The sequence below is a fragment of the Thermobia domestica genome, chromosome 9, assembly GCF_964235325.1.
Source record: "Thermobia domestica chromosome 9, izTheDome1.hap1.1, whole genome shotgun sequence".
Taxonomy (NCBI): Eukaryota; Metazoa; Arthropoda; class Insecta; order Zygentoma; family Lepismatidae; genus Thermobia; species Thermobia domestica.
Window position 1 is genome coordinate 129,096,530 of NC_137462.1, and position 72,089 is coordinate 129,168,618.

The 72,089-nt window shown below is 35.9% G+C and overlaps 1 protein-coding gene across 1 annotated transcript; it reads left to right on the forward strand.

Moving 5' to 3' along the window:
* The first annotated feature begins 12,107 nt into the window (after positions 1-12,107).
* Positions 12,108-46,828, forward strand: LOC145694117 (uncharacterized). Its single transcript, XM_081770237.1, has 3 exons — positions 12,108-12,292; positions 21,612-21,786; positions 45,897-46,828. Exons 1-3 carry the CDS (start codon positions 12,131-12,133, stop codon positions 46,112-46,114), a joined length of 555 nt encoding a protein of 184 aa, XP_081626363.1. The 5' UTR covers positions 12,108-12,130; the 3' UTR covers positions 46,115-46,828.
* The last annotated feature ends 25,261 nt before the right edge of the window (positions 46,829-72,089 follow it).

A 72,089-nucleotide genomic window follows, 5' to 3' on the forward strand; every position in this document is an offset into this window, starting at 1 on the left:
CTTTCGTTTATTTGAGTAGTACAAAATGGTATAAAATACTCAGCAACTTAAAATGGTTCTTCCTTGTTTGGTATAAAAAAGTAGAACACCCAAATTTGTTCTTTCGTTCATTGAGCTAGTATAAAGGTATATAAATTCTGAGTTAGCTAAATTGGACCTTCTTCGGTTTTTCTGGTTAGTGCAAAAAACAGGTCACTCAAATTTATCCCATCGTTTGTTTAAATAGTACAAAAAGGTACAGAAATTCTCAGTTAGTTAAAATGGGTCTTCTTCGCTTTTTCTGATTAGTACAATTTTGTTCTTTCGTGAAAATCCTTTGGTTGCTACAAAATTAAATAGCTCACTCATATTTATGCCTTCGTTTATTAGACTAGTTTAAAATGATATAAAATGATCCTTTTTTTGCTTATTCCTTTGTTTGTTGAAATAATACAAAATGGTATAAAATACTCAACTTCGGTTTTTCAAATTAAATAGCTCACTCTAATGCATTACTTCGTTTAATTGATTTTAGAGTTGACACAAATTATAAGTCCTTTGTTTATTTGAATACTCCAAAATGGTGCAAAACTAAATACTTCATTGTTTATTTGAGTAGTAAAATTATATAAAATAGTCCTTCTTCGCCTTTTGCTGAGCCATTTCTCATTGGTACAAAATTGAATAGGTCACTTAAATTTATTCTTTCGTATATTTAAATATTCAGCTAGTTCATTTTTTCTCGTTGGTATAAAAAGTAGAACATCGAAATTATTCTTTCGTTACAGAAATTATGAACTTGTTAAAATGGCTCTTCTTCGTTTTTTTCTGATTGATACAAAAATAGAACATTCCAGTTGATACAAAAGAAAATAGTCCACCTAAATTTTATTCATACTTCACTTCTTTTTTTGTAGTTGGTACAAAAACTAAATACTCTATTCCTTCGTTTATTTGAATAATGGCCCTTCACTTTTTCCAGTTGGTACCTAAGGAAATAATCCAATCAAATTTTTCTGGTTCGTACAAAACTAAACACTCCATCCAAATTTGAGTATTACAAAAATGAAATGAAATTCTGAGTTAGTTTTAAAAAAATGGTCCTTCTTGCTACAAAATTGGAAAGCTCACTCAAGAGTACAAAATAGTATTGAACTTCTGAGCCGGTTAAATTTATTCGATTGTTTGTTTCTTTAAATAGTACAAAATGATTTAAAATACACAATTATTTCTCGTTGGTGCAAAATTGAATAAGTCACTCAAATTCACCCCTTCGTTTGTTTAAATATTAGAACATGGTCTAGAAAAAATGACATTTCTGATTGGTACAATATTCCTTCGTTTATTTAATTAGTACAAGAAGACATATAATTCTCAGCTAGTTAAAATGGCATTTCTCGTTGGTACAAAATTCAATAGGCCACTCAAATTTATTCCTCCTTCTCTTTTTCTGCTTTGTACAAAATTTATGCGTGGGTGTCCGATTGTAATCTTTGCTCGTTATGTTAAAATAAGGGTTGGAATGAGTTATGTATTCTTATGTCATTTCTGTTATGTTAAAATAGGGGTTGAAAAATATGCTCATAAAAGAGAACGAGTTCACCCCTGCTATGTTATGTGTTTGTAATCTTATGTGTTATCTGCTATGTTAAAATAGGGGTTGAAAAATATGCTCATAAAAGGGAACGAGTTCACCCCTAAAATAAAGGTCGTAAAAGAGAACTAGTACACCCTTTAAAAAGTGCTCATAAAAGAGAACGAGTTCACCCTGCTATGTTATGTAGTCTTATGCTCTTATATGTGTTCGTAGGGGAATGAATATTATGTATTCTCTGCTATGTTAAAATAGGGGTTGGAAAATAAGCCATACTCTTGTATTAGCTCTGCTATGTTTAAATAGGGGTTGAACCCTTGTTATGTTACGTACTCTTATGTGTTATCTGCTCTGCTGTGTGTTACGTACTCTTATGTGTTATCTGCTCTTCTATGTGTTCGTAATTAAAATAGGGGTTGAAAAAGTGCTCATAAAAGGAAACGAGTTCACCCTTAAAATGTGCTCATAAAAGAGAACGAGTTCACCCTTGAAAAAGTGTTCATAAAAGGGAACGAGTCTTATGTATTATCTGTTCTGTTGTGTGTTCGTAATTTCTACTATGTTCGAATAGGGGTTGGAAAATATGCTCATAAAAGGGAACGAGTTCACCCCCTAAAATGTGCTCGTAAAAGAGAACGAATACACCCCCTAAAAAGTGCTCATAAAAGGGAATAAATTCACCCCTAAAATGGAGGTCGTAAAAGACCGTGGGCTCACGGTGTACCTCTACGGTGCTCAATTTTGTCAGGGGCTTGTGAGTTGTCTGATGCTGTTCTATGTTGTTCCAGGTTGGCCCAGATCGATCCATTTTCTACTACTTTGGTGTTATTCATACTGCTTCTTACCTCACCAACAGGGTAGTACCGTCAGATTCATTGGTTTACATCTTCTTGCCCAATAGAAGAAGCTGAGTGAAGCTTCTATGAAAACAAACATTAGCCTTGCCTTCTTAAAGGACAGTTTTACTTACCACACATGATGAACAGGAAAGAGTTACTACCCCTTTTTGGTGGGTAGAATACTTTATTTCTACCGTCGTAGCACAAAACACACATGAAACAACACACTAGAACTTGCTCTTATTTATGTGGTGCACCACCAAAGATTTTGTAACTATTTAAATAATTATTTTCAATTCTTTCCCCCACACACTACACTTTGATCTTTCAAATCAAAAATATATATTTACCCACTTCAACCCCCATATAATCAGTATACCTTTACTTGATTTACTTAAAACATGATTACACGATTGTTGCCTGAGTTATTTAGACTATTCCGAGAAAAAAGTATGGGCATTTCCTACTGACGATAATTGTATTCAATTTCTTTCCTCTGTTCACAATGCTGGCCTGCACCAAAGAGGTTCAGTAGAGAGGAGTAGTTAGTCTACCACTAAAATCTCCAACACAAAGATCTATCCTCTATGACGAAACCTGGCTGTCTTGATTTTCTGGGTGTATACTAACAACCCAGTTCTGGTAGACTTATCACGCAGTCTCATATTAACAACACGAGACGGATATAGCCGTGAACCTTCACTGCCCTTTTTGATATGCACTTAATATTTTTTTACTGTGATAGCATGTACACCTCAGCCACTCTATAGCCTAAATATGCTACCACTATTGCTGTACTAGTAAACAGTTAAAATGTGAAGTACGTAGTGCACAATACCTGGATTCTTACATGTTCAAGTTCATGAATTAATTCCCGCTTATTATTGTAATTTGTACTAGGTAGCACACCTTCATTAATTTAACCTGAGAGTACACTTGAATATAGTGTAGTCTTTTGTGACAATTGAAAACTATCCACACACAAATATATAAACGCGAGTATGTGGTGTTTACTTGCACTTGAACAGAGCACTCCGCCAATTCCCTTGTCTTGTTTCCGGCCACTAAACAGAACTCACTATAACATTATTATATTTTTGGGCACCAACTCAAACTCACTCACAACTCCTTTGTGTTAACTATCCTTTCATTACACCAACCATTGACTAATGCCGCTGTAGCTAGCTTACCCGAAAAGTCCACTAGCCTCTGCCCTTTCTTCTGGTGTAACCTATGCTATACTCTCACAATAGAGAATAGTGGTGGTGTTCTTTTCACCACCCTGTAATTTTTCTATTATTGCACTTAAAGTTGCATTGTGTATATTCTTTTATTCGGCATTTCTTCAAGAGTCTAAAACTATATACTCTTCACAGAAAATTATGTTCAAAAGAAAATAAAACAAACGTAATAACACACTCTCGAGTCTCCTGCATCCACCTGCTCAAAAACTAAAAATAAAAAGCTGCCCTGTGTCGCCACCTACCCTCGTACGAAGAAAAAAGTACGCCCTGGAAATGTTTATATATATATATATATATATATATATATATATATATATATAACAGACCTTTGCAGCTTCTTACGTGTGATATCACTCTCAAGCAATAGTACAAATATATTATAGCGAACATATATACATTAAACATACACTGACAATACACTATTTACAAAAATGAAGTGTTTTCCATCATGTTGTAACAATTTAAGCCGTCTGCAAGTGGGCATGCTTCTCTCACGGTAGAAGACACAAGGGTTGCTCATGTTGGCATTGGCATTTTAATTTTTCCAAAATGAGAGTATAAAACACTCTCACGTATTGAGACGCGATGATAAATTTACTATTGAATTATCAGTCTGATTCCAAGAATAGTAAGATACATAAGACAGCATCTACTGATATTATTACAAAAATGAATCAAATTAAAACCACAAACTTTTGAAACAGTGCATTCTGGGAAAAGTAGGAAAACCTCTCTGGCCACTCTAGAATTCGTTACCCAAAGGAAGCCCCGTTCACCTCCGAAATAGCTTTGAGACAATAGCAGGGAAGAGAGTGAGCGGCAGTGGTGCTATCCTCATACCATTCTAATCTGGATGGCAGGTTGTTATAGATAATGATGCGTATAAAGAAGCTAAACTAGCTTTCTCCGCCATCTTGGGGTGGCAACTGTTAATACTGGATGTTGGAGGTAGACGGATGGTACCAGAGAGAGAAAGAAAAAAATGTTTACTCACTCTAGCTTCCTAGCTTTCATACTTAATAAAATAATGTGAACTATTTCTACCCTGGATTATGCAATATATAACGAGCACTATTGTAACTACGTCTATGCAAATGTATTTAGTTGCTGTCATATGTAACTAATATTTACTAAAGGAGAATATTCAAATATATTATTTAAAATATTAATTATTATACTTGATATCAAATAGTTTATATATACATAAAAATCAAGCGAATCTGTATTTTGATATGCAGATGAAGTACAGAGACTAACTCTGCACTTCATAACAGATTCTTTACCAACAGTCACTATATGAGTTTACTATACAGCAGTGGTATACAGAAGATATACAGAAGAACAACTAAAACCATTTATCTATAACGTGATGTTTTGCAGAGCTCACTGTACTCTGCACGGGTTCTTTATCAATAGCAACGGTATGTATTTATTGTACAGAACTGTGCTATACAGAAGAAGAAATAAAACTGTTCATCTTTGATGTGGTTTCGCAAGGGCGTCTTACGTAAAGAGCGCACTGTACTTATTACGGGTTCTTTACCAATAACAACTGTAAGAATTTATTATTTTTTAAAAGAATTGTACCTTTATTTATAATATGATGTTTCGGAGGGAGCACCGGGACATGTCCCGGTGGACCAGCATGGGCCTGGTTCATAGTATGTGTGTTCTGTTTTTGCCTCCTACTCACATTCGTTAATATTAACAAATGTGTTTTGATTCTACACATATTCGTTAATATTTACTGTTTCCAACATGTCGGAGAACAAGAAGTCTTCTGGAAAAGTACAAAGAAAAAGAAGAGCACAATTTGCGGTACAAAATGAACAGGTAGCAGCATTAAAGAAATTCTTTTGTACTCCTGAAACAGACAATAATGAAAATGAAAATGAAGAACAAGAGAATGAAGAAAATTTAAATACGAACAAGACATCAACAGATATTTCAGAAGACCATAACACAGTACAGGTAAATATATTACGTTACTATTTTTTTCTTATTACATTAAATAGACTTGGAGTAGGGAAGAGTTGTTTTCACAAGCGAAGTCTTCGTGGAGCAGAGTAGAGCCTTGGCTTGACATATATGGAGTCTACCCTCGAATTTCAGGCTGAAAAAGCCATTTCCTTATTTATGTAAGCTGCAATAATTATATTTTGTAAGCAGAATTGGTGCATGATACGTGTACTCCCATGTTCAATAAATATGTCGCATGTATCTATATAAACATATGTATATATGCGACAAATTTATTGAACACGGGTACGTACGCAAGGGGTAAGACTATATAGGTTTACTATATTCCTCAGCTACATTTCAAGCATTCATATACTGACTACAGTTCTGAAGAAGTTGAAATATATGAAAGTTACCGCTTAAGAGAATTTTCCCCAGGAAAGATTCACTATAACTAATTTTGTAATAGGCTTTTTTATATGAGTATCTCGTGAAGAAGTAACATTTACCATCGTTTGGCAGCTAATTATGAACTCATCCGCATCTATTTTTGCGAATCAGCAATTTCGTGACAATTTTCAAACCATCTCAAAAAGTTGAATTTATATTTTATCAGTACGGAGAGGAATATATTTCTCAAAATCAATTTGGACAACACCGAACAAGAAACAAGAAGACTAAATGTTTATAGGGTGTTTATTTTATATATATTTTTACCTTTAGAATCTAATATTCTATAAATTAAAAAAAAAAACAATTAGCAACTTTATTTGTAACCAGTCGTTCTTTCAGAAAAAAAAATCTGGGAGGGGCACACTTAGTATTCCGTGGGGCATTACCGGTACTATTCTATTTATTATTATATTATAGAAGTATTATTTTGGCTTCCTCCCCTTCAAATCATGTCTGGAAGAAACACTGTTTGTAAATCTTTAATTTTCTTCTTTTCCACAGGTGGATCCAACTATTACAAGCATTTCGCAGGAGGGACAAGAGCAACTGAAATCTACCTAGATCAATTGATGATCGAAACAAAGACACATCAACATTTCCACAGGAAAATGTATTTGAAGTAAGTTGAACATTTTGTTTACTGGCAATTGGGTACAAATATCCTATATCAACATTTTAATGGTAGATGCATTGAGAAAAATGGTTCTCAACTTAATTTCTACCACGACCCCTATTGTATCACATTCTCTTGTCAACGACTCCTTATAGTTTCTGGTTTGTAACAAGCTTGTGTGGGATTTTTTAATATACCTATTGCGGAGACATCACGATATCCATCTATTTCTATAATAGTAGAACCAATTTCTTGTATATAGTGGATACAATAACTTATCTAAAAGCGAATAGATTAAAACCAAATTTGATTCATTCATTCATATTACAAATATCGAATCCGATCCGTCATACTGTTTCAAAATTGAGGTCATTTAAAAAAATTTTAAAGCTTCAAATCTCCCTTAATTTTGGGTCGTGTGATAAAAAAAATAAAGTGGTTTCTAATTTTGGTTAAAAAGCTTGGACAGTTGTTAAAAAAAAGTTATTGAGTATTTTAAATGACTTGATAATGTGCGTCAGGAAGATTGAACCGGACATTGCCGTACTAGTGAAATCATACCATGCTTCGGTATATCATTAGCTTTCAATTTTAATTGTATTTTAATATGCAACTTTTCTTGCATTTCTATTTTTCTAGTATTTCAATACGCAGTTCTCATTAGTTTCATATAATGCCTCTTTCATTTAAATTGATTTTTAAACAACTCTGCATCTGCTGAAAATGTTTAGTAGACCTTTTTCTCCGTAGTTCTTGTCATTATGTATAAAAGTCAAAATATGCCTACCAAAACAAAATTCAAAATAATAATTATTTTTTTCAGTATTAGATTCTAATTATATTTTTCTCTTCCGATTATTATCTTCGCGACCCTCTATGGGTTGCAACTCCAGGTTGAGAAACCCTATTTTAGGACAGCTTCTATTATTTATTTATTTATTTATTTAATGCTGATAGCATTAAACTTCCTATGTTTCACTGATTTTTGATGAAGCATATACAGAATTTCTTACTTTTCTTTAAGTTTAATTTAACGGAGAGCTACTTCGTGGCTAAGCGGTTACAGTACACGCCTTTGGCGTGGGAGACCCGGGTTCGATTCCCGGCGGGAGCTCATGTCGTTTGGATTCCACGTTAATCAGTACGTCCACGTCTCATATAGCCTCGCTGCTGAAAGGGGCGCTAAACTAAAATCAACTCAACTCAATTAATTTAACGGATATTGTAGATGGAACTGGTAATTTCGACCGATTTCCAAATATAACTTAAGTAGCTTTTATTGTTGCAAATAAGTAAGCAGTAGATCGGATTAGAGACTTTTCATCCTGGGCAGAGTTTCCTATGTATACGAAAGATCAGAAAGTCATATACATACGAAACCTGCATTCAGTTATTTGTTTATTTTCTCTCTTTATTAAAGTTATCTCTCTCTCTCTCTATTTATTTCTATTTATTTATTTATTTATTTATTTATTTTTCACCGTCATCGCGAGCTAGCTGTTTGCCGGCTATTCTAGCCAACAGCCACCTTAGATCCCCCTACCTTCTCTTCGGTACAAGCCTATTATTTCTGTGTGTAGAGCTACATGAGTGTTATTATCCTTTAGATATTGGATGATTAAACGACACTATGTACTCAAGAAACAATGGAAATTTCCTTAAACTCGTTGAGTGTATTCCTATGGCTGAACATTTGCGACGAATAACATGTAAAGAAACACACGTACATTATTTAAGCAAGTGCATTCTCAACAAATTAATTTAACTCATTGGGTCAAAAATAAAGGAAAAAATTCTGAATGAACTAATGAAGGCAACATATTATTTCGTAATCTTAGATTGTACACCAGACGTAAGTCATACAGAACAAGTGACCCTAATTCTTCGTTTCGTAAAGATAGAAGAACCAAGCAAGAAACCATTCACTGAGGAACAATTTTTGGGGGGATTTTTGTGCATAAATGATTCTTCGGGAGAATGACTAACTAACACTGTTGTGGAAGAATTAGAAAAATTGAAAAATTCCTCTCTTAAATACGCGTGGCCAAGGGTATGATAACGGTGCAAATATGAATGGAATGAACTCAGGCGTTCAAGATAAAGAATACTAGACATAAATAGTCGAGCATTCTTCATCCCTTGTAGAACCCATTCATTAAATTTGGTTGTGAATGATTCTGCAATGTGTTGTAGTGAACCTGTGAAATTCTTTGCCATATTGCAAGAAGTGTACAATTATTTTTGTAGCTCCACATATTGTTGATCCCTTCTGCAGAAACACATATCAAATTTTACGGTAAAACTCCTTAGTGATAACAGGTGAGAGAGTTCTATTGACGGCGTTAAACCATTTCGCTACCAGTTATGGGAAATCTACGGCGCTATTTTAGAAGCATCAATCGACTCAAAGATAGACGTTGTGAATAGAACAAGGTTTGTTCGTTGGGAAGTAAGCTCTTGAATTTTGAGTTCGTCTGTGCTATGGTGTTTTGGTATGAAGTTCTCTCTTGTATTAATGTTTTTAGTCATGTTTTCCAACAAGAATCAGTGAACATCCAGCAGGCAGTTGATCAACTTAAGAAGGCCAATGTCATCTAGAGAAAATGCGAAGTGATGAAGGTTTTCAGAATATTTTAGTTGATGTCAGATTAGTTGCGGATGATTTGGACATTCAACTGCAATTAGAGAATGAATCAAATTTTCGATCCAGAAAAGTCAAACGATAATTTCTGTATGAATCTGAAGACAAGTCAATTACTGATCCATATTTTGTGTTTAAATGTAACTTCCTTTCCTGTACATTAGACACGATTGTTTGTTCTCTGGATGAAAGATTCCAACAACTGAAACAGAACAGCGAAATATTCGGGTATTTGTACATAACAGACAAAGAGTATTTACTGAAGTGTTATAAGGATTCACAATTACCCTTAACGGGCAAAGATCAAGGACGATATTGACGGTCTTCAGCTATATCATGAACTTTTACTTTTACCTTCATTGCTCGGTTCTGATAGGGGGGCAAAGTTAATTTCACTTAACACTATAAATAAACAGGACAATTTGTTTCAAAGCAATATAAAGATATAAAATTATGTTACTGGTTCCATTATTTGTATGCATTTTTGTTAGGTAATTGTTTTTTTTTTTTTTTTTTTTTTTTTTGAGTTAGCAAGGTTGTTTTGCTATATAGATATTTGTGAACAAATGTGTACAATAATCCATCTTGTAAGTGTATCAAACAAAGTATAATTTGTTGTTTGTTAAACCGTTCTGTTCTGTAAGTTTGTAACAAATAATGTAGAATATTCAGCGTGTTCATGTGCATACATTGTTAACCAGAAATTTCTCTAAATATTAACTGCAAAAGTCAAGTTCTTATTCATTTTCGTAAGTGATTATCTGGCTAGAATTTATGGAGTTCAAGAAGTTACCTTTTAAAAACAGATTTCTGTGAGGCAGCAAAGCAAATGGGAACTCAGTAATACTAACGGGGATATGAGGGCGCCATGTGGATTCCTTGCCCAGGTGATATTTTCCCCTTGCTCCGGCCCTGGCTGTATATTATTTCTTGCGTCTTATACCAGGTAGCTACAGATACTATGTTTATGTTAAAGACGATTATGGTCTGTGGATTATACACTAATCCAATTCAGCCCAAAGAATTGCCTTTGAACTTCCCGTAAGATAACAATATGTTATGGTCTGTTGTCAAGAAAGGACATGATAATCCAATCTTAGGTTCCAAGCTGACTATCAATGCTAGAATATTCGCCTTGCCGTCACAGAGTTTGGTATCTGCCAGTAGAAGAAGGAGCATATACCGACGAAGATTGTATGATTGGGTTATGGTCGTCCAGCTGTAATATCTTAAGTTGGAGACCCGATGCAGCAGGGTGAACTGAAAATCTATACGAAAATTTCAAACGTTTCTTCGACTAAGAAAATCATAATTCTTAATGAAACTTAAATGGATTGTCTATTGTAGCGTTTACCAACCGGTGTGCCGCGGCACACTGGTGTGCCGTGAATGGACCGCTGGTGTGCCGCGAGTAAATCGAAACAAAATTACTAATTCTATAGCAATCAAATTGCAAGGCATACGGAAAAATGTATATTTGTACTTCCCATTACTAGGAACATCCACTATGAATCTACAATTTTAAGTTTCATACCGTGTTACTTTTCTGTACATTTTTTAATGTCGAAAAAGGTATTGTTATACATTGTTATGACCATTATTGCTTCTTCATTGTTGCAGACTATTTCGTAACTTGAAAGGTTAAAATATCATTCAATCCTTTCGACAAAGCAAACATGCATACAAATTACTTACATTTGTGTTTTAAAAGTAAAAGATTTGTTTGTTCATTTGTTATTTAGTGATATTCCTTCTTAGTGAAAGGTTGGATACAGTTTGCGAAAAAGAAAGCGTAGTAAAAACCTGAATCCAACATTTCATTGCAATTGTTTTCTATTTTTAAATTAGAATGAAAAATAAGCATAATGATTAACCACGAGCGAAAACCAGTGATCGAGCTTTTTTTTCTCTATGAGAAGATCAGTAATCACAGAAAAAAATACCACGCTATTTTATATTTACAAATATTAATTTCTGAGTGTGCCGAGAGAATTCAAGTTACACCTGTAGTGTGCCGCAAGTTGAAAATGGTTGGGAAGCGCTGGTCTATTTGGTTAATGGTGCAGACGTCTTTTTTCATCAAATACTCTTGAATGGTCTTGAGCAAAAGTCTTGTTGAAGCTTTCTTTGACTGTGCAGAAAAGCATAAGTAATCTAATAAAGTGGATACCAATTTCTTGAGCCGTTTAGATCGAAAATTGCTTAGAAAATTATTTATTTAAACGATTGTGTCGTCCTAAAGAATACCTACACCAAAGAATGAAACGTATTTTATAAAATGTCATATTTCAAGGTACTAGCAATCAGTTTCATTCAAAATGCAGGATATGTGTAATGACTTTCTATTAGTTATTCTATTCTAAGTCTACATCTTTACCTTGTTACTAAGGTTTCAATTTTAATATTTGCAAACTGTGAATTCAGCTTAGTAGACTAAGTCACATTATTATTACTGTTATCATTAACAATATGAGTATGCATGATCAAAAGGGGAATATTAATTAAAAATTGAAGCAAGTACGAATTGCTATCAAAACTACTTCCTACCGTTGCAAAATCATACCAGTTATTTATTCATCCAGAGCGTATGTATTACTGCGATATGAAGATATCACTATATATTTTCCTGTTTGGCCTAATTTGTACATTATAAAACTGATATAATACGCGGAAATAATTATACATATCAATAGAGAAATTTATAATTAATTAGAAAAAATACATAGAGCACATATAAATTTGCAAGCCCATTATAGGTTAGTAACGTTTTGAGTTACAAGAGCTTGAAATCGTGAAACACCACAGAGAATGCAGACCCACATTTTTCTTACTTTCCTAGTAGTTACTTGTGAATTTTGTAGTGGACATACAAATGCTTTCCGATTGAGAGAGCGCTCTGTATCTACGGAATCGCCTGGTTCAAACAATTGTTTCTCATCCTCAGTAGCAGAGGACATTGATTTACCTGGAGTAAGTACCGTTTTTCATGATAATATTAGTTGTAAATTGTTTGAGATATTGTAACACTTTCTTCTCGTTGTTTAAGTAGATTAAATTTAAAAAAGTAAATGAGTGTAATAAGTTTGGCTAGATAGTTTCTTTGATTTTTCTACTTATTATCAGATATTGGAATCAGGTCCGTTGATCGGCCGAAAATTTGGGAGGTCCTGGTAGAAGTTAGGGGGCTCGATACAACCATATTTATAGTTCATTTGGAAGCCTATTGTGAAAATTTAGGGAACAATAAAAATTAAGAGGACCCGCCCTCCCTGCTCCGTGTGGACACGGACCTGGTTGGAATGTACACGTTCTATATGAGATATGGAGAAAAGTATGTACAGATTAAGAACACGGTATCAGATTTATACAACAATTAAATTCAATTTTCTAGGCGGAAATACAATCCTTGTGCCTTGTAAATTCAGTTGTTAATGTTGCGGTTGACATCAGAAATTATATTTTCCAAAAATCAAAATTCACTCACTAGTTATTTCTTAATTTCTCTAGGCTTTTGTTTTCTCGTGCTTGCCCACCAACTGTTTACAAATTTATAATATGCTTGCAAACTTACATGCTATTAGAAATAGTGATGAGCGCAAGAGTCTTGGTCTTGCAGTTTTTGCAAGAGTCTTGCATGCAAGACCAAGACCAAGACCAAGACCAGGAATCCCGATGCAAGACCAAGACCAACACCAAGGGGTGCAAGATCAAGACCAAGACCAAGACTCTTGCGCAAGAGTCTTGCACAAGTATAGATACTACTTGATCTTTTATAGAATGTAAAAAGGAAGGGGAAAAATCATTACATCTTTCACGTGAACTTCTTGGCTCCAGTAAAAATGCCGCCGGAGTGAATGTGTTTCCAGTAGTTTATGCAATCCATGTGAGTCGATCTGCTCCTGTAACATATAGCTACAGTATGTCGTTTTTTGAATCGGTTATTCACGAGACGACCGACAGCATAATTCTATGCATTGTTACAAGCTATAATAACTTCAGTGTCTGATTTACTTTGGTCATCATTTGATCATTCACGACGGCCCATGATTGGATTTTGGGAAATCATACGAAGAATAGTTGTGTCCATAAGAAGTGGATAAGCAAAAATAAACTAGAGCATGTTATGGACACGGTAGCTCAGTGGCAGAGCGTTCACCTCTGGTACATGGGGCCCTGGTTCGATCGCAGCTTGCGTTATGTGAGCTTCTTTGGTGAACAAACACCCTGTGCGTGGGTTTTCCCGTTTCCTCGTACTTTCTTCATTCCACCATTTCTCATCATTACTGTTTCCCTTAGCCTCAGTGTAATAATCGTGGGACGTTAAAGTATATATTTCATTTCATTTCAAAACATATTAGTGGTGTTCTTCTTCCAAAACTAAAGAAATGTAGTATTGAACATCGGAAATTCCGTAACCATAGGTGTCGACTACAGGGTTATGACCTTGGCTCTGAGACTCAAGCATCCGTTGGAAATTTTTAATGTGTACTTATAAAATTAATATTGAAATAACATTTTCATGACATTGAAAAAAATTTAGCGCATGTGACCGCAAGTTTGATTTCATAGGTGGATGCTTATACGTTGAATAATTGTTTATTAATATAACTTATAGCCCCCTTAGGTATACGGCATATCTAGGATTCAACGATATAACATTATACAACAATAAATAATCTATATTCACAACTGAGAGTGATTTCGTACTTATTTCAAATAACTTGAAGTTTGATGCCGTCAAATAACTTGAAGTTTGATGCCGTTATTATGTATTTCTAATGTAGGTAAAAAGTATTTATATACATTGAGTTTACACAAAAGACATAGACAGTTGAGTCGTTTTCAGTTTTCACTCAAATTATTCTAAAATATTGGGGCAGCGGTGGCTCAGTGGTGAAGTGTTCAGCTCTGGTTTTTGGGGTCCCGCGTTCGATCCCAGCACCCGCCAAGTGAACTTTGTGGTGGACAAACACCGTGTGCGTGGGTTTCCTCGGGGTTCTCCCGTTTTCTCCCACTTTCTTCTTTCCACCATTTTTATTCATTTTTCATCATCACCGTCTCCTTTAGCCTAGCCGCAGGCACGTAGCCACGGGGTGGGTCCGGGAGTCCGGACCCCTCCCTTCGAGACCAGAAATTTAAAAAAATTAAGGAAGGACGAAACAAAAAGAGACAAGAAATAGGAAGAATCAGCGTTAAAAATAAAGATAAAGCTAAAAATAAAAATATTTTTTATCATCGCTTCCCTGTAGTATCTAACATGTTATTTCAAAAACGGTTTTCTACTGCTCCTTTAACTTGTCATTTGGAACAGACAGAGTAATTGACGGAATAAGAAAAACAAAAAGTTATGTGGAAAGCAAGTCCTGTTAACATTTGATTCAACAGAGAAAGGAACGCAGATATAAAATATTTTACAAGACATTATTGGATACGTAATTTCTTTTTAAATAGTTGAGGTCATAATGAAAGGAAAATTGTTATATTTGGATGAACAGAAGAAGGAACGTAGATATTGTAATTTTTTAAAAATATTTTTATAAATATTCTTTTATTCGAGATTTCTTCATAGTTTGTTACTAAAATACTTTCTAACATGCATGGGCACCGATCCTGGGGTCCGATCATGTGAGCCCCCTTGTTGTATTTATGAATATACAATATATTGGCATAATTTGAATGCAATTTGTCTTAAAATCCTCATATATGCCTTCTGCATCTAATGGACCCCCCCCCCCAAATTTACAGAGAAATCGGCGCCCTTGCTAACATGTTTCAATTTTAAACTCTCAACAAACCAATATATGTTGCTAGTAAAATAATTTAAATTGATCAAGCCCCTAGTGTGATAACCACAATATTTCATATCAAACTCTCCCCCCCCCCCGTCAGGAAATCCTGGCTGAACGAACCAATATATGTTACCAGTAAAATAGTTTAGAATAATCGAACTCTGGTGTGATAACCACAGTATTTCATGTCTCGGACCCCCCTATTACGAAATCCTGGCTACGTGCCTGCTAGCCGGCATAATCGTGGGACGTAAAACTCACAAATTTAATTTTATTTCATATTCTAAAATATTAAGAGGTTTAATTATTATTATTTTAATTTTTTCTCTCTTTTTGGTCAATATTGCAAAACATATCATCATCGTCATAATAATAGCTATTCTGTCATTATTGGCAGGTCACTTGCTGCAGCTGAGAAGCTTCGATGACTGTGGTCCTCAGCTAGTCTCTTCGTCTTAACGTAGCAATTTTCTGTCTTAATATCTTTCTTCAACTATAATCTCCTTCGCCCCCTCCCTCTACCACGTCCCTCATAATACAATTTCTCCTCAGCCAATGTCCTCCTCTTAATTACATCTAAAATTCTTCTTTTCTTCCCTACTGCTACTATTTCTAAAACCTTCGTATTCGTTTTCTCAACCCAGCTGATTCTCTCCTTTTTTCTCCATGCCCACATTTCGAAAGTCTAATTGTTTCATCGTTTTTGCGTGATGTCCTTGTTTCTGGCCCATACAGTACATATTAGAATCAGTAAAACAAAATTTCAATATTTAATTGGAAGTTTGTTCAATACAAAGATGAGCTAATAGTGGTTGGAAAGAAAAAATCTGACGCCTTTAGACTGTAAAAATAATTTTGCAATTTATGGTATTTCAGTAATCTGTGCCGTCTTGGTTTTCTTTCATGCGTCTCACTGTCAGGGGTAGCCTCCCCATTTTAGGAACCATTGGAGTATTGGATCTCTTATTTATTTTATTTTATTTATTGAACAAATTCCCAGATACAGCATAACTTTGCCATTTTACACAGGGACATGCTAACAAAAGAAAGAAAAAAAACAAGACAACAATAACAACAACATAGAAAAAAGAGTGTAAAAGTAAAACTATTCTGTCAAAGCTCCTTTAATTGCTCTTTCAAACACTGGGTAGCTCGAAAAAATGTCCACATCAGTTGTTACTTGATTATAACAGTTTGGTATTCTATAAAAAGAGACCTCTGTATAACAGCCAACCTAGGACGGGCAAGATGGAATAGGTGGGTATTCCGGGTGATGCGGGAAGGGACACGTAAGGATAGTTCCTGAAGTAATATTTCCGATCTTAAGCTTCCATTAACTATTTTATGTAGATATTTCAGGTCAGAGATAATTCTGCGTACTTCAGGAGTCTGAATATTAAGATGTCGCAAGAGCTCCTTCTTAGATAATATTCGAAGTGCAGGAACACGAAAACGGACTATAGAGATGAAGAAATTGAGAACAGAATCAAGTCTGGAGAGATGTGTAGGTGCTGCCATGGCCCATATGGGACAGCAGTATTCGATCTTGGGCGCTATTAAAGTCTTATAAAAAGTTGCTAATGAAGAAACAGTGCGAAGTTCAGTGAATCGATAAAGAAGTCCCAACATGCGCATTGAATTCTTTAGTATTGAGGAGATGTGGTCAGAGAAGGTGAGTTTTGAATCAAAGATGACACCAAGGTCGTTATGACTAGCAGAATGTGTGATAGGGGAATCGTTGATATGGTATGTGGAGGGAACAGGAGACTTTTTCAAAGTAATAGTAATACTGTCACATTTCTTACTGTTGAGTTTCAAGTGCCACATTTCACACCAGCCTGTAAGGTAATTTATGTCTTCCTGTAGAGCAATTGTGTCATGGAGACACGATATTACTCTGTATAACTTACAATCGTCAGCAAAAAGCAGAAGGCCACTAGGTTGAGCTGATAAGTGCGTGTAGAGATCATCCATATACAGGACAAACAGCAGAGGCCCAAGTACACTCCCCTGAGGCACCCCTGAGATCACGGGTTGGGGGTTAGGAGTCACCCCTGAAAGAACAACTCTCTGTTTACGGTCCTTCAAGTAGCTTGTGATTAGAGAGAGAAATTGGCCATGTACATTAAATCTATTGGAGAGTTTATGAAGAAGATGAATGTGACTGACAGAATCAAAGGCCTTCGAGAGATCAAAGTAGATAACATCTAATTGAGTATGGTTATTCATACATTTGACTGCACAGGAAAGAAGAGTACTTAAGTTTGAGAGACTTGAGCTTTTCGGTAGAAAGCCGTGCTGAGAACTATGGATGTAAGGTAAGGTGAATTTAAGTAGCCTGTCTTTGATTATTTTTTCGCAGATAATTGATATTACAGAAAGAAGAGATATTGGCCTATAGGAGGATACATGATCTTTAAGTCCTGATTTGTATATTGGGGTCACGTGAGCTAGTTTCCAACTGGTGGGATAATACCCTTCCTTGAAGCATCTATTGAATAAGATAGATAGAGGAACCGCAATAACTGAAGCAGTTTTGTTGAGAAAGAGAGGACTAATTTTATCGGGTCCAAGTGATCTATGTGGAGATAACGATAGCAAGAGAGCCAGAACTTCGCCCGGGGTGGTAGAGAGAATGGATAAGGTGTCCGAACAGATGGGGTAGAGAGGGGGGAGATGGGTTGTAGAGGGAAGGGAAGTAAATGTTTTGCAGAAGTAGTTATTGAAGAGGTCTGGTCTTTGATCATCACTCGCTACAGTATTTTCATCTTGAACTGTTGCCGGTATGCCCGGAGATTTTGTTCTAGATTTAATTACAGACCAAAAGACTTTAGGGTTACTAACAGTAAAATCACCAATTGAGTCCATGTATTCAAAATATTTACGCCGCTGTACCTTCTTGGCAAGACTTCTAATTCTAGCAAAGTTTTTGTATGTGTAGTCACTCGGATGTGATTTCCATAGAGTCCAGGCAAGCTTTTTGTTTTTAAGAAGTTCACGAAGTTCATTGTCGTACCAGACCGGAAACCTGTTTGTTTTTGATGCTTTCACCGGCACAAAGTCCTTTATGGCTGAGTGGACAACAGATGTAAATAAGTCCACAGCGTCGTCAACAGTTCCTACCTCTAACGAACACCAAGGAAACAGTTCAATAGCCTGGCAGATGTCACCCCAGGGGGCTTTCTTCCAAAGAAGTTGTGACCTACTTTTGAGGGGCTGGTTTGTAGTAGTGGAGGGGAGGAAATCGAAAGAAACATCCAAGGAATCGTGATCCGAGGGAAAAAGATTTCTGCATGGGACAACACAACGAGGTTCTAAGTTAGAGAGAATATAGTCAAGATTGCTATTATTGCGGGTATTATGCATATTATGTTGACCTAGATCAAGTCCATGAATAAGATTGTCCACGAAATAACTGTCGTTTCCATCTTTAGCGACGCCATGTTTGCTGTCCTGCCACGTGATGGAAAGGTTGAAATTACCCAACAGGATGACGTCACCTTGTGACAACGCATGTAACAGTGAGTCATGGTAAGCTTCTAAGATGTGCTGGGAGGTGTTCTTGTGCGGCCTATAGAAGCACCCAATAAACACAGAACGAAGCTTTGGAATATATACTTCCACCCAAATAAGTTCACAATCCCGTTCGAGATCCAGTCTTCTCTTGCTCTTCCACTTATTATTTACACAAATCATCACTCCACCTCCACGAGTTATGCGGTCTTTACGATAAATGGTGAAATTATTAGAAAAGCTAATTTCACTGTCGTTCACTGATTCATTCAGCCACGATTCGGTCACTGCGAAACAATCCAGTTCCCTTATCTCACCTAGGTTCAATGAGCACTCAAGTAATTTGTTTTTAATGCTACGAACATTTTGATAATATATATTGAAAGCACTGGTGTAATATGGGCAGGGTGGGCCAGGGTTTACGTGAATATCACCACAAAGGAGGAGAAAACAAAAGAGAATGAGGCACTGTTTTTTGCTTTTGACTGATACCTTGGCACAAAATCACTGGTAGTTCCTCCGTCACTGTTAGCAGTACCAGGGAGAGCACATGGCGGTCCTCTTGGTATGAAGGCAGCAGCAATAAAATGAAATGATCTTCCACTACACTTCAGTCCATGTTTCATTGGCAATGCTTCACTTGGGAAAGTCACAGCACCGATACTACATGAAGACAGTAGAGCACGCACATAAACACTACACACAACCACCAAAAAAAGGTAAACAATAAGAGCACCACTTTGCATTGACTTCGAGCTTGATGCCATCTTGAACTCGTGCCGGCGCCATCTTGAACTCGGATCTCTTAAAACATACAAAAATATTACGAAATGTTGTGATTTATCTTATAAGTAGTGAAGCGTGATCACCCATTGAAAAAAAATAAAGGTCATCGCCTATGTTGTACAGCATCATCACACTTACACGAAGGTAAAATACAGCGTGTATCAAAAAGAATCATCCGGTTTTAAACAATGATATCTATTCTGTCTTTTCAGAGATGTGAGTGAACAACGTACTGTTGGAAAGAGCAACATCTCTAGTTGTACATGGTTTCCGCTAGGTAGCAGCAGTGTGCTTGAGTGAACATTGACTACGGTTAAAATGGCATCTGGACAACAGACAACAGAAAATGGCATCTGGACAACAGAACAGAAGCCTTTTGTGTACTACGTTTTGCGGAGTGCAAGTCAGTGATAACTGTTCAGCGTGACTTTCGTACTAAGTATGGTGTGGATCCTCCTACTGCACAGAGCATTAGACTATGTCATGAACAATTCCGAGCAACAGGTTGTTTGTGTAAGGGAAAATCACAGTACGTCCTCGAGTGCCCGACGCAGACGTGGAGCGCGTCCGTCAATGTTTTACACGCAGTCCGCACAAATCCGTTCGTCGTGCAGCTAGACAGCTCAACATGCCATCGATGTCTGTCTGGCGTGTGTTGCGTCGTCGTTTACAAATGAAACCATACAGAATTCAGCTGCTGCAAGCTCTTTGTGAAGGTGACAAAGAACGACGTATGGAGTTTTGTAATTTCATTCTTGGCAAGATTGCAGAGGACGACAGTTTTGTTCAACGCTTAGTGTTTAGTGACGAGGCAACATGCCATTTGAATGGAAATGTGAACCGCCATAATGTGCGAATATGGGGAACGGAACACCTACATGAAGTTGTACAACATGAGAGGGATTCGCCAAAAGTTAATGTGTTTTGTGCAGTTTCCCGAAAAAAGATATACGGTCCATTTTTCTTTGCCGAGAACACTGTGACGGGGATAACCTACATTGATATGCTTGAGTACTATCTTTTCCCACAGTTGGAGACTGATTCGAATGATTTCATTTACCAATAGGATGGGGCATTGCCACACTGGCATGGGAAAGTGCGGGGATTTTGAAATCGAACGATTCCACAACGATGGATCGGTCGCAGTGGACCAAATTATGCAGCGTTTAATTACTGGCCTCCAAAGTCAGCTGACCTTACTGTATGTAATTATTTCTTGTGGGGGTTTGTGAAAGACTCCGTTTATGTGCCTCCGTTACCAAGCACATTGAATGAACTGCGACATCGCATAACGGCAGCTGTGGAAGCTGGAACTGAAGACATGCTAGCTGCAGTTTGGGACGAATTTGAATACCGCATGGACATATGCCGTGCATCTCACGGGAGGCACATTGAACACCTATGAACAGGTGCAATAAAAACTTTGAGTTTCACTCTCATGCAAAAAAAAATATATATATATTTGTATATGTTTATTAGTTTCAGAAATACAGACTTGCCAAAGTGGATGAATCTTTTTGATACACCCTGTATATTACATTTAGAAACATACACTGTATTTCCCTCACTATTGACTGAATGTAGGATTTATTATCCCTTATATACAGAGTAAAATTTACTTATGAAAATCATAGATTTCTTAAAAGCAAAACTTGCAAGACCAAGACTGGGTGTGCAAGACCAAGACCAAGACCAAGACCAAGACTAGGTGTGCAAGACCAAGACCAAGACCTCATGTGCAAGACCAAGACCAAGACCACCCGCGTCTTGGTCTTGGTCTTGCATTTGCTCATCACTAATTAGAAAGACAAGTGCGAAAAACACAGCCAAACCTGCGGTAGTTGAGGTCAGGGTGAAATTGAGAGAACGCTTGGCAGTACATATATATGGACCGGCACGTTAACGCCAATGAGTTTGCGCATAAAGGTAGACAAATGAGAAAAAGGTAACAACCTTTTCTAGGTGATCACTACAAGGTAGCTTCGCATTACAATTGTATACTAATGGAACACTATTTTCAGCACTGCTCCAATTTTCACAAATGACTAACATGATTTCAATGTATTAAATAATTTGCCTAAAATTTACTCATTGTTTGTGAATTAACAATACAAGTTCATAAATTGAGTTGAATATTATTAGAATTTTAATTCTCTATCTTTCTTCTCGCTTCCCTTATACTCGTATTTATTATATTTCAGCTGGTGGGAGATTGGATTCTGTACAATGCATCATTACCTATAGTTGAATGCACGACACTTAATATTCAGGCACACAACGAAACAACAGGAATTGTGACAACAAATTCTGCTTCAGACAATGATACGATTATATGCAATCTAAGCTCAATGAAGTGTCGCTGGACAAATGTGGACGGTATGTACATACATAAATTAAAATTGAGTAATATATATGGCATCATAATTGGCATATCGATATTAAAGAGTTTAGTATTCCAATAGAAATAACCTAAGAATCTTAAGAAATTCGAAACTGCAGTTTTGTTACATTATACTCTTGCATAATGTATCATGGTCCGAAATCTTTTGGACACACTGTGCATATATTCATATTTTGTTCTGGGTAGTAGAAAGTTTGAAAATATGTAGAAATTCATTTTTTATTCATTGCAATTTTTCATTGCATTCCATTATTTTGTCAAAAGAATAATATTTAAGAAGGGAGTCTACAAAAATACATGTAATAACATTATTTTTCATGTTATTACAGTTTTCATATCCAGTAATAACATTTTTCTGGAATTTTGCTTAGTTAATCAATAATATCGAGTTAATTTATAGTAAGAGTATATTTCGTATTTTCGAGGTTTTTCAGTTAATTTTCAAGGGAATTTTGATGCAGGAAATCTTTATAAAGAAACTTCAAAATTTAATTTCGTAATTTCTTCGAAGATGTTTGTTTAAAAATTCAGCCATGATGTCTTGTTGGCACATCCCTTTGTTCAGGTGGAAATTATTTGTCATTGCAGCATAAAATTCTCAGTTGAGGTGGAGATTCATTTAGTATCTTATCATTGGTGCGGTCCTTTTGATTTTTAGAGACTTAGGGTTTTAACCTTTTGTTACGTCATTCAAAGAGCCCATCAATGCTCTTCTTGTTCACATGCTTTGTCTTTTACTTGAAGCAGTATCGGAAATCAAACGTTAAAAAGTTCTTTCGTCTAAAAAGTTGAAAATGTTAGAAAATAGTGTAGTTTTCGAAGGAACTGGTGGGAAATTATGTTCAGTAATTTAAAATTCTAGAAATGAGAAAGTTGATTTTTTGGTGTGCTGCTCAGTGGGCGGAAAATGTTGAATGCTGAAACAGTCTCTAGAAGCTGTGGATTATTAGCTGCTGGCCATGTTTGTTAAGAAATAAGTAAAGCAGTTTTTGAAATCATCACTGAAGAATTTTTTAAAGTGCTGCAATGGAATGTATTTGAAATCCTGGCACATTTGATCTTTAATTACTTTCTTCAACCATGCTAAAGAAGAGAAATTAAGACATTCAAGGTGAACCAGCTAAGGTGAAACTATCTTCCAAGTAAGTCTTTTCGTAAATTATAATTCAATGAGGTACGAAGTGAACGGAATTAAACAATCGGAAAGTGTGAGCCTCTAAATTATATAACTTCGGTCACTATATTATGGTTTTTATTTGGGTATCTGACTTCGAAATGCAATGCTAATTTTCTCAACTAGGTTTCTCTTGGAACTAGGATTATATTCATCTAACATCTGAAGAAAACAGTATCCACCCAATGGGAGGTTTGTTAAACATTTTGGTTGTCGTAATAAGAAACGTGCGTACTTCGCGTACGCAAGTTTTCAAAATTTTGTACCTTGTTTAGACCATGTAACGTTATCGAATTATTCTCAGGTGTGATAAAATACTCTTTTTATTTGCTTACATTTTAAAATTTTCTCTTTTGGAGTATGTTTGGGAACTAGAAAGAAAACCTTTACCGGATTTTCATTACAGTAATTTTTTCATGTCTCGGCGCAAGTGATTTTTATGTGTGCACTTTGGAAAACTGACAAAATGATATTTTGTTTGATGGATCGTTTATGACTACTATATTCTGTTTATATAGTAGTTATGAAACTGTATGCTGTTAACCAAAAGTCTAGTTTCCATATATCAATAATGCAGTTTTGAATGTTTACATTAGATTAAATCTTCGCAGAGCCAGTAGTTCTGATCCAGACATGTCTTTGGTAAGTAAAATGTGGTGGCTGAAAACGTGACTTTTAAAAGAAAATATTCATTAATATGTCTATGTGTTTCTTGTTTATTGTAGGCTAAGTTAGTGTAGTTTAGCTTAGCTTAGATTAGGGTAGGTTAGGTAGTTGTAGGTTAAGATTAATTTGCGTGTCTTTGTTGTATGTTTATTGCGTTGTATGTATGTGTCATTATAATATGTGAATTGAAAACATGGTGTAAAGTAAAAAGTCCCGAGCTAAGTGTGAGGCTGCAAAAAAATGCGTATATTCTATAGCCCATCTTCATAATGAAGTCTTACACACGAACACGAACAAGTCGGAGGCTCTAGCTCACCACTATATAATTAATTAATTAATGTGATTTGAAGATTTTGATTTCGTATAACTACCATTTTCTAAATTTCATCTTTGAGCCACAAGAAATGCTGTAATTATATAACACTGTAAGAATACAATGATTTCAAAGAATATTTTGATTTGAAATAATGTACCGAAGTATGTTTGTTGACAACAACACCTGATTCCAAGGAGAGTATTGTCTTCTTAAATTTCATTTTTCTTCAATATTTTTTTAAATAACAAGATTATACAAAATTATAAGTTTATTCCGAAAATAAAATGTAGAAGCCGTGCACATAATATTTTCTTTCAAGTAGAGTTGGAAATCTAGCCTTGTAGTTTTATGTAGCCGAGAATACAGTAGAGGTTATAAAGGTGTTTCATTATACAGAAATGAACAGAGCAGTATATGAAATATTTTCAGTTCAGAAAGAAATATTACAGCTGTGAGATCTTCAAACGTTTCCTTAGTGCTACCAGAAATAGAGACAACTAAAAACTAAAGAAAATTAACTTTCTTAGTATTGTTTTCTAAAATTTTCAGTTTAGATTTTTTAAAATTGTTTTCCATTGCGATAAAATTCTGTTTAAAAATTATGGTGGATCTTTTTTCTGGTAGGGCCGTTTCACATAATTCAGTTTCATTAGTTATCATTACCAACTCAACTGGGCGGTTGACATTCTGTGTTGATGGTCTGGGGTCTGTAATCATTCTCACGACGGGTTGCAGAGTACAGACGGCAGGTCTGGATGCCGGGCTTCGAGTTGTGATGAAAGATGCTCCAGAAAAATCTTCTTTGGACTAATTTTGAGTTCTATTTTCCAGAGACATAAGGCCAGATAAATGGATTATTGATTGTTGGTGGTACACCTGCACGGGGCCCAGTAGGTACCGCGAGTACCAGTCAGTAATACATCAAAGTAAGTTATAACATCACTCGGCTTGCAGACTTTATGAGAACTTTATGTAAGCAAGTACATCGAGATTTTTATGTTAGGAACTATTCCGGCATTTTTCTAGTGTTAATGAGAAAAGACAGGAATAATCACTCAGGATGGCTGCCGTTAGAAAACTTTTACACCTTTTCCAGAGAGTATACCCACCTCGAATCAACCCAGGGACCGCTCGCACCAAAATTGGAGCATTAGCGACGACCTGAAATTCGGCATTAGTGTCATATGAAACGGTAGATTTGGATTTGTTATCCTAGAGCATCTTGTTTTTCGCCTCCAGCTAAAATTAACTCAGCCGGAATTTCGTCTACACCCGGAGATTTGTGTTTCTTTAGTTTCTTTATTGCGGTTTCTACTTCTATTCGGTTAGGTTCTGGAATATACGGTTCTGCGGTGTCTCCTTTTCTCCATGCACACTAGTTTTTGGCTGCGTGTCCAGCAAATCGTGAAAGAAATCTTTCTACCTATTTAAGATTCTATCAGTATCAGTGAGAACTGTTCCGTCAGCTTTCTTTAATATATAAGCACGAAGTTGCCTTTCTTAAATTCGTTGATCCCCTTATACATGTCCCGAATGTTTTTAGTTTTACTATTATCTTCAAGTTACTTAATTTTAGCTTTCAAAAATCTTTTTCTTTGTTCTAAAGTTTTGGAAGTTTCCCGCCTGATGTCTACGAAATTTTGTGTACTTATTTTATCGGATTTTGTAGCCAACGTAATTTTGCCTGTTTTCTCTTCTCTTCTAGTTTAATACATGCCTGGTCGAATCATGGTTTGTTCCTACGTATTTCAGCGTGTCCCAATTTTTCTTTTGCTGAAATTTAAATGCTGTCTATAATTTGAACCCAAGTATCTCAACACTAGCGCACTCCAAATCTTCTAAAGCCGAGAATCTATTAAAAACTTCAATCTGGTATTCCTCTCTTACCTGACTCTCTTCTAATTTCTTTAAATTAAATCTCTCCGTTTTCTGACATGGAATATTTCCTTTATTCAATGATAATCTCTCTCTTATTATCGCTACTACCAGGTAGTGATCAGTGTCACAATGAGCTTCTCTAAGCGACCGGACATTAATTAGATTGCCTTCTTCTATCTACTAAAACATGATCAATTTGATTATGTGTTTTTCTGTCTGATGAGGTCCAAGTGTACTTATGAACATCGCGATGTGGAAATTTGGTACTCTTCACGATTATGTTTTTGGATGTTGCAGAGTTCATGAGTCTAACACCGTTGTCATAACTTTCCTGATGCAGATTTTCGTTTCGTATCCTAGCAAGATTGACTCCATATGCAGATTAAATTATTGGAGAATATCAGTGCGGGTTTACACGAAATAGATCAACTATCGACCAAATATTTATCATTCGCCAAATACTAGAAATGAAGTGGGAATACAATACCCCGGTACATCAACTATTTATTGATTTTAGGAACGCTTAAGACTCGCTTAGTAGAGAGACATTATACAACGTTCTTACAGAACTTGGAATACCGAGAAAGCTAATTAGATTAATTAAGATATGTCTAAATGAATCCCAAAGTAAAGTCCGGGTAGGAAATTTTTTATCCACGAGCTTTCACGTCAAAAATGGCCTGAAACAAGGAGATGCGTTGTCGCCATTATTATTTAACTTCGTTCTGGAATACACTATAAGGAAAATCAAGGATAGCAACCAGGGCCTAGAATTGAACGGTATTCGCCAGGTTATGGCATATGCTGATTATGTAAATTTAATAGGGGATGATAGGAGAAAAATAGAAAGAAATACAGAGGTCTTATTAAACGCTTGCAGGGACATGGGTTTAGAATAGAAGTAAATGCAGAGAACACTAAATACATAGAAATGCGTCGGGACAATGGTACCTTAGGCTTATTTGCTGAAGAAGAAAAAGAAAATAGATGTAATGTGAATGTTTATAAAAGATAGATTTTTTAATGTTTAAAATAATAAGGTTTGTGGCAGCCCGTTTGCATGACAACATAATATACTGAATATAAGTAAAAAATGGAAGCAAATCACTAAAGGAAGTGAGTGTATTTATTTTAGTGTGGCTCTTGTTTAATTTAATTTGAGTTGCGAACCAAGGCAATACAGCGGTATTTATCATATCTTAAACTTTTTTCGTTGTATTAAAATGGTGCCGGAAACATCGAGACAGTAAAGAAATCAAGGTATCGTTTTGAAGTAAAGTAAAGCGAGCACCATAGAGCCTCACAGAAATTTCACCCTCTTACGAAGTGGGAAAATGATATCTAGAAAGAAAGTCAATATTATGGCTAATGAAACAATAGATACACAAATACCTCAGACCGAAAGGAGTGTTCCGGAAAATGTGCTAGATATTCTGAAAGGGATATCTCAGCAAATCAAGGACCAGACTCAACAATTACAGGACCAAGCTCAGCGTTTTGAGGAAAAGCTTGAGCTTTTGCAAGAACGAAATGACGGTAAATGGGATTAGGTGCAGGAGCAATTAAACCAAGTCAATCAACAAATTGCAGCGAAATTTGGACGGTACGATGAGAATATGGAAAGGATAATTCAAAGAATGCAACGAAGTACAGGACTCAGTAGACATGCTAGGAACTACAGTAAATGTACACCTTGTCTCAAAAAGGTTGAGCGCATTCTTTATTGGTGTTTTGAGGCAAAAAATTTCTAAGTCCAGCTTCGGGTATCTTCGGGAAAAAGTAAGCCAGGTTCGAACCTCCAAGCCAGCCTTTGCAATCGGGAAAAAGTTTGCAGATGTGTTTTTCTTCTTTTAAATATAATAAGACTTGTTACCAAGTGTTTAAAAAAGCAACATTGATTGAAATACTTAATGATACAATATTTCGAAACGTTTTATTAATGTGAGCACATGCTTGTTTGTCATTTAGCTCTCTATACGTAATGGAACATTTAAATACGTTAAAGAATCTTTCCATATGTAAAAGAATGCTCAAAGTTAAGAAATAGAACATAATTATCGCCTGAGTACTAAAATAAAAGTCAAAGTAGAACAGAAACAGCGTTTGTAATGGATATGAATGTCATAATTATCTTGAGATCCGTTATACATCGCTAGAAGCTTAGTTCTAGAAGTCCTTGTGCTAGCTCATATTAAGCTGTCGGATTTGAAATCATAAGGTTGTGAGTTCGATTCTCATCTGGGTCAATACTTTTTTTTAAATTATATTTTCCGCAATGCATGAAAAATTATATAAAATAATTACATTAAAATACATAAGTTGTTTATATATAACATAATAATTGCAGAACATAGTAATTATTATGTTTAAAATATAACATCTGAGATAATTTTCAAAGTGGGTCGGTATTATATATGAGGATGTAAATACAAGTTAAGAAACTCGTTCAATAGCAATAAATAAATCATGTAGTGTATTTATTTGCAGCTATTTGTCATATAGAGAGTAATTCTCAACATTCATAATACAGAATGTCATTTATGTTCTTGAAAAGTTATTCGATGCAAAAACAGAGGGTATAAACAGAAAATCCAAAGTCGGAACGCTCGCAAAAAAAATTCATGAACCCCAAAGGTCACGTGAGCAGACTGGAATTGTCCTTATGAAGCATGCCACAGCAGAAAGTCTTTACATAGATTTTCAATTCAATTCCTGATATATGCTTTTGCAATGTGGAAGTGGTGATGCCTTGAGTCGCCCTCTCTCGCTCGCTCACTCTCTATTTATACAGAATATAAAAGTGGATTTATGTGTGTGTTTCAACATAATTCTGATATATCTAGAGCAATTTTAACTATATTTCTTACAGTCTGGAAAAAGAGTACTGTCGGGATACATATCAAAAATGCTAGAAACTGGTCGATATTAGTATAGAATCCATAGTTTCGTGGTCGCTTAGGTGAATAGTTCTACTTTCAATTCAAGTCCAATTAAGCTCCCATTAGCACCCAGGGTGGTTACGTAGCGACATAAAGATATCGAAATCAACCGATATTAGAATCGAATCGTAAGTTTTCAGCGCCGCTAACAGTGCAGCATTTCCCATTAGTCCACATTAGTCCCATTGCCTAGAGGGCAACATATTTGCAGAGTGCAAATTTTAAAACTTGAATAATATTTTAATTTTTTCCGTATGAAAAAGTTAAAAATCATGAACAAATATACCATTTCACGAACAATCCTCTTTTACTATTCTAATATGTTTAATAATAGCGTAAGAAATGTAATAGTAATTCAGAACATGTTTCACAGTTGTTATTTTTTGTTACATAGTTGTAGCTGTAGCATGTAGTGAGTGGAATTTAACTGTAATAAATTCACTAATTAACCATATTCGAATTAAGTTTTATTTTTAAGTTCGGAATGAAGGGGCGGAGAAATATGTAGTTATTGGGGGCATCCAGCTTTTCTACATTTTACTTTCAAGATCTCCATTTTTCTTTTGTCATTTGTTCCTAATAAAAACAGTTCAGTCACTTTTGGATTGTCATAGGATAGTAGGAGTTGGATTTTGGGATGCAGCCTGTGAGATTCTAGAGGAGCTAACTGCTTGAAAAAATATTTTTGAATCATCTGTAACATATGAAATAAGGATATGTATCATAAAAAATTGAAAGTAACTATGTCTGCGTAATCATCACGGTCAAATTGCAAAGTCAAATGAATTGACGTTTGGTATATAATCAGGCTCCAATCCCAACTGGGAAGTTATCATACGCGTGTCACTTTCATTATAATATATATCCTTAGGGGGAGTAGAAGTCCGAATTTTCGCGAAAAATTTAGTATCTCACAAGCCGTTCAACTGAGAGCTGAAATTCAGCATATAACTCTTTATTAAAAATAAATAGAATATGCCCTGGCATTTTTTAAAATTGTCTTTTATGAGCGGGGGGACGGGGGTGTATTTTCTATATATTGGAAATTGGTAGTGGGTTGATTTGTAAAAATAATCGAAAATGATTGATATTAGTTGAGAAAAAAATTGAGTAATGCAAACTAAAGTTCTTTTTGAATTTTATACCCACTGCTTTCTATTTATAATTGCTGAAGCTGGTGTTTAATATATGGAGCGTTCCGAGCATAAGGCAATCAAGCCATAAAGTTAGAGAAAAATGGCCATAAAATTTGTATTCTAAACTTAATTACATGGGCATTTTCAATTAGTACGGCAGGCTTAATTATATAGAAAATTAATTTTCTCTCTCTTGGTTTTTTTTTACGTTGGTCTACTTTTTCTTGATTCGAAACTTTTAAATTTCACCCTATTTTCTACTGAAATGTGTCTGTAAGGCAACAAAGAAATAATTACATATGATAAATTTAAATTCATTTTAATTCGGAAGATGAGAAACACTTTGCCATTATATATCGTAAAGGTCAGATCCTCCAGTATTGTAACAAAGAGGTGCTTGAGCCAATGACGGTAGAAATTCAAACTCCGATAAGTGATAATTTCACAGTCTTGTTTTATTACAAGTGTAATCTCTTTAGTCAATGGAGAGGAGGACGTGGGTCATCGGTCAGAGTTGATGTCGATGGAGTTGGTCGCAATGGTTCAGAGTGGTTCATAGTTGGTGGTGGGTCAGAGTGGATCACGATGGTTGATGGGTCAGAGTGGGCCAATGGGTCATTTGGGTGGTGGGTGATAGTGGGTCATGGTGGGTCGTGGATCAAATTTTCATTGGCCCACACCATCTCTGGTTAAAATTGTACTAAAAATAAGAGGCACCGAAGATGCATGTCGGCTATTATGCTCAAATCTTGCGCATGGATAGTACTCCACCAGAAAGCAATAAATCTGAAACGGTTCACGGTATCACCTCCTAGAACTCGAGATGTAGGGGTTTGTCTGATTGGCTAAATTAGGACGTCAATGATTTATCCTTCAACAACCAAGCTTTTTATGATCGTTTCCGTGGAGAAGTCAGAAGAACACGTGCCTAGTAATCGTAATATTGATAGTTCGCGTCCACCCCGGGGTATTTATTTTGTGTTTTTTTGATTCACCTAAATATAAACAAATCACACATATAGGCATTTTAACATATTTTGGGAGAGTAATTTTGTGGTTCGTTGGCGTTTCATCGCGTCTCTGCCGCTGGTAGTAAAGTTTGGGCCATCACGGATCGTCGCTGCGGGGCCACCAATTTCTGGCGAGAGGTTAATAGTTGATCATCTGTAGTCCACCGATGCTTACAGCTTAGGGTAATGAACGATGTCCTTGCCTTGTAGACTTCATGACTACCGACGTCGGCAGTCAACTAGCTTTTAGTATTCCTTTACTAAACATCTATCGTTCATGTTTGTACACGGTGTTGTAGTAATAATAATAATAATAATAATAATTATTATTATTATTATTTGTAGTAACAGTAGTATAATTGATGATAGAATAATTATTGTCTATGTATTGTCTAGGTAGGACTACACACAGGATTTGGCTCGTTCTGGTTCGACTTGACTCTAATCCGATTCGAGTTGGAAGATATTTTTTGCGCCGAGTCCAAGAGTAGACCTCAAAGATGTCTGTTTCGAGTCGAGTCGAGTTTCAAAGAAAAGTCGTTCGTGCCCATCCCTACTAATGAGGCTTAATCAGAGTTAAGCGAAATTGAAAGTCTCACTATTTATCTAAGCGACCCCGAAAACTATGAATCTAATATCGATCATTTTCTAGCAATCTTTTATATGTATCCCCCTCCCATTCACCATAGGTAACCCGACAGCACTCTTTTTGAAACTATAAGAAATGTGGTTAAAATTACTCTAGGCCAGTGGTTCTCAATCTAATTCCTATCACGATCCCCTTCTATCACACGCTCTTGCCAGCCACCCTTTTATAATTTGTTTTATAATAAGCTTGTGTGGGATTTTTAACATACCTATTTCTATAATAATAGAATCCATTTTTTTTATATAGTGAACAGTGCCATGGAAAATCATTGCCCGGTGCGAGAGTATAGTACGATGTCACCGTATATATGAGTGACGTTGACAGACTAGCTACGAAGCGCCACCATGGTTGGCACGAAGCTCAATAACATTTTCAAAATAAACCCTACCTTTCCTTAATTTTGAGCACATTTTATTACGTTTTTCCTTCTATTTTACACATGTGCACATGCACTTTCCTAACATGAGTAACACACTTCCTCCGAAATGTGTGGCCCCTTTTTTCGGCGCCCGGCACTGACAGTGGATACAGTAAGTGTAATATCTATATTCCCAACGACGAAGGTGTTGGTTCAAGATGGATGTTAAACTCCTTCATTGAAGAGGCCATTAGCGTATCCAATCTAAGCCCACAACTTCTTGGCCAAATAATAGAATGATCATGCGACAAGTCTTTGCAGCTGGTTTTCTGTAACGAAGACTTCGACAAGTTCTGCCTGATGAGGAGAGAAGAATATCCTGGTCTGGTGATTGCTGCTTTAAAAGTAATAATTCCATTTGCTATATCATACTTGTGCGAAAGTTTTTTTTATGGTAAACATAAAAACAAAGATAAGAAATCGCTTATCAGTTGAAAATGACTTGATAATGTTCGTCATGAAGATTGAACCGGGCATTGCTGCACTAGTGAAATTACACCATGCTTAGGTATCTCATTAGGTTTTAATTTTAATTGTATTTCAAAGTGCAGGTTTTGTTTCATGTGTATTTTTCTAGTATTTCTATATACAGTTCTCATTAGTTTTATATCATACCTCTTTGATTTAAATTCATTTTTAAACAACTCTACTAACTAACTAACTCTATGGCCTATGGAACCCGGAGGTTCAATGCCGCGTTCACAAAAGCTCTACACTGACTTCTATCCTTAGCCAATTGGATCCAGTTTCTACTTTGTATTCTTATCTCAGCGAGATCCATCTTAATATTGTCCTCCCATCTGCGCCTAGGTCTTCCTAATGGTCGTTTTCCGTTTGGTCTTCCAGTCAAGACTTTGAAAGCGTTTCTACTTTCTTCAATTCTAGCTACATGACCTGCCCACCTAAGCCTCCTAGACTTGACGACAATAAAAAATGTTGGGTAACCGTATAAATTATGTAGTTCCTCGTTATGAAGTTTCCGCCATTCCCCATTCCCGTTCCTCTTGGGTCCGATTATTCGTCTAAGGATCTTGTTCTCAAATACTTTCAGTCTATGTTCTTCCCTCAGAGTAAGCGACCATGTTTCGCAACCATACAGAACAACAGGCATGATTATCGTTTTGTATATTTTAAGCTTAAAATTTCTCGACAGAATTCGCGACGACAACAGACTTTGAACCGAATAGTAACACGAATTCTACACCCTTTGAAAATGTTCAGTAGACTTATTTTTTATTGCTCTTTACAGTGTGTATAAAAAATAAAAGTATGCCTATCAGAACAAAATTAAAAATAATATTTAAAAATAATTTCTGGTATTAGATTCTAACTATATTTATCTCTTCCGCCTATCTTCGTGATCCCCTAGGGGCCGCGACTCCCAGGTTGAGAAACCCTGCTCTAATCATACATGAGTTATGATGGAACATACATACATACACTTTTATATGTATAAATGCAGATAAGAGAGAGTTGAGAGAGAGCGATTAAGGAATTACCGCTCTCAATCTCTTCACTTTACTTTTGCGATTCGTGAATTTCTTACGTGACAGTTTGGGGCTAGCTAGTTTTTTTGTCTTGAACCACGATCCGATTTTCGATATGCTCTACCTAAATGCTGTAATGCGAATATTGAGAAGTTATCTGCGATGAAAGTAGCTGAAAATAAATACATTACATAACTTATTTATTGCTATTACACGATTTTTAAAATTTGTATTCAATATTCACACATAACACACTGACGTTCTGCGAATACCTCAGATGTTATATTTTAAAGATAAGAATTACTAATGTCGTGAAATGATATGAATATATATATTCAACTGATATATACAACTGATGATATGAATATATATATTCAACTCATATATACAACTGATGATATGAAAATATATATGCAACTGATGAATTGTAATGAAACTATTTTACATAATTTTCATGCATTGAGGAAAGTAGAATATCATAAAAGAATCTCACCTGAACGGGTATCGAACTCACGATTTAAACGCTCGGTGGTGTACCACTGAGCTAACATGACCGCTTTTCGGAAGCTGCTTCTGAAATATAACTGAGCTCATACGTAAATGCTGTTTTCCGTATGGAAATCACAATGACGAAACGAGAGTGTGAATACATTGTCTCGAAATATTGTATCATTAAGTATTTCAATCAATGTTACTTTTTTCTACACTTAATACCATTTCAACTTGTCTTATTATATTTAACAGAAGGAAAAACATATCTGTACATCTTTTCCCGATCACTAAGGTTGGCTTTACAGGTTCGAACCAGCAGCTTTAGTTTACTGTTTTTCGAAGATACCCGAAGTTGGACTTCAAAAGTGTTCATCTCAAAACAGCTATCATCATATCGCTCAATCTGTTTGGTATATGGTATATGTTATATGGTATATGGTATAGTCAGTATAACAATTCATTCTTTAGACAGCTTTTCGTTTGTATTAATATTCCTTTATAAAAACTGTTTTTAATATTATTATTACGGCGCACCATTTTCAGATTTCTTTCGCGAGTCGTTGACCAAGTCGTTCGCCACCAGCGTTGCCAGACTCACAGCTCGGAATTATTCCAAAACCTGATCGAACTTATACTAGATTCGGTCAAATTATGCTAGATCCTCATAATTACAAATCCAGGAGTTAAAAAAAACGAAGTTGAAATACGATAACGTAACTTAAAATACACAGAGAGCAAGAATGCATGGATAGAACTCAATACTTCACGCACCAAAATTTTAACTCAACTAAATTACTGCAGTCGTTGTCAGACTCAATGGCGTTTATATCGTATAAATGAATGCAAAATTTTTGTTTACATATTTTGAAAGAAAATTACTTCGCAGCATAAGCGGAGTTGGGAATCGTCTGCTGGGGGGGGGGCAGATTTTTGGTCGGTCTCGGAGCTGTCATTTCAGGAATAAATATGATCATGAAGTCAGAAATAAAGATGGTGAAGTTGTCAAAAAGTTGGGGGCAGAATGGCCCCCATAGCTCCGCCCATGCCTCGGAGTTAAAGGATTAGAAAACCCTGGGTGGGGCCACAAAAAAAAGCCCAAAGCCGTTCCGAACTTACTTCGGAAAATAAGACTGCCTGTATGGTTTACCGAGTGTATGAATCAATGGAAGAGGATACATTTCTGCCGTTCTTTTTCTTCCCACGACCAATTTCTTTCTCATCTCCAGGTTTTACGGCTTTTTGATAACTTGCTGAAATTGTGCTAGATTTGGGCAGGATGCTAAAAGCAAGATGCTAGATGCTAGAGACATGCAAATTATGCTAGATCTAGTATCATTATGCTAGATCTGGCAACGCTGTTCCCCACAATAGGCGTGTCGTGCAAGTAACCAATCACACGTCAGGTACTAGCTTTTACGTATTGCTTCCTTCTCACAGCTCAGAACATTGGTAACTATTAATAGACGTACAGCAGTAATTACTTTATGGGAGTTGGAAGGTTATTCTGCAACTGCAGCTAGCAGGCGAGTAGGTGTCCCGGCCTCTACAGGAAGGCGATGGATACGGAAATATGGTGCTACAGGTCAGACTGGTAATTTACGATCTCCTGGTCGTCCGCATGTGTCAACCGAAGCCCAAGATGCGAAATTAGTAAACGAAGCCCGGTTAGACCCACTAAGGACGTCTAGACAGCTAAGGGAAGCTTCTCTCTTTCCTGGTAGTAAGCATACAGCTCTGCGAAGGCTTCCTCATGCTGGGTTACGTGGCAGTGTTGCTGCCGTGAAGGAAAAACTCTCAGACGACCACAAAATTTACCGTCTCGCGTTTGCACAGGCGAATGTGGGTCTCAATTGGGAAAACGTAGTTTTCTCAGATGAATCCATATTCACAACATCAAAGGAGGGACGCCGTTTTGTGTATCGTCCGAGAGGCACCCGATATGACCATGGATATGTGGCTGCTTGCAATCGCAGTGGTCATGTATCTATTTTATATTGGAGTTGGATTTCCAGTCGCGGAGCAGGACAGCTTCATAGAATTGAAGGACATCTGGACAATGCTCAGTACTTAGACATTATCAGTAATATCATGGTGCCATCTGTACGAGTATTTCAGCCTGATGGTGTAATTCAGTTCCAGCAATACCAGTCGCCAATAAATACTTCCCGTGTGGTTCAGGAATAGTTCGCAGGGCACCCTGAGATTGATTTAATCGACTGGCCGCCTCGTGGAGCAGACCTCAATCTCATGGAAAATATGTGGGCAGAAGTGAAGCGTACTCTAAGGGAAAGTTGGCCTGAGGCAGATCCACCAAGAACTTAGGATGACCTGTGGCATCTTGTTTCCGAAGCATGGCTGGAGGTAGGGGAAGGAGATAGATGTGTTACCCATGTAATAGATTCCATGCCCAGAAGAATGGAGCGTGTAATAAATTCAGAAGGGTCTTGGACACAATATTAATGTCCCCGCCTTAACTCCCGAAAACAGCCCTTTTCAGGGCTACCTAAAGGCTTCTGAAAATATTTCTAGAAGTAAACCACTCCTTGTATCCGATTTCTGTGCAATCCTACTAACAAAAGAATGATAATTAGCTGTAGGCTTTGAACTCAAGACCTCTTCAGTGGCAAGTCCGTACTCTACCAGTGAGCTAACATGAACACGCAAACCCAACCTGAAGAAACACGATTTTCAATTTCTGGTATTCGATGACAATGATGCTCATATACTTTGCAAATGTTGTATTCAACTTGGGATATTCCGCAACACACACACACACACATAAACAAAGCGAAAGAGAGAGAGAGAGAGAGAGATGAATACACAAAAGCATATTCAACGTATTCGAATGAGGCTCTAAGTAACGACATTCCGTTCTAAAGAGAAATTGTGTTTCTTCCCGTGACGTTAAGGGGATCGGGAAAAGTTGTGTGTCCTGAAGCAGGATACGACTTTGGATACTCTGTTTATACACTTTCTATATCCGTAGGAATATACTGTATTTCACGAATATAAATAACATACTGTAATGAGAATATTGAGAAGTTAAATCTGTATGACAAATAGCTGCAAATAAATACACTACATAACTTATTTATTGCTATTAAACGATTTTCCTAACTTGTATTTAACATTCTCATATATAATACCGACCTACTGTGAAAATTATCTCAGATGTTATATTTTAAACATAATAATTACTATGTTCTGCATTATTATGTTATATATAAACAACTTATTTATTTTAATGTAATTATTTTATATAAATTTTCATGCATTGCGGAAAATATAATTTAAAAAAAAGTATTGACCCAGATGAGAAACGAACTCACAACCTTATGATTTGAAATCCGACAGCTTACCAATGAGCTAACACAAGGACTTCTAGAACTAAGCTTCTAGCGATGTATAGCGGATCTCAAGATAATTATGACATTCATATCCATTACAAACGCTGTTTCTGTTCTACTTTGACTTTTATTTTAGTACTCAGGCGATAATTATGTTCTATTTCTTAACTTTGAGCATTCTTTTACATATGGAAAGATTCTTTAACGTATTTAAATGTTCCATTACGTATAGAGAGCTAAATGACAAACAAGCATGTGCTCACATTAATAAAACGTTTCGAAATATTGTATCATTAAGTATTTCAATCAATGTTGCTTTTTTAAACACTTGGTAACAAGTCTTATTATATTTAAAAGAAGAAAAACACATCTGCAAACTTTTTCCCGATTGCAAAGGCTGGCTTGGAGGTTCGAACCTGGCTTACTTTTTCCCGAAGATACCCGAAGCTGGACTTAGAAATTTTTTGCCTCAAAACACCAATAAAGAATGCGCTCAACCTTTTTGAGACAAGGTGTACATACCAATCAAATCCAACAGTTACAAGAGGAAGTGAATTTTCTTAAAGACCGGTGTATTTTTGATGGTGCAGTGCAAGATGGTGGGCACATGAATGCTGTACAGCTCACATCCGTCGGTTGGGAATCTACTCCAAAACCAGTCTTTGAACATCACCAATCCTCGAGCTGTAGTGAGGACGATACCAAAGAAGAAAGAAGAAAGAGGCGATTATCCCATCATATGCGTAATCATAGGTATTTGAGGACAAGTACAGGTAAATCGTTATGGTTCAGTGATGTGAAATCACTTACTAAATTTAGTGGTATTCCGGAGGATATAACAGCGAGGGCATTTCTCGAAAAATTCGAGGATGAGTGTGAACTAATGGGCGTACACGAATCTCAATACCTAAAATTACTGCCACATATATTATTGCCACCATGTCTAACTTGGTTTAAGGCCATTAGGAGTAGTCTTCATACTTATTCCGACTTTAAAAATGCATTAATGTCAAATTATGAAAATGATTTTTTAGTAGCAAATAGAGACGCATTGCTAAGAACAAGACCATTCAATCCTAAGGTGCATAAAAACATCACTGAATTTGTAGTATCAACCTACAACGAGTTAAAATCTCTTAACCCTAATCATCCTGAAACCAGAATAATCGCTTCAATACGCATTCTGTTGCCTTTTAGGTTACAGCAAATGTTATTATCAGCACAGTTGTCAACTTCAGTCATCTAATTATGCTTGTCCAAAATTACGAAAGTCAATTCGTAATGCAAAATATTAATAGAGGACAGGACAAAAGTCAAAGCAATTCTGGTCGGTGTCATGTACAATATACCCCAGTGCGTAACTTAAGTGTACAACCGGAGAATACCTTTAATAGCAGAATAAACAATGCTACCGGTAACCAGGCGCAGCCGAACCGATGGAATCTAAACAGGAATTATAGAAATAACAATCGAAAATTCAGCAGAAATAACAACCGTCGCCCATTTGTGCAAAATCGAAGTATAGATAGCAGAAATTATTTTGATAGGAATAGGACATATACAGATGGCCGTAGTTATACTCATAGAAATCCGAGTGCTGTAACCATGCATGACTACCCAGAAAGTACCCAAGAATGTGGTATAATGTAATCTAATGGAAGCTATGAGACACCGTGACCTGGGATAGATTGTATTGATGCAAAATGGATTGAATTCGCGTTGAGAAAAAATGCAAATATTTTACGGATATGAGAGTCGGTTTATTGTATTTTACTTTATGTTATTTTATCTTGAGTTCCTATCTATGATTATGATCACAATTACTCAAATTATGTCTATATATGTATTAATGTTATGTATTTTCTTTGATATTTGTATTATCAATCTCATTATTCGTGTTCCATGTTATTGAAGTATATTTGAAACCATCTTTGTAATGCGAGGATATGTATTGAAGTTAATAAGTTTTGTTTTCTATAAGGAATTTGTTGGTCATGTAACAGACTGGGATTCCGATGTTCAAAAAGGCCGTACTCAATTGAGTTTGCTTCAACTATCATTATGATTTCGTTTGTTATTCGTACCTTATTTGAGTTCATGTGTATGATCGCAGTTTCTCAAATTATGTCTACAAATGCCTTAATGTTATGTGTGTTACCTAATATTTGTATTTTATTCTTGTTATGATGTCAATAAGATATTAATTCTTATGTTATGTCCTGATTATTATTGATATTGCTATCTTAATTTATATTTTGTTTAATTATATTTGATCATATTGTGTCCAAAGAACAATTATGTGAATATCACATATATATCTTTTTTTCAAAACCTTCTTTACGATGCCCAAGTAAATAATTATTAAATTCTAACAAAGCATGTAATGGCCCCGAAAAGGAATCAAACAACTTGTAAAAGCATTTAATGGACCTGAAAAAGGACTTAAATAACTTATTAATCTAATTTCGAATGTGCCCTCATCGTCGTTGAAATGTATAAACGAATGAAAAGGATAAAGTTTAAAATGAATAAGATAATGAAGATAATAATAATAATATTATAGAATTAAATATGATATATATGTATGTATAATTATATAAATTATAATTTTTAAACATACGAGGTGCATTCCAAAATTCGGACAATTCTCATATGTATGTAAACGGTCCAGAATTCTTTGTCGTTTTTATAAAAGTTAACGAATAAAAAGGAAATTCCGTTCAGGCGCCATAATATATAACGGTACAATGGTACCTTAGGCTTATTTGCTGAAGAAGAAAAAGAAAATAGATGTAATGTGAATGTTTATAAAATATAGATTTTTCAATGTTTAAAATAATAAGGTTTGTGGCAGCCCGTTGGCATGACAAATAATATACTGAATATAAATAAAAAAAATGGAAGCGAATCACTAAAGGAAGTGAGTGTATTTATTTTAGTGTGGTTCTTGTTTAATTTAATTTGAGTAGCGAACCAAGGCAATACAGCGGTATTTATCATATATTGATTCTTTATCGTTGTAATATGGCAATATTGATGAGTTAAAATATTAAACAATACTTTTGATAAAGCAGTATAAGCACAAATAAAGTATATGACTAGATATCTGTTCTAAAACTGCCTGATAACACTGCGTGAGGATTTAATGGCAGAATTGTGAATCATATTTCACCGAAAATGAAAAGTACTTCATTATTATAAAAATTGCAACATAGGTTACAAGAATACATTTTGTATATTACACTGGCTTACAGTGGTTTTGGTGCCGGGTGTTTCTTAGCTGATTTGAAGTAGAATTGGGACGCTGAATCCAAATATGGCGTTAGTTTTCCCCTAACAGCTTTAGTTTTTGAGATATAGGAATTGCAAGACTGACCTGCTACAACGTTGAAAATTGCATAGGTGCTGTTTTACTGTAAGTGAAAAGAAAACTATGACATTTAAATCTGTTATTTGGAACACTTTGAAAATAATGAAAACCATATAAACACAAACATCAAGTACATAATAACTCTGTAACTACATTTTATAATAGTTTTTATGAATAAAAAATTAATAATTTGTTCAAAACGATCTATTCAACACTTCGGAAGCTTCGTTTTCGTGACATCCTTGAATGTTTCTTTGCACAGTCTCTTTTTAGGTTCCAGCAGTAATCTTTCATCATATGGGCATCCCATCTTCCTTGGTAGCGGTCCTCCATTGTTTTAATATCTTGGCGAAATCTTTCACCTTGTTCTTCACTCAGACTGCCTTCGTTGTCTGGGAAACGGTCCAAATGGCTGTGCAGGTAATGAATTTTGATACTCATATTACATCCAAGTTTTTGGAATGCATTAAGCATCTGGTTCACTAGCTCAACATAGTTATCAGCTTTATTATTGCCAAGGAAATTCTTGATAACTTCTACAAATGAGGTCCAAGCTCTACGTTCAGTCTCATTCATGGACTCCACGAAAGCCGGATCTTTCATGAGTTGTCTTATTTGGGGACCATCAAATATTCCAGCTTTTAATTTTTCTGTGCTGATCTGAGGTAGCTTGTTTCCCATGTAAGCAAAGCACGGCCCGTCCTTATTTAGCGCCTCTACAAACTGCTTCATCAAACCGAGCTTGAGATGTAGAGGTGGCAAAATGATTTTGTCACACTCAACAATAGGCATGTTAATAATATTTTTCTTACCAACAACCATGTCGTCTCTCTGCGGCCACTCTTTTTTTGACCAATGGTTTGCTTTGTCTCTGCTATCCCACAGACATAGAAAACAAGGATATTTTGTGTAGCCACTTTGCTGTCCAAGAAGAAAGTTCACCATCTTTAAATCCACACAAATCACCCACTGATGGTCCTGATATTTAATTTTTTCCATAACCAAAGCAATTGCTTCATATTCTTCTTTCAGTCGTGTTGAATGAGCGATTGGAATTGAGCCATATTTATTGCCATTGTGTAGAAGGACGCATTTTAAACTTCGCTTGGAGCTATCAATAAACAGGCGCCAATCATCTGGATTGTATTCTGGAAGACCCATGTGTTCTAGGAGACCTCTAACATCGTGACAGAATACGAGATTTGTGTCTTCAGTGAAAAATGGTAAAAACTCCTTTTCCCTTGTTCGGTAGAATGTGATTTTAGTTCCTTGTTCTAGTACGTTTTTCTCCTTCAATCTGGAAGCAAGTAATTCAGACGATTCTTTTGAAAGATTAAGGTCCCTAACTAGATCATTTAGCTCATCTTGATTAAACTGTTGAGGAATTGTTGACATTCCCTCATAATCACTGTCACTTCCATCATCCATGTCACAAGAATGTTCACTACGTTCGTTTTCAGTCTCACAAAGCTCTGGCAAGTGGTGAAACGTTGGGATTGGTATTTCATCGGAATGAACAACTGGACGTCTTGCTGAAGGCAGATCAGGATATGTCCACTTGTTCCGGTTATTTCTATTCATACCCGTAACATTTACCAGGCAGAAATAACAGTCATCAACATGGTTTGTGGGTTCCCTCCAAACCATTGGAACACCAAACTTAAGACTTTTTCTTTTTCCAGTTGTCCACTGTCGCAAGTGTTCAGAACACATTTTACACACAATATGTGGAGCCCACGTTTTATCTTGGTCCCCTAGGCGTACACCAAAATATGCATGATATGCTTTTTTTACAAAGTCACTGATATGTTTTCTATTGTCTTTAAATGTGTACTCACCACATATGTAGCAAAACACATCAGGATGGTTAACACAACTTCTTCGACTTGAACTCATTTTATGTTCAGGCCACTAACACGGATGTTAAATATAAAGCCTTAGTATACGCGATACAAGTTATGATTTCAGAACAAAACTCACATGTTCCAACATGTCACTCCACCTGCAAGACAACAACTACGATCCACTAGCCAAGTAGAATACCAATGCAATCTAGTGGACGTTCCTGGAACTACTATATGACTAGTTTCCGTTTAGTACCGACAGATAGCAGCACTAATGAGAAAAGAGCGCCGTTCTTCCAAATAGAAATCTCTATAGAGCACAGTAGGATTTATTTGAGTTGCAGAGTTTATAAGATTATATTCAAACTTGTTATTACGAGAATATTTGTATTTCTTTTGCTTATTTTGTATACTATTGCAAGAAGCATGCAGAAATAGTGGTTACATCATTTATAATTTACATATTTATTTTGGATTGTAATATTTCTTCCACATACATTGTAACGTAAATAACACTACTGGTACAGTAGCCTGTATCTACCAAAGTAGAGCTGATAGAAAAAACTGCTTACATTATTGGATTCAGCGCCCCACACATAGTTAAAATCAGCTCTAAAATTTTAGGCACCAAGAAAATTTTTTTTTTCTGTAGGCCTTAATCAGCAGAAATTGCGTGAGTTTGGTGAGGGGAGGGTGGTTATAGAAGGAAGATTTCTTCCAGTGCCTTTCCCGGTGGAAGCGTTCCCTCTTTGCACAGCCATACTTAATCTTTGTATATGAAAGGCTGAAGCTCGAGTGTCACCTGTGTTGAGAGTTATTCGGCGCCCAACTTCTTTAATAAAGTTTAGTTCTTCATGACCCACACGTTTCGATGGCGATGGTGACGAAGTGGTATTTGTCCAAGAGGTTGTTATATTTTCGTCTCTTTTCAGATTCTCTACGAGTTGCAACCATCCCAACTTTTGTGGAAGAAGTAGGTAGATTAGAGGGGGCTAGAGTATCGGCACAAGTGAAATCCCATATTAAAGCCTTCCCTCATTTCCATGGCACCAAAGACATTCCGTCAGGTCTCTTGCCGTCAGAACGACTACACCCTATTGGCTCTCTCATGGAAGACGTTATAGAAGAGATGAGGGCTCTCATGATGAGGTCATTAACATCGGAGTGGCGAGAGTATCTGCCAGCACTGTAGAGACATGATAGGCCATGTATACCTTTCTTATCCACTAAACTTCCGCAAGCAAGGCACCGGTGTTGTTCGCAGACATCTGCTAACAAACGTAACGCACAAGTGATTCGAAAACTTTCGTCGGGAAGATGCAGCCCTAGGGATGGAAATCAAGTAGCCTGTAGGCACCTGCTTCAGGGGATGAAGTAGCTAGAAGACTTTCCTTATCCTCAGGATTGGTGGAGGACTGAAGAAGAGAAGAAAATCTGGAGTTTATAAGAGAAGCGTCCCATGAAGATTGTAAACTTCTCTTATCAAGATCAGGTAAAGCAAGTCCGCCGCACGATGTCCACTGGGAGATACAATCATTAATCTCAGCTTCAGAATCTTGATGAATATCCTGGCGAAGAAGAGAAGTGATCAATGGCATAGAGCTATGAATGAAAGAAAGGAAAGATGGAGTGGCCAAATCAAGGGCTCGACGAATACCTAAACCTCCGTGATCCACTGGGAGAGATGCCTGTAGCCATGAGCTACCCGTAAGAGACCAATTGAGAAGAGATTCAAGGCCAAGTTGGATGGAATTATCGGATTGATTCAGAAGATCTGTCTCGCGTCAGGATGGAGAACTACGAAGGAAATATAACAGTCTATGTATTGCTAATGAGGCAAGTAAGAGATAGACAGCTGAGTGTGCAGAAATCTTAGATAGGCGAGTGAAAAAGAAATCTAATTTAGATATTTTGTCCAGTAACATGATGCGTCGAGTGTCAGTGTTTAGTGCTGCACCTAAAAGGAAGGCTTTGTCTGGTGATATATGTTGAATTCCAGGTGCGAGTTCGTTGAGAATGGTGTGCAGAGTGTTAGCCTGTTCGTTTGAGACTCCCAGGAAACAAACTTCACACTTGCTGAAATTAAGATTTAATCCAATCTTGCGAGATTGATTATCAATCTTTGTCAAAGCTTCCAGGACATCTTCCATGTCTCCAGCTATAGTTCCATCATCGAGATATCAAATGTTTTACTCAGTATTGATTTGTTGACAACAGATTGAAGTGTCAACGCAAATAAAGCAGATCACCTCGCTGGGAGAGGATGATGTCTTCACCAAAGAATAGGTCACTAGGCTGTGAATAGCACTGATGGATGAAAGCATATATATAAGGGAAGTGCGTTTTTACAGCTGTAAGCATAGAGTCTCTGTTGATTTCGTTGAATGCATATTTGATAAAGTGGATACATTCAATTATCTACGATCAATATTAACAGACGAAAATCATATTCACGAAGAAATTAAATGTCGGCTAAAAACAGGGAATTCGTGTTATTATTCAGTTGAAAGTCTCTTGTCGTCGCGAATTGTGTCGAAGAAATCGAAGCTTAAAATATACAAAACGATAAGCATGCCTGTTGTTCTGTATGGTTGCGAAACCTGGCCACTTACTCTGAGGGAAGAACATAGACTGAAAGTATTTGAGAACAAGATCCTGAGACGAATATTCGAACCCAATAGGAACAGGAATGGGGAATGGTGGAAGCTTTATAATGAGGAACTGCATAATTTATACGGTTTACCAAACATTGTTAGGGTTACCAAGTCTAGGAGGCTTAGGTAGGCAGGTCATGTAGCTAGAAAGGAAAAAAGTAGAAACGCTTTCAAAGTCTTAACTGGAAGACCAATCGGGAAACGACCATTAGGAAGACCTAGGCGCTGATGGGAGGACAATATTAAGATCGATCTCATAGAGACAGGAATATAAATTAGAAACTGGATTCAGTTGACTAAGGATAGAAGTCAGTGGAGAGCTTTTGTGAACGTGGCATTGAACCTCCGGTTTCCATAGCCCATAGAGTTAGTTAGTTAGTTATCCTAGAGCATCAGTTATTAGATTCACAAAAATTGGAAAATGACGAATGAGTGTTGACGCCTCACTCCTTTTATTTTATTCAGCTCAAAAAGATGTGTTGATTGGTATATGTCTCATTCTCGGGCATCTATTTCCTTATTAGAAGCTAATTTTATGATGCAACTTTAACTTTACATTTCGTTCGGAGTAGTAACACAAACATGCAAATATTTAATAATTTAATCATCTCATTTTATTCTCATTACAAACATTAATGTACTTTATTTATGTAGTTCCATGTCATGTTTATAGCATTAATTAATCATCACAATTTACAATTTCAGAGATTTTTTTCCGAGTTACAGCAGCAAATTCCAACAGATACCTTATCTTTGATGTCTGCAATATATTACCGGATGGCACGAGGTTTCAGTTCACCGCTATCAATATTCGCCCTGGCATAGACCTAACAAAAGATGACTTACGTGAAATTCAGACGGAGCTGGATGACAGAAATTTGAAATTTGATGATTTGTTCAGAGTTCTCGAAGAGTTTTGCTAATTTGCAATCAATAGTTATATCACTCATACACGCACAATATTTTTTGTACACCAATTTTATATAAACAAATGTTTCTTTGTGTTAGGGTTAATACAAGCTAGTACATTTCAACATTGTTTTCAGTTGTATCGATTTTGATTACTAAATGTAATTTTGAGTTTTTATGGCACTATCAAAACTAAAAGATAAATATTTAGAAATAAATAAACTTTAAGATTTATTGACAATTTTCTTATAGTTGTGAGAAATACAATGTTATTCCAGGACAAACATGTATTAAAGTTCCTGCCTTCTAACATAATTCATGTGTATATGTTTTTGTTTATACTTTCTGCATGAGTAAGATTTATGTCAGGACGTTGCTTATCGAAGTATGTAACATAAATTTAAATTAGAACTATTTAGACTTGTGGAATATTAGTAGACAATTAGCTATCTTTTAGAAAACAATAGAGAAATAAATACTTCAGTAGTGAAATATTAATGATAGAGTGTTGTAGTAGAAGAACTCAACTTGTCGATTTTCTATTGCTTCTAGTTTTGAACATTCGTTTTGAAGTTTGATATTGTAAATCAAATAACACTCTCTGTATTGCACTAATCAAGAAATTTGGAAATTACATTTTCTATATACAAAGAGGACCAATGTGTTATTGGTTATTGTTAGTTATATTGCACTTATGACTAACATGTAATAAAAAAAAACTTGTAACTACTTCATTGCAAATAAATACAGTTTAATTTGTGTAGCAGATACTGTCCATTCAATGTATTAGCTGTCAAAACCTTAAAAGTTGAAACACAAAAACATACACAGAAAATCAAAGATAACAAAGGTCTATTCACATTTATAAATTTTCGAAGTTCATGTCATTGCGACGACTTATAACTCAGAAACTACTCATGTCTCAGTGATGCAATTTTATCCACGTGTTACTGCACAAATAGAGTCTATTTTGTGCAAATTTTGGAATTTCTCACTTGCGTCCGTCCTGAGTTATGTGATGGTGAAAATACACAATTTTCAAAAATCCACAATGTTTAGAAGTTTCCAAAAAGTCAAGTATATGGTTCTCAAATCTGAAACTTGTTTAGGACGTTGTCTATTGTCTAGTCTCTATGTAGACAAAAAAAATTGAAGGTGAGTCTCATTTACTTCGTTTCAAAATGTACAATTCAAAGTCGTCATTTTTAGGTTTCCAACATTAATGTTCAGAGCTTTTTTCCCGCCGTTCTAAAGTACGTCTCAATGTTCACAGAACACAGAGTGTCGTTCATTCCATTATCTTTCATAGGGTTTTGGTCTGAACTCATTATCTTTAAAACCTAAAAAAGTTACAGCGTTTAACGGAATCCTCGGAAAAGGGCAAAATACGCACACATCACCTATACAAAATGCCCGCTACAAACAAACCTGCGCGGCTAAAAATAAATGAATACCCGTTTGCAACTTCCTGAATGTGATACAATCTTAAGTAAAAAAAATAAATAAATAAAAATAAATAAATTTTGTCAGGAACCTTTGACCTGGAAATTGGTAGATTTCATTTGGATTGCCCCTGCCGTGAACAGCTCATTTCTCTATTGTTTCAAGTGTTTTATCTCTGTAAGGAAGATATATTTTCTAAGATTTTTTTTGAAGAATATTTCCATATGTAGTAAATTGAACAATATTTCTATACGATGGTGTTTTTAAATTACTTCGGCCAGAAAGGAATTGTCTATTCGTAGTTGTAGGGACGCGTTAGGTCGAGGGGCAATCTTTATGGTTCTTGTCAGGTGAACGGCCACCACGTTACTGTCCGTCATTTTGAATCTCCATTAAAAAGTTTAAATGGAAAAAGGGGTCATGTGAAATACGAGTATGAAACTGGGCGAAACTTTAAAGAGAAACTTCAATGGTGTAAGCAGACTTAACATAACTCTAATAATTGTGAAGTTATATAATCACATGAAACTCAGAATTGCGCTATACGTTATTTCTGATGTGTCTTCCAAGCTGTATGAATATGGAGCCTCATGAGTAATGCCTCAAGTGTTATTAGCACATGTATCTTGTATTCGTTGCTCCAAATGAACCAAACCCCTAATGTTTTCGCCATATACTATTGATTGTAGTTGACCTAACAAGTAAAAATACAATGGTGATAAATGAAATGATCTAGAAGGCTATTCCACTGGCCCACGTCGACTAATTAATATACTAAGAAAATGTTCATCCAGATATAGACGAACCTGCTGTCGAAACTGAGGTGGCGCCCCATCATATTGGTAAAATAAGGAAAAGCTTCTATGCTGAGCTGACGCTGAGGGAAGAATGAGTTCTTCTAACAGGTCTAAATAACTCTATGGAGTTAAGATACCTGGGATAACAAATGAGCGAATGAAACGTGTCTCACAGATACCTGCCCACACCATAATTTTCTCTGCATCTACCATTTTACACGAATCTGTCCATTTTGGGTTATTTGGAGACCAGTAGCATAGAATTTGTTTGTTTACCTCCCTTATGCACAAAGTATTTCCCGGGACAGTATATTACTCTAAGAGACAATATCTGTCTCAACTACTGGAAGTCAAGTGGAGTTTCCAGTAACTTCTACAACTCCATATCTTGACAATCTCCATGCTGTCGGCACTGGTTAATGGTATGGTTCAGTACCTGGAAATAAGAGATAAATTTGAGCTTGATGATATTATAACTTCAAACTTATTACAGGTATGATAAATTTGATGACACCATTGAGTTCTCTTAGAATTCCCCTCTTATTTAAACTTTTTGAGCAAAATGAAAATAGCGGAAAGCAGGATAGCTTCCGTTCACTTGACACGTACCATAAAGGTTCCTCCCTCGGGCTAACGCGCCCCTACGATTAGCAATTCCGGCTACTTACACTCACTTTCATTTTATAAGGGATGGTTAGGAAATTTTGACTCACCCTGTAGTGTGAAGAATTTTCTTGGGTTTATTAAAAGTGCTGCCGCTTTGCTTTCCTGTATACCTAATTCAAATCGTCTAAAGTCTATAATTCGATGAAGTACATACATGAGTTCGTCCTAGAGCTACACTACATTTAATTTACGACAACCAATCACTCTCTGTTTACTGTAAACAACGCTTCATTTCAAAGCATCCATAAAATTCACTGGGTACAAACATTGCTCTTCAAAAGTCTGCAAAAATTCTGGGTGAGCATTGCGAAATGTCGCTATTATTTTTAATTCTTCGTCCCTTGGTGTCAATGTTACTTTATTTTATCATCCAATTTAATGAGTGAAGTGAAATTTTACATTATTTAGGATTTAGTTTTCTTCATTTTATTTTACTGTTTTGCAGATGTCCACCGCAGCCTTGACTCTGGCTGATGTAGATTTTCATGCCCTGTATTCAAATTCATCATTATGTGAATGCGTTAAATATAAATATTTGTTGCATATATTCGAGTATTTGTATGTGTATTTAGAAATTATATTTACCGGTTTTGTTACTGCCAATGAAAAGAACCAATAGAAATGGAATGATTTACCCAACAAAAAGAACAGATCAAGAATATCAGCAATAACGACGATGGGATTGCGACGTGCGACGTGGTAACTCACAATCGTCATCTGGTTGCATAAGCGCTTCGAGAACTTAGTGATTAGTAGTTTAATTCACTTTACGAATAAATATATAGAGGAAAAGTACCATATTTCGTTCCCGCGCCTAATTTCGTCCCCCGGTTTATATACGTTGATAAGTGCCGCAACCTGGTGGCACCTAACTGAAATTTCCGCAAAGGAGAAAATTGTGAGCTGGACGTATCGGTGCGAGAAGTCGTTTTGTTTTGTAGTAATTATTCTGTTGTTTAATAATTATCAGAAACAAGAATATATTGTTCTCCTGGTTGTGACAACACTCTTAGCACCAAAGGTAAGTAGACGCACCTTGTCTACTTATAGATTATAATGTCTGTTTTAAGTTTGGAAAGTTGTAATTGTTTGAAGCATGAGTGCTATGCGCACTTGTCGTCATATTGAAGAATGGGTGGGTTCCTAATTTCGTCCCCTTAGGTATACCTAATTTTTATTCCCGGGACGAAATTTGGAACAAATGTTTCTCTCTTGTCTCGGTTTAGATGTTAAAATAATGGAATCTGATGATTCGTTTCCCATCTAATTTCAGATGCCCTTGTCACCGGATCTCCTCACATGATAAACGTCAGAATATGGATGAGAAGAAAAATATTACTAGTTGTGTATCTACTAAACCTTTAGAAAGGGACACGAAAAGAAGACTTCTTCTGCAAAGTTCTGCAGAAAGTAGCCATAAAATATCTAGGTACTGAGCCAAGCACCTCTACGTTTTGTCTTGAATCTCAGCAGGGATCATTTAGACCTAGGAAACGAGCAAATACTGTTTCTGTGAAGAACAAGAAACCGAGAAGATTACTAAATGTTCCGTCATCAAGTGAGGAAGAAGAAGAAGATGAATATATCCTATATGTATCGACTGACAATGAAGACAGCGAGAACGAGGATGTTGACTGTAATAATTTTGGGAGGTCCTTCTCCAAAAGACAAGAAAGGGGGAAATGTGGACACGGTGTACACGGTGCTTTCAATGGTGTCACGAATTGTGTTCTTCCCCTTCTAGTAAATCATTTAGGTCTATGTGTGATGTATACCTAGTTTAAATTTTTAAAAAGAAACCTCAATGCAGTTTAGCGAAGCATAATATTTTGTTCTCAGTATTTATTTATTTATTTGTAAGTGACGTTGCAAGTAGCAGGCTATTACGAAGTGGATATTATTTTCAAAGAAACTAGTGGCCTAATTGCCATTTTTATAGTCGTAATATTTCATTTTCCGAGAATTTCTTAAGTATTAACGGGTTTTTGTAAGCGACGTTTCATGTGGCAAGGTATTACAATAGTGGACATTACTTTAGAAGAAACTCATAGACCTAATTTTCATTTTTATACGCATTATATTTCAGTTTCTGAGTATTTCTTATGTATTAGCGTTTTTTGTGTAGTACCTTTATAATGAAGCAATTTGTACACTTAGAAATGAAACTTACATATTCGTTTCTCTCAGAATACTGGGGTACGAAATTAGGAACACTTTTTTGAAAATTAAAAATTCGTACTTTTTAATATTTTTCAGCAGTTCTTTTATTTAATTATTATCTTTCCAAAATCCAATACGGCATGTCTTAGCTAGGTGTCCAAACTACAATAGTATGTTATTTCTATGTGTCTATATTGTTCCAACAGGAGTAAAAAAAAAAAACAAAAAAACAAAAAAACAAATGGGGGACGAAATTTGAGTACTTTCCCCTGCAAAAGTTGGTGCAACAGAAGTAATATTGGAGGAATGCCCCTACTTCAAGTCTATTATAGTTCTTATTTAACAATTTTGGGTTTGTTTATTTTCAAAATTATGTACCATTTAACATCACCAAAGATACATGAAGCTACAGTTAAATGTAGCGTTTTGAATCACTTGAACTATCTCCGGAATGCAGAGAAAACTAAATACATGGAAGTTCTTATGAATCGTTATACGGCAAATGATGGATGTGTTAAAATATCTAATAATACATTTGATAAAGAGGATATTTTCAAATACCTAGGATCAATACTAACAGACGAAAACAATATTCATGAAGAAATTAAATGTCGACTAAAAGCAGGGAATTCGTGTTATTATTCAATTCACAATCTCTTGTCATCACGAATTCTGTCGAGGAATTTGAAGCTTAAAATATATAAAACGATAATCTTGCATGTTATTCTTCATGGTTGCCAAACATGGTCGCTTACTCTGAGGGAAGAACATAGACTGAAAGTATTTGAGAACAAGATCTTGAGACGACCATTCGGATCCAGGAACGAGAATGGGGAAAGGCGGAAACTTCATAACGAAAAACTACATAATTTATACGGCTTGCGAAATATTGTTGGTATCATCAAATCTAGGAGTCACAGATGGGCAGATCAGGTAGCCAGAACGGAAGAAAGTAGAACATTTTCGAAGTCTTAACTGGAAGACCAATCGGAAAATGACTATTAGGAAGACATTAGCGCAGATGGGAGGACAATATTAAGATGGAAGTGGAAGAAATAGGAATACAAAGTAGAAACTGGAGCCAGTTGGCTAAGGATAAAAATCAGTGGAAAGTTTTCCCTACCAAGAGCTCTTGTGAACGCGGCATTGAACTTCCGAGTTCCATAGGACGGAAAGTTAGAGTTAGTGAACTATCTCCGAGAGTAGAAAAAGGTATTGCGGATAGTGGCGAAAACGAACATTCTTCTATTACTTCTAAGTCCATACGGATATGAAGTAATGCTAGGTTACAAATGTAGTTGTAGATAAAGATTGATCATTGTTCAACCAAGTAATCAACGTTACATTGATGTTAGAAAAGGTATGAAAATGTGTTCATCCGATGCAGTTAACTAAAAATATATTTGATTTTGAGAAAGTGCGAAACAGTTAAGAAAGAAAGGTTGTACAACATTTTAGAAGAATTCAAAATTTAGAAGATCGCAAAAATGATGAAGGCGTTTTATAAAAATGATTAGTAAGGTACGTTTACGATGACAATAAAAGCTGGGTAGCAATTTACGAATTCATAACAACTTGAAACAAAAGATGCGTTACACCAGTGTCTACTACAAGTTTGTAACTGAAGACACACTGCATTGAGTGCATACAACATCGCAACTCACGTTGCATTTGAACTGAGTATTTAGCTGCCGTTACACGCGCTGATTTATACATTCTGTTTCAAAATTAATTTTAAATTATTATTATTGAAACCTTCATGCTAATGAAAGTGCGTCTTAAACTTTAAACTTATTAGCCTTTTGGATTGTACTTAGGTATAAAGTTTGTTTTTCAATTGTAAAATTTTGCGACAGAGTCCATGGTGCTGTGTTTGAATTTCCCTCCCGGAGTTCCAACGTTCCTCCAGCTTAATTGTGTATTTTTTGATACGTTGTAGAACGTCTCTTGTGGTACTCAGCTACTTTTATTGGAAGTGTTTAATCGTATATGGCCATACAAAACTTTCCCACTCAGACCTTTCAACCAGAATCTTCAACCAGAAAAGAAAAAAGCACTTAATATGTTTACCTACTTCTCTTACTAGTTGTCCTATAACATATTTGACTGTGTGGTGAACAAAGTCTGGTGTGTTATTTGAAGTAAACTCTCTTCTGAGGAAGCTTTTGTTGTGTATTTCGATCTTTTCAATCCTCATAGATAACCTTACATATCTCGGAAGCCAAATTCAAGAATTCTTCTCCATTATGAGTACTTCGTTTACATATTAATCGAAAAAATGAAATGAAATGAATCTTAGAGTTTTATGTCCCACGTTATGCCGGTTAGGCTAAAGGAGACGGTAATGATGAGTAATGAATGAAATGGTGGATTGAAGGAAGTGGGAGAAAACGGAAGAACCCCGAGAAAACCCACGCACACGGTGTTTGTCCACCATAAAGTTCACTTGGCGGGAGCTGGGATCAAACCCGGGACCCCCAAGCACCAGAGGTGAACGCTCTACCTCTGAGCCACCGCAGCCCCATATTAATCGACTTTCAAGGTATCGTTACGTAATATTAAAACATCTTCATAAGTAAGTGTTTGTGGTCAGAAGGCTAAGTTTAAGCTTTCTAAAACAACATTACTTTAGTGTGTCGTGGGTTCTAGTTTCTTAATGCGATTTCTGCAGGTAATTGGTGTCCCCTAAGGTTGTATACATTGTTTCACAGTGTTTTCTGTTGCCCTCAACAGTGTTCCTTTGCAGATTCGGACTCCCAACTGTGATCTCGTCTCCGCTAACACTTTTTGTAAATTGAAGCTTACAATTACTTTGTGCTATTACTCGACAGCTAAACCTTATTCGATGGTTAAGTGGTTGTCCCTTTACTGTCGAGTAAAAGCAGAATGTACACTTCTACTGCCGCTTAGAAATGCTTGATCCATACCTGAATCTTAGTTTCACTGGTCCCTTCATTGTTGATATAGTCTGATATTGGATTTTGCATTAGATTGTTTTTCAACATGTACTTTCATACCGTTAAATACTCGTATCTTTTTCTCCTTTGAATTTACTAATAGTAATTCACGTGGGACGTTGCTCGAATTGTTGTTACTGAAACGATTTCTTAGGTTGTCTGTGGTAAAATAGGATACTTACATCATTACCCCGAACAATTTTAGGAATCACGAACTCGAGATTTCTAATATTTTTCGTAAAGATATAAAAAAGTGCTGATGGAGATCTTTTAGTGGGCAAGTGTACATACCAAGAAACATTTTATTGAGCGCGAATGTATATCTTATTTCCCACACTCGGTTGAATATTTTCTCACTTGTTTTCAACGAAATATTTTGGATCAAGAAAAACAAAGAAAAGATTCGTCAAATTGTGTAACGGAAGAGCTACAATATCACATCGTCCGGAGGTAGTGGCATCCCGAAGTAAGATAAAAGAATGAAGATCCTTGCAACTTGACGTAATCCTAATCATAAGGCAAAGTCATATAAACTTCCCGTTCAGATTTGTTTTTCCTTCCTTTGTATCTAACATTAAAAAAGAACGTTTTACTAGTAAACAATTAAAAAGGAGAGAGAAAAGTTATTATATCGAGAATGTAATGATTTTTCTACATTAAGTGGAATATAAACATTATATTAAAAGTCTGGCATAACACAAAAGCCAAACTATCACTAACATTAAGATCATGAAAAAGGAGAGTTTTCTAATTAGAATGACTGGAGTTCGAATCCAGCTCACTACACACGTTTTTCCTTTATTCAGGACTTTAGAAAATTACACCAAACAATGGCATGCTAATATTTATTTATTTATCAACACAACAGGCATTACTGCCCAATTACAGTGTCTACATATGAACTTAAATACATAATGTTACAGTATAACACAAAACTTGAATACCAATATATATATATATATATATATATATATATATATATATATATATATATATATAATATAGTGAACCTGATGCTTGAACACAGAATACTAAATTAAAATAATACATTTACTTTTTTTTTTTTTTTTTTTACAAAACACTCAATACTTGTTTTTCGAATGATTTTTTTGAACAATGAAATATGTCTACATTTTCGTAATCTTTAATGATTTTATTGTATGTAGCACGAATTCTCCATGTAGGTGACATATTCAGTGCATTTGTACGTGTCTTTCTGCAGTAGAATAGGCCACTATTTCCCTTGCGTGTTTTGATGGATGGAACCTGTATCATTATTTTTGTAGTTATGTCTATACAGTCTATTTCGTTGTGCAAAAGTCTGTGTAAAGAAAGGAGATCGTTCAACGTCCGTCTTTGTTCAAGTGTCTGAAGTGTAAAGTTATCAAGTAAATTATCATGTGGTTCGTATTTTGGGTAAAGTCCTGTCCTCTTGTACGTGAGAAAACGTATGAATTTGCTTTGTATCTGCTCTACTTTTTGGCTACGTGTTTTCACAGAAGTGTTCCAAATAAGTGATGCATATTCAATTTTTGATCTTACGTAAGAAAAATAAAGCAATTTTAAAGTGTTACCATTTATAAATTCTTTGGTCGTTCTGATAAGAAACCCAAGATTTCTATATGCATCTTTGGTAATATTTGCCACATGATGCGCAAAGGTTAATTTTTTTAATCAAATATCACACCTAAATCTTTAATTGTATCTAATTTTTCTAAATTTATTCCATTTATCGAATAAGTAAAGTCATACGTTTTTTCACATCTACTGTATGTCATGGTTTTGCACTTATTAATATTTACTTCAAGTCTATTGGTAGTACACCAGTTTAGTATATTAGTCAGGTCCTGTTGCAGAAGTAGACAGTCATCTATAGATTTCACATTTGCAAATATTTTTAAATCATCTGCAAAGAGTAATTTGTGAGAGTTATGGATATAAAATGGCAGATCATTAATAAATAATGAAAACAAAAGAGGTCCAAGATTAGATCCTTGGGGGACTCCGGAATTTACACGAAAGCTTTTAGTTTTAAATTCTTTATATAGAACGGATTGTCTACGTTCACTCAAGTACGAATTGAAAAAAGTTATCATAAGGGGACTAAAATTGAAAGTGGCAAGTTTCTGAATTAGTTTGTCATGATCCACAGTATCAAATGCTTTATGAAAATCCGTATATATTACATCTACCTGTCCATTATTATCTAAGGATGAAGTTATGAAATCTGAAATGATGGTGAGATTAGTTATCGTGGATCTCTTCTGTAGGAAGCCATGCTGATATATTGAAATGGAAGATTTAACATGATGCATGACCTGATCATAAATGACACTTTCAAATACCTTTGCAATTGTTGGTAATATAGCTACTGGACGATAGTTTTCTATGCTATTTTTATTGCCGGGTTTTGGGACTGAGCATATTATTGACTCTTTCCATATGTCCGGAAAAACATTTGTCCTTATTGAGATGTTAAATCAGATATATAGCGGATATTTCAAAATATTACTACAACCCTTCACAATATAGGGTGGTATATTATCAGACCCAATTGCCTTATTCGGTTTCAATTTCTTTATTGCATTCTCAATATCTCTTGAACTAATCTCCATGATATGAAATAAGTTCTGACATTCCCCATGTAGGTATTTTTTCTCATGTGAGTCAATACTATTTTTAGTTGAGGAGGAGGATTTATTGTAAATGGACTGGAAGTGTTGAGCAAAAGCTTCCGCAATTTCATCATTTTTAGTCAGACTCCGTCCGTCATAGGTCATAGAGTCAGAAGAAAGATGTCGGGATTTACTTTTAATGTAGGTCCAGAAGTGTTGTGGGTCTTCGGTTATATTATTTTCAGCATTAAAAATAAAATCATTGGGATACGGACAAAATCTCGCGACCGAAACATCGCCGCCCAAAACCTCGCCAGCCAAAACCTCGCGGGACAAAATCTCGCCGGGCCAAAACCTCGCGTGGCCAAAACCTCGCCGGCCAAAACCTCGCCACCCAAAATCTCGCCGGGCCAAAACCTCGCGTGGCCAAAACCTCGCCGCCCAAAACCTCGCGGGCCAAAATCTCGCCGGGCCAAAACCTCGCCGCCCAAAATCTCGCCGGGCCAAAACCTCGCCACCCAAAATCTCGCCGGGCCAAAACCTCGCCGCGAATGAGACTTTTCTTTAAAATTTACCCAATGTGTTTCTTAATATGCAATTCCACATTACAAATAATAATAATAATAATAATAATAATAATAATAATAATAATAATAATAATAATAATAATAATAATAATAATAATAAGAAGAAGAAGAAGAAGAAGAAGAAGAAGAAGATACAAAACATCGTGTGCGTGGGCTTTCTCGGGTTATTCCCGTTTCCTCCCACTTTCTTTATTCGATCATTTCCTTCATCCTGGTCATCTACGTCTTCTTTAACCTATAGGACATAATCAAGGGACGTCGAAAAAACTCATATATTATTTCATACTTTCATAAATATTATTATATATTAGTTTTTGGATGTTCCAAAATTCACGAAACTAACCTCGTTAGTTGTCATTACTTTCCTTATGCAGACTTTCTTTCCCTATAACCAGTTTAAAAACATCCTGTCGCCTTACCTTCACATTTAAATCCTCTAATACAGAAATAGAATTTTGATATGGTATCGCGGGACTTGGTCAAATACCCGTGATACTTCTTCTAAAACAGCGTCTTTTATACCGTCATCCTTATCATCTGTTGGAACATTTACACTTTGGTCAGGCGATATTTTGGGGCGCGAGGTTTTGGCCCGGCGAGATTTTGGCCAGGCGAGGTTTCGGCCTGGCGAGATTTTGGGCCGCGAGGTTTTGGGCGGCGAGGTTTTGGCCAGGCGAGGTTTTGGTCCGCGAGGTTGTCGCCGCGAGGTTCTGGCCGCGAGGTTTTGTACCCAAACCAAAATCATTATGTGCTATTGCTATTTCACGCTTCAGTTCTCTACGTAGTCTGCAATACTCATTATAATAATATTGGTGATTAGTCGTTCCCCTCCCCTTAAGCCATTTTATGCGATGTTGCCATTTAAGTTTAATTTTTTGTATTATACTGTTACTAAACCAGCAAGGGTACCTTTTTTTCTTCGGCCTTTTCATCGGAATGTACTTCTCAAATATGTCATAAATTACTTTATATAATTCTTCTACTGCTTTATTTGGATCCGTATATTCGTTTAGATATTGCCAATCTATTCTCGTTAACTCATTATAGAGATTATCATAATTTCCTTTCTTAAAATTGAAACCAAATATGTTTCTTTTGTTTTTTATTCTAGATGATTTAACATGCGGAAAGCTTATACAAATGAATGAGTGGTAATTATCTTCTTTAATTAATGGGTGTGAGTCTCTTATTACTGTTACATTGGAAAGATTACTTATTACTAAATCTAATGTTCTCCCTAAGCTATTTGTAACATTATTGAGTGATTCCATGTCATGATATAACATAAAATGATAGAGACTTTGGGATTTACTCGTTGACTGTAGAAAATCAAAGTTTGTCCAGTTATTTCAGGCAAATTCACATCACCTACAAGGAGAATAGTGCTACCTATTGTACAGTTACTTTCGATAAATTGAAGAAAATATTCGTATAGTGAAAGATCTGAGTTTGGTTCAAAATACACAACACATATATAAAGCGGTTTGTAATTAACCATAGTTTTCACTAGAATGCCTTCTGGGCTCTGGTCAGTAACAGCCACTTGACTCACTTCCAGGTTTTGTACTGCCAGCAACACCCCAACCCCTTGTTTTACCACTTGTATTATAGTTCCTATCTTTACGATACACTAGGTATCTGTTATCGAAATACTCTGAATCAAAATAATCACAAGACAACCAGGCCTCTGTTATTGCTACGATATCATAATTGTTCAACGAAATGTTGCTGGAAAACTCACATGCAATATACTACTATAGAGACATGGAAATGCTGTTTACTGCACCAGTTGTGATTTACTCATCTTAACCCCTTATTTATTCATACATTTATTTTGTACACATATAAATCAGACTCCCGTACACTAACTAGTTAATTTCAGAAATTAACACATAAGCACTTTTGTTGCTTAAACAGGATGAGAGGATTGGAAATCATTATAATCAACTACAAAATAAAAGTAATTCTCGATTAACTGAGATTTCGTTTATAGAAAAACTACAAATCTTCCTTGCCTGCCTTACAAATTCCTTTTTGTTCTTCTTACTACGATTATCGTTTAAGTGGTGGACAAACACCGTGTGCGTGGGTTTTCTCGGGGTTCTCCTGTTTCCTCCCACTTTCTTCATTCCACCATTTCATTCATCACTCATCATCACCGTCTCCTTTAGACTAACCGACATAACCGTGGGACGTAAAACTCATAGATTTCATTTCATTTCATTATCGTTTAAAATATGAGGATTTGAAGTGTAGCCATCTTCGGCACATTGTCGTGACTACCCAAACAAAATATATACAGTACCGAGTACAAGATGGTTCTATAACGTAAGGGCATCTCACGAGACCTATGCCCGGTAATTACTCTGAATTTAATTCTATAATTTGAAATTCCCACAAGATAGTGGATTCCTAGGTTAGCCATCGTATGCTCTTTCTGTGGATCTCACTGTGGATTTCTGTTAACTGTTTATTTCTATCTTGTTATTTCTTTCGTTCATCTATCCTCCATACAGCTCTAGGGAAATCTTGCTCTCAAAAACAATATACTATCGTATGCTATACCAGAACACGACATTTTAGCTCGGAATAATAACTGACAGTCTGAAACTTCGTATAGTGACGTGGAAGATGGCTTCTTTGTTGTAACGCCCCTTGCCACTTATGACCAACGAGAATTGGATTCATCTGTCAAAATACAGTAGATGCAGAATGAGTTTTGTGCTTCTTTACACAGATATAGTCCTAGTCCGTTGTTAAACCGGTATTTTCCCTTTTTATCTTCATATCCGTCAAAGAAGAAGCAACTGGCTTCTATTATGGTACTCACTTTATTTGTATAAAGGAAATCTTAACATATTTTTTTTATTCTAAATGCTACTTACCATAGTCTATATATAAATATAACGATAATAAAGTACAAAGCATGAAGAATATAATATTTTCTTCCCATAATCCAGTTTAAATGGAAAATCAGAAGATTTTCTTTTAAGTGGTGCCCACCCCCTTATCGCACTTTTACATTCATTTCTCCTTAATCATGCCTCAATTGTTTGTATTAGGGAGAGAGAAGGCAAAAGCTAACTATTCTAAGCATAAATTAGATATGACTACATGAATAATATACAGTGCCAGATTTAGGTTTGATAGGGCCCTAAGCTGTGGAAAGTGGTTCCTTATATGTCAAGCTTTAGTGGCCCTTTATACGTCAAACTATCTTTTTCTGTGACAAAATAAGGTTTGAATATATGCTATATACTAATTTATGGACTTAATGGATATGCCATATAAATGGAAACAAAGGCCCGTTACTAGCAAATCTGGGAAAAGGGGGTTCCATTATAAGCGGGTCCTCATTAGAAATAGAGCTATATTACTTGGTTCATAAAAGCCTAATACATAACAATACCATACATGTTGTTGTATGTGCGTTTTATGTTATTTGATTTTCTTGCTATTTAGAAATTATATTAAATCATTAATCCAATGTTCTCGGGATTGCTGCCAGAGTGAGTGTTGCTGTGCTGAGCTTTCGTTACCATCAGCGGCAACATCTTCAGAGCTAAGCTGTATGGTAACGAAAGCTCAGCACAGCAACACTCACTCTGGCAGCAATCCCGTGAACATTGGATTAATAGTAGACGCCAGCAAAGCTTCAAGATTATATTTACATTAAATCAGTTTTTTCTTTAAAGTTTTTGGGCCCCCAAGCGAGTGGGGCTCTAAGCTATAACTTGCTTAGCTTATTCGTTAATCCGGCACTGATAATATATTTACACTGAGTTTTTTCTTAAAGATTTCTCTTCTATCCCAACCAATACTTCCCTTTTCATAGTTTAGAAAGTTTTGTAGGAAGATTTTAACGAATTAGGCCTAGTGCACGTACATGAATATGGTTATCCTTTCCAACTTTAGCCGACAATCTTACTATTCAAAGGAATATTTTGATTCTCTCATTCAATATTTTGACTTTTCTTCTTTTAATGGGCCCAGACGTTAATACTCTAAATTTTATTACTAAATATTCTGTTATCTAGGAATCGTATCTTGGGACAATGTCCAAAAATATATATGTAAGTGCGAGCTCAATTCCCATTTAAGGATTTAAGCATGAAACATTACTAAGACGTCTTTGTGTCCTCGAAATAAGATGACCTCATATATCTGTCAGTATATTTAAAATCTACCAATAGTGCATTCCTCTCCAAAGGCATAGCAAGTAAAGATTGCTCCAATCTCATGTAATATTTATTTTATTCACTACGATATTTTATGTTTATTTTCTCCAATCCAGTGAAGATGTTACATGAGATTCAAGTACTCTAATCACTAGCGAGCAACATACAATTTTAATATATTAACATGTAGTACTTTTTAACTTGCATCATACCCCATAAGCAAATATTACTTAAGCGATTGCTATTGATAAAAAAACAAAGGCTAACGAAAATTCAATAGTGAAGTTCCTACGATTTTCATTTACAGTCTTACCGTCATCTGCTTGGAATATCTATGCTACTTATCTTCTATTAATTTACGAAACCTATTAGTAATAATTACTAAGTCTTATTGACTATTTATTACATCCGATTAAAAGAGAAAGAATAGATTAATCATTATTCCATATAGGGTAACTGAGGCTAATATCGCTGTGTTGACAATATTGCCGCTGATATGGATATTTTTAGTTTGAGAAGTTACTTATACTGTTGAAGAGGTACTTTTTTCTGCGTATATTTTGTTGGTATCTGCTAGTACGTCCTGACTAGTTTTCGAAAAATTTTCGTTATTCAGTTCGCCCGGGGTCTTATGGAAGAAGACACGTTGTGTATTTTGAAGCCATAGAAACATCGTAAATTTTCAGGAAACTTTTTAGTGTGTACTCTCTTAATTCTTTGCTTTCTAGACATAGATCTCTAATATATGTTTTCGTCAAGTAGGACTTTACCTTTTTGCAGGTGATAAAGAAAATGTATTTCTTTTCATTAGTAGAAGTTTAGTAACGAATACCTAAAATAGTATAATGCAGACAATACCACCATATACTCTTGTGAGCAATATTGCCAACAAACATCGCAGCCACCTGGATGCATCTGCACTTGAAATGGCTGACCGGTTCGATGTTGTGAAGCTCTGTCTTCCCTCTTATTGTAGCCACGAACTCCAACCACTTGATATGAGCGGTTTCAAATCCCTCAAAGCAGCCTGGAATGAAGGCACAGACACGTTTCGACGAATGTATCCTGGTAAATCGTTAAGTAGACAATAGTTTCCTAGATTTTTTGCTCGAGCATGGTACAGGGCTGCAACTCCTCAAAATTCTATTGCGATTGTTAGGACATCATGAATCAATCCCTATAATTTAAAAATGTTAACGAAAACTGCCTTTCCACCTAGCTTAATTTCCGAAAGATTGGGTGTATCCAGACCCTTAGCTGTAGTGAACTTAGTGATTCCACTTTAGAGAAGGATAAACTTACAACTCCGACAGCTTCTTATGGTTCACTGCAAAGTCCCGACTATAAAGAATCACCACAAAGGAACGTGGCTAAGATTTTGTCAACTCCTATATTTAAGTGTCCAAAGGTTTGCAGAAAATCAGTTAACAGCAAAGCAGTTGTTGTGAGACAGGAATTGTTGATAAAATTTGAAGGAGTTCCCAAAGGACAAACTTCAAAGAAAATCGGGAAGATGGGATTAAATATAGCTGGATCATTCAGACAACTCGAAAACTATTATAATCAACCGAAGTTGTGTGTAAGCCAAAATCATCCTATTACAAAAAAAGACCCCTCAGATAGATAATTTTTGCGGTGATTGTAGAGATCTTTATTACCAACAAAAAGGCCCAAGATTCAATATGTGGAATGTAACATGTGGTTTCATGAAACCTGTGAATTAGGGAAGTCTGGGTCAGCAATTGAATTGTCAGGAGTGTGAAGACAGCTGTACACAGTTGGACGATGATTGTTTTAGATTACATCTGCGTTATATGAATCCACAGAGTATTTTAATACTTACTAGGCATATTTTTTAAAAAATAATGGTTCCTTGTGTGTTGTTATTTCCTGCATACTTGTTTATTGTGTTTCCAGTGATGCCCTTCTAATATTGAAATGGAAACCTACAACTCTCATGTATATATCTATTTTATAAATCTTGAGATTTGTAAGTGGCGGCATTATGTTCAGATGCTTACAGTATTGCTGTTATGCCAATTATAACAAAAGCATTAATAAACTGTAGCTGATTTCTCACATTGAAAATGCAGCTGGTGGTTATTTTACTACAAGGTCCTAGGTAATGTATATAGAACTTATTTATTTTCTCTTAATGAAGAACAATGAATTATTTCCATTATTCCTAAAAGATGGCGATATTCACCTCAGTTACCCTATTCCTGGTTGACCGTCATCATGCACAACACTGGAAATGATCATGAAAAGTGCGTGGTGTGATACGCGAAGACAGAAGGCAGACAATTCACGATGTTTGTAACAGACTTCGACTGTCGTACAGTACATGTCAACGAATTCTATCCGGTGAACTGAACATGAGACGAATCGCAGAGAAGTTTGTCCCTTGCCTTCTCAGCATTGACCAAAAAAAAAAAAAAAAAAAAAAAAAAAAAACCTCAGGATTCAGGCGTAAACTGAGCTGCAATAAAAAGATCGAGAGTGTCCTAACTTCTTATCCAGAGCCATTATAGGTGATGAATCTTGTGTTGCATGGCTCGAACCAAGGACCATATTCTTTATTGGAGTTTGGAACCTGTCATCCATCCATTATAAACGAACATGTGTTGTTTAGAGGAAGTTCATCGCCTGTTAGATGTTATTCACACCCGATATCGACATCAGCTGACGACAGATTTTCAACAAGGAAATAATTAATTATCTTACGTCTGCTCTACTACAAGGAAGTCCTTGTATTTGTAAATGATATGTAATAAACACTGGTAGTAACTTCCTATTACCTTTTGCCTACCAAACAGTCTCATACGCGTTAACTGGAATTCAGTTTTGTTTAGATCAGATGCTTTCTCAATGTGTTTGTTTCTACTGGACTCTCATTGTCATGCACCTACGACGAATCAATGCTCGCTTCGACCATCGACCTGGTAAACATTGACACAATAAGGAAATATTGTTGATGAGTAGTAAGTACTTCGACTCTCGGAAATCTCTCTTCCTGGTTTTAGTCTATGTGATTCTGACGACGTTAGCAGCCTAGTAGGAAGTATAGCTGCTTTATGTTGTGTCATCGATATGTACTTTGGCTGTGTCAATTTGGGGAATTGAATGTGCATGTCATCGAGAGAGTGTCAGTACCATTGCTTCCTTCATGACGTCAGAGAGACAGTCGAGACAAATACACTTGAGAAAGCTCGATCTTGGTCATTTGGTCATTGCTCATTGGGACCTTCGTTACTTGGTCTTTCGTCACCGTACCTTCGGTCCGACATTCGATGCCTTGGTCGATTGTCGGACAAGTCATCATGGAGATCTTCAAGACGCCTCGATCTACAAGTCTACGCCTTCAACTTCATATTAGGGTGAGACTGTTCTAAATTTAAGTTTCAAATCCTAGCTCTACCATCCATTCCTTTAATGTTCTCATTGCTACCACTCAATATTATTACAATCATGTGTTTCATTTTAATCTAATTTAGTATTGTTGGCAAATCCGTACTGTTTCACTTGGGTCTATGGTTATTTCCCGGAAACGAAGTAGAAATCATCACAATGAAAGACGCCATCCTCTCCAAGGCCGAAGAAAGCTCGACAAGTTCGCAGCAACATCAAGTCAATGTTAATATATATATATATTTTAAACATTAGAGAAATTGTGAGTAAGGAGTTTGTTGCACGTGGTCAGAATGTCGACGGGAAGTTTTACTGCGAGTTTTTGAAGAGACTAAGGGAAGAAGATGTTCGGCGTAAACGGCCAGACCTATGGCAATTGAAAAAGTGGTTGCTGCACCGTGACAAGGCGCCCGAGTATACCTCGCTCATTGTGAGAGAATTCCTGGGCAAAACAACATGGCAACGGTCCCCCACTCTCCCTACTCCCCTGAACTAGCCCCATGTGACTTCTACCTGTTCCAGAACATGAAACTTGCATTGAAAGGACGACGTTTTGACACCATTAACGATATCAAAGTGGAATCGCAACAGATCCTAAACACCCTTCACCCTGCGAAATTCCAGGAGTGCTTTCAAAAGTGGGAATAACGCTGGGATCGTTTCATACATGCCAGAGGGGATTATTTGGAAGGTGACGGGGGACATTAAGACGTGAGAATAGTTTCCTGATTTCTACAATGACATTGTCAGATATTTAGGGTAACATCTCGTATTATGAAGGCTAAGTTAATTAAAAATATGAGTATACATGATCAAAAGGGCAATACTATTTAAAGATAGAAGCAAATATAAATTGCTATGAAAACTACTTCCTATCGCTGCCATTTCATATCAGTCTTTTATTCATTTGGAGCACGTGTAGAAAGATATCACAAAGTACGTATCTTACTTTGATACGAAGTTATCACTAAACATTTTCCTGTTTGTCCTAATTTGCACATCCTAAAATTGATATAATATGCGAAAATTATTATACGCATGACTAGCGACTTTTATCATTGATAAGAAGAAAAAGAAAAATACATACATATATAATTTATAAGTCTATTATAAGGTAATAACTTTTAGTCTTAGAAGAGTGGGAAATCGTTAAAAACTGAAGAGAATTCAGGCTCACACTTTTCTTACGTTCCTAGTTGTTGTTTGTGCATTTTTGCATGGACATACTAATTCTTTCCGATTGAGAGAGCGCTCCGTATCGTCGGAATCGTCTGGATCAAACGTTTGTTTTCCATCCTCTGTAGCAGAGGACATTAATTTACGAAGTGTAAGTACCTTGTTTCGTGGTCATGTTAGCTATTGTTTAAGGTATTCTGACATTTTCTTCCCATTATTTAAGTAGGTTAAATTAAGAAGTAAATGAGTGTAATAAGCTGGGCTTCACATCCAAAAAGCACAAATTAGTTAGGCATCAAGTTCAAGACCAATCATCATCATAATATAAGCCACTAGATAATTTCTTTGATTTTCTACTTATTATTACGTATTGGTATGTATAAAATACTTATCCATACGTTCCATATTCGAAATGGGGACAAATATGTACAGATTAAGAATACAGGATCAGATTTATTCAATAGTTAAAGTAAGGTTTCTAGGTGGAAAAGCGATCCTTGTTCATTGTATTCTTATTTGCTAATGTTGCGATTGCCATCAGAAATAATATTTTGCAAAATTCAGAAGTCCCTCACTAGTTATTTCCTAATTTCTCTAAACTCTCTTATTTCTCGCGCTTGCCCACCAACTATTTAAAATTTTATGACTTATCTGCAAACTTATATGCAATAGAAACAAGTAACGAAAAGCACGGCGAAATCTGTGGTAGGTCGTCAATACAAGTTGGGTTTCCATTCATGCCGGTTTGTTCGAGAAAGGGTGAAGTTGAGAATACACTCTGCAGTGCATTCGTACGAGCAGCCACGTTAGTGGCGATGGCTATGAACATAAAGGAAGATAAATGGGAAAAATTTAACAACCTGTTCACTACAAGGTAGCTGCGCAGTACAATTGGATGCGTAGTAATGAACCTCAATTTTTCAGCACTTGTTCCATGTTCACAAATGACTAACACGGTTTCAATCTACTAAATAATTTTCTTAAAATTTACTCTTCGTTAATGAAGTAACAGCGTATACCTGTGATCTTTTTTCTTTTTCTATTTTTCTTTTCTTTTCTTTTCTTTTCTTTCTTTCTTTCTTTTTTTTTTTTTTTTACAGAAACATGACCTTGTACTTTTAATCTGTATCGTAAATTGACAGCTAAAATAATTTGAAATATAAATTTGTTAATCAACAAAGTAAGAAAAATGGTGAGGACTGGTGAATATTGTTGTGGAACCATTGTATTTATATTTCAAAATACTTTCTTCTCTTTAGAATTAATAAATCTGTATATACAAGTTCATAAATTGAGTTGTATATAATTAGAATTTTTAATTTTCTATTTTTAAAACTCTCGCTTTCCTTATACTCGTATTCATTATATTTCAGCTGATGGGAGATTGGGTTTTGTACAATGCATCAATACTTATGGCTGACTGCACCACACTTAATATTCAGGCACACAACGAAACAACAGGAATTGTGACACTAATTTCTGCTATAGGCAATGCTACGATTATATGCAATCTAAGCCCAATGGAGTGTCATAGGACAAGTGGGGAAGGTATGTGCATACATAAATTAAAATTAAATATGTATAGTATCATATTGGGCATATCGATATTAAAGAGTTTAGTATTTCAAAAGAGACAAAATATTTTGAAATATAACCTAAGAAAGCTAGTCAGAAAATTCGAAACTGCAGTTTTATTATTAAAATTTATTATATTTGAGACTTACTGTACTCTGATACAAGTTAGTACAACAGTAAATAGAAAGGCGAGCGCCATCACCCTTCATTTAGATATTAAATAGATTTCTAAATTCAATGAATACATTTTTGTATCTTTACATATCTTTTTATTTTATATACATATAGTTTTTTTGATATTATCTATGCCATTCTCATTTTATTCTGCAGTATGTAAGCATATATTTCGTGTTTCGACTCTATTAAGCATACACATTACCACCGTGCAATTTTTGAATACAGCTCAAAGTACACATAAATAAACAAGCCTTTGGTCAGCTGAGTACTATGCTCCCCGACCGTTTGCTCTGTTTACTGCCTCGCATCTCATATTTCATTCATTCTTTCTTAATATTTTACTTGTTCCCATCCATTTTATTTTTTAAAAAGTCTGTTTCGTCACCCGTGAATATTTAAAACCTATAGAACTTCCGGAAAAAAATATAATCTTGATGTTTGTTTGTTTGTTTGTTATCAGACGTGCCTATCAACTCTTAATTTTCTATTTCATTATGACATACCTGAACTTTTAAGTTTTTTGAGGGTGAAATACCCCTATTTGATTAAGATGGAATATTTTTCTTTTCCTCCCCTTATATCTTAAAAATTATTCACTTTTCGCAATTTCTATTGGTTAGTTCTAGAAGAGTAGAAACATGTCAAATTTCATCATCGTAGTCCCACCATAAGTGCTTAAATTTATGAGGTGTAAGAAAATGTCCTATTTTCAGCAGCATTTTCAGTTTCCCATGAAACCTCATTAATGTTAGATATTTTTTTTATCATTTACTTAGATAACGCTGCCAAACATACAAGCAAAAATTGGAAGTTTCTTTTTCATTTTAAATCATCCATAATATAAAACTTAATGTTGAAAAATGTCCTTTTGAATTATTTACAGATTATTTTAATTTCCTCTTTTTAACTCCTGAAAATGTAAATATGTAATTCTATCAATTTTCCTGTTGATTTCCCCTTTAACACTTAAGCACACGCGCTAGCAGGGCTTCCCCGCACTTGAAGAAAAATAGGTGATTGCTTTACAATAGCTTTATCCTCGTAACTGAAGCGCCTTTTATCTTCCTAATTTGTTTTATTGTGTGTGTGATGGCACGCTTAGTTTTCTGTGAACTTTCGTTGTGGAAAGACAGAGTTTTAACGGGAAAAACCTTCACCGCGTGTGCAGGCGTGTCTATTTTTTTTATGAACATACTATACTCATGTTGGTTTGGGTACAAAACCTCGCGGCCAGAACCTCGCGGCGACAACCTCGCGGACCAAAACCTCGCCTGGCCAAAACCTCGCCTCCCAAAACCTCGCGACCCAAAATCTCGCCAGGCCGAAACCTCGCCTGGCCAAAACCTCGCCGCCCAAAACCTCGCGGGACAAAATCTCGCCGGGCCAAAATCCCGCATGGCCAAAACCTCGCCGCCCAAAACGTCGCGGGACAAAATCTCGCCGGGCCAAAACCTCGCGCCCCAAAATATTGCCATACCCAAAATCTCGCCTGAAAAAATGTAAATGTTCCAACAGATGATAAGGATGACGGTATAAAAGACGCTGTTTCAGAAGAAGTATCACGGGTATTTGACCAAGTCCCGCGATACCATATGAAAATTCTATTTCTGTATTAGAGGATTTCAATGTGAAGGTAGGGCGGCAGGATGTTTTTAAACTGGTTATAGGGAAAGAAAGTCTGCATAAGAAAAGTAATGACAACTAATGAGGTTAGTTTCGTGAACTTTGGAACATCCAAAAACTTAAAATTTTAACAAAAATCTAATAATATTTATGAAAGTTTGAAATAATATATGAGTTTTTACGACGTCCCTTGATTATGTCCTATAGGTTAAAGGAGACGTAGATGACCATGATGAAGGAAATGATCGAATAAAGAAAGTGGGAGGAAATGGGAATAACCCGAGAAAGCCCACGCACACGATGTTTTGTATCTTCTTCTTCTTCTTCTTCTCCTTCTTCTTCTTCTTCTTCTTATTATTATTATTATTACTATTATTATTATTTATTATTATTATTATTATTATTATTATTTGTAATGTGGAATTGCATATTAAGAAACACATTGGGTAAATTTTAAAGAAAAGTTTCATTCGCGGCGAGGTTTTGGCCCGGCGAGATTTTGGGCGGCGAGGTTTTGGCCCGGCGAGATTTAGTCCCGCGAGGTTTTGGGCGGCGAGGTTTTGGCCACGCGAGGTTTCGGCCTGGCGAGATTTTGTCCCGCGAGGTTTTGGGCGGCGAGGTTTAGGCCACGCGAGGTTTTGGCTCGGCGAGATTTTGTCCCGCGAGGTTTTGGCCGGCGAGATTTTGGGCGACGATGTTTCGGCCGCGAGATTTTGTCCGTATCCCACTCATGTTACTTATATCTGTAATCAGAATGGAGTGTGAAGAAGGACAGAGACGTGTTTCAGAACTCTTTAACTCAATAAGAGAATATGAAGTTGAAGACATAGCTGAACCACCACAACCATCTTTTGCAATGTCAGATCCTGAAGGTGATGGGTATTCCGTGTGTAGTGATGTGGATAAACCTACAAATATATTAACTAACTAACTAACTCTATGGCCTATGGAACCCGGAGGTTCACTACCGCGTTCACAAAAGCTCTCCACTGACTTTTATCCTTAGCTAATTGGATCCAGTTTCTACTTTGTATTCCTATCTCTGCGAGATCCATCTTAATATTATCCTCCCATCTGCGCCTAGGTCTTCCTAATGGTTGTTTTCTTATGGGTCTACCAGTCAAGACTTTGAAAGCATTTCTACTTTCTTCCATTCTAGCTACATGACCTGCCCACCTAAGCCTCCTAGACTTGACGACCCTAACAATGTTGGGTAAACCGTACACTGAGAAAAAAATGTAGGTGGCATACTTAAAAACGTAGGTTACATTCGTAATTCCTGTAGTTTCCGGACTTAACGTACAACCGTATATAACATCCTGCAGCAAACGTATAGCTGAAAAAGTATGTATTATACATACTGTCTGCATAAGTGCAATGACGTCATCTGCAGTAACAAGTATATACGGAGGTAATATCTAGCTTTGTGACGTCAGGGTCGTATGTAGCATGTGGGTTAATAATGACGACATACACTGACTATCAGGACGGAGCATGATTTCAAGAAGTATGCAATATACGTTCTGTACGTATGTTTCTTGCGTTCAACCCCGAGACAGCATCTATATTGTACTTGTGCCCCATACGTATGACTAGATACAGTATACGTATTGTACGTATGTATTATACAGATTTTCCTTATGTCGCACACAGCTTGTCCAGATACAGCATACAGAATATCCGTATGCACCATACAGAGTGCATATATGTAGCTTACAGACTGTCTGCATGCAGCATATAGATTATACGTATGTCGCGTACAGGTTGGCCATATGTAATGTATAGATCGGATGTATATAGCTAATAGGTTGTCCATATGAAATATACAGATTTTACCTGTATCGAATACGTATTGCCTTCTTGTAATGTATGGATCGGACATATGCAGGATCTAGAGTGTACGTATAGTGCACCATTATTAAAGTGCTGCAACATACTGCAAAGTGCATGATACATTCTTACTGTAATGTTGTCAAATATTGTTTTACTCTGTATGAAAACAAAAATAGCTTAAAATATGGTTGATCTCCTTTGTGCCAATAATAATAAAATTAACAATACTACACTTTTCAAATCTTAGTTTGGAGCAGTGAAACTGTCCAAAGAAATGTATTTACCTGCAGGGTGTCCTATAAGTTTGGGCTTCCTGCTAATTCGTTGGAAAGCTACTGCAAAGCCAAGTGTTGAAAAGTGACAAGCGTTAATTTTAAAATTATGGGCACAAAGGAGGTTAACCATATATTAAACTATTTTCGTTTCCATACAGAGTAAATCAATATTACTGTAAGAATTTATCATATGGTTTGCAGTTAGTTAGTTGCAGCACTTCAATAATAATGCAAAATGCACAGCCTTATACAATCCTATATTCAAACTCAAACAAGATTTACGTACAAGCATTTATTAAGCTGTTATCATCCATTGCTTGTACGATATAAAGATTAGTTTACCTCATTCCTTTCCTTAATAGTATCTTCTTCTAAAGTGCAGTTGTTACCACAAGAGGCCTGAATAGAATTTTCCAGAAATAACTTCTCTGTACATTTTAATTAACAGGTAAGTTATGTTTTTTTTTTTTTTTTTAATGTCGCAATAATTAAAAGTGTAGTGTCAGCCGAAAACGTATT

Excerpts from the sequence above, each read along its gene's own strand:
- LOC145694117 (XM_081770237.1), top strand. The coding sequence starts at position 12,131 with ATGCAGACCCACATTTTTCTTACTTTCCTAGTAGTTACTTGTGAATTT. Across the intron at positions 12,293-21,611 it reads AGGACATTGATTTACCTGGA|CTGGTGGGAGATTGGATTCT; the intron begins GTAAGTACCGTT and ends ATTATATTTCAG. Across the intron at positions 21,787-45,896 it reads TCGCTGGACAAATGTGGACG|AGATTTTTTTCCGAGTTACA; the intron begins GTATGTACATAC and ends TTACAATTTCAG.